Raw genomic sequence first — 59,565 nt, forward strand, 5'->3', positions numbered from 1 at the left:
AATGTAAAGGGAACAACAATTTATACTTCATGGGTCGAGAGCGCTGATTGGTTGGCAAATGGACTGCGATTGGCAGAGGCATTAATGGAGTTAACTGACGGTTGATCTTGGCAGTTAACTGAGGCAGAGGCAGTTTGGGAAATGTTGCTCTGTTTACTTGCTATAAATATAGTGTTCAATATGGTCGCCTTCCTTAATCCTAATTATGTGTATACTTTCAGAGTCGCCAGGTATCTCTCGATACCGCCACAAGGTTCAACCCGAATACCGATCAAAGAGCCAATACACCAGTTAGTTAGTTCAAAGTCAATACTATTTATTTACACACAGTAAGATCTACTCATGCACGATAATACTACAAACGAAACTATCCCTATCGCTAACACCTATACTTAACTTCGGGTGCCCACTTAGTCAGAGGAACAATGGCCGTTGTTCGGATCTGAGGCTGTTGGGTTCGAAGAGGTAACAGGAGAACAGCTAAGGTCGTCCGTCTGGTAGCGCGCTTTTAGGCGGGCCTTAAACTTGGTCCCAATTAATTGGGCAGCTTCTTGATCATTGTCATCGATCTAAACCAATAAAGGGGTGGGTGCCCTGATGGCTGGGCGTGTCCGAGGTGGCCATTGGCCTTGCTTTGTTTGTGTCTTTTGGTTGGGGTACTGGCGCCGGGATGTCTGAGACAGTATCGGCTACCTGAGTGTTAGTCCTTTGTTCCTCGGAGATGGGCCATCAATATGCTAATCGACCCAGAGTTTCGATTCCGTCTGCTGACTGCTTCCCAAATATACATTCGGGCTCTGTGCCTGCTTGTTGCTTAGTATTGTCCACATTTCCCTAGAGTCTCTGTGAGCGCCCATTTTGTGTTCTGAAAGTGGCCATCCCAGATGGCTACAGAAAGTTAATCCCAGAGCTCAGAGTTTAGGCCACTGAAGGTATGGCCAATAGTGGGGTGGTCCACAAAGGTGAGGCGACAAAGAAATCATGAGCTCCTCATTATCGCTGAGCGGCGATGAAAGGCATTTAAGGAGATGGTGGGGACAGGGAAAAGAGGACGATATAGTTTTCGCGATTCAGGTGGTGAGGAGGATGGGTTGCTCTGTCAAAGGACACCAAGGCCTGATAGAGCTCAGTGTAGTCCAGCCAGATCTGGCGAGGGACAGTAGATATAGCCAACCAGCAGCTGTTGTCCGCAGTGACGTCTTGTCAAATTTATTGAGAGGCACCAGGATATATTAAATAATGAAGCGTTTTGTAAATGTCAACTTGCAGTTTATGGCCTTCTTATCAATAATGCATCCATGCTGCCTGACAGCTAATAGCTCATGTTAATTAAAAAAAGGTGAGCTTTAATTCACAGTAACGGCATTTCAAATCAGCCTCAAATCTGTGCCAGGTCATTCTCCCTGAAAGATTTCTGTGTAGATGTTATTTCATGTTTGGTATCTATGGTGAGATGTCTTAGCTGGCTGCCATAGCCTCTCAGCAGAGTTGACCTAAGATAGCAGTCGGGGTCCCATCCACCTCGTAAAAAACAAATTTACACTGTGGTGGCACAGTGGTTAGCACTGTTGCCTCTCAGCGCCAGGGTGCTAGGTTCGATTCTGACCTCGGGTGACCGTCTGTGCGGACGTTCTCCCCGTGTCTGCGTGGGTTTCCTCTGGGTGCTCCGGTTTCCTCCCACAGTCCAAACATCTGCAAATTAGGTGGATCGGCCCTTAGTGTCCAGGGATATGCAGGTTAGGTGGGGTCACAGGGATAGGGCGGGGGATTGGGCCTAGGTATGCTGCTCTTTCAGAGGGTCGGTGCAAACTCGATGGGCCGAATGGCCTCCTTCTGCACTGTGGGGATTCTATAATTCTATGAAAAAAGGCTGTCTGGGTTGTCAGTCGAGCATAATCCAATTGGCTAATGACTCATTCTGCTTCCCGATTGGCGTAGGAAGGCCGTACGTCACAAGGACGGATGTGTTGGCCGACTAATGGGTGGGGCGTGGGCGGACCTCCAGGAGAGCACTCAATCACAGTTGGCAACCCTAAGTAGAATCTAAAACATCCTCTGCTCCTTGACACCTGAGGTGTTTGAGGCGAGGGGGAGGGGCTGGGGGGGGGGGGGTGTTGGTATAAGAGAAACAGCTTGCCAAAGCTGATGAAAGGTGATGTTCACCCTGTGTGCATGGCGGATGATTTTTCAATGCTGACTCTCTTCCTGGCCACTGCAGCTCGTAGCTCTGGTGACTTGCGGAGCAGCTGAGAAATAATGAATTCTGTCAGCTGGCTGGTTCGCAAATAATTCACCCAGGGCACTTGTGAAGGTGGACTGCCCCGAGCAAGGCGAACTAAAATGATCCACGCCGTCTCTTCAAAGTTGGCCAGGTTCAAAGGAACCTGGCTCTATGAGGAGTTGTGCATACATGTTGTAGTCCTGTTTGGCCACATCATGAACAAATCGTCCTTGCCCGTCAAGTCCTGGAATGGGGCTTGAACCTGGCCCTTCTGGGTTCAGACGCAGGGACACTACCCGGTGCCCTACAGGGCCTCCGTTGTGCTTGTTATGTACTGTAGCCAATGCCGTCGGTGTAGTATGTCACATGATTATGTGGTGACATCATCAGAGGCACTTTGGAAATTTTCCCTCATTTCCATCTTAGACTGTGAGCAAGTGAACACCTCTGCCAACTGGTTAAGTAACCTTGCTGTTATAACCTGCCTACTTACCATTGGCTGGGGACTAATGACAATCCCACAATCCTGTGGGAGTATGAGCTTCCCCAATGAGGGGGGCAGAGAAACCATTAGTAAACTCCTAGTATAAATAAAGCTGGCCAGTTTAGGAACCAGCAGGAAGGAGTGTGCAGCAAGGGAAGTTGCTGCTGCTGTTATATATATATGTTATTGTAAATAAATGTTATTACTTTGTATCCTTAAAACTCGTGCTGGATTCTTCGTGGCCCTCACAAAACTTGCAATGTGGCAACCTGGTTATCCTTTGATAGTACTGTGAGTTAAAGGGGATCAGGGGTTATGGGGAGAAGGCAGGAGAATGGGATGAGATAAATATCAGCCATGATTGAATGGCGGAGCAGACTTGATGGGCTGAGTGGCCTAATTCTGCTCCTATGTCTTATGGTCTTAAAGTAAAATCCCCAAAAACATAACAGTATAAAACAAAATCAAGGAGGATGTTTTTCCAGCGAAATAGTCCAAAAAAAAAGACCGGGGGCAGGATTCACCATTCCCCGACGCTGATATCGTAATCAGCGATCGGGCAGAGAATCCCGCCTGACGGGATTCTCGGGGTGAAGATCAATTTTCAGGAGACCACTCCCCATCTATAAACGTGCGGTAAAACTGGCCAGCAGGAATGTGGGTTTGGCTTTGCTGGGAGTGCATAGTGATTTTGGAAGTTATAGAAAACACTCAGGACTGCTCCTAAAAGATTTTCTACGCAACCACGACCCCAGGAGCGCTCGGAGTAAGAGACGGGAAGAGAGAAACTTTTTTTTCAGCCAGAGTGTCGGCTGTTGAAAAGAAACCTTCTGGAAAACGAGAGGAAAAAGCCAGGGAATAAGGGGATTAGCTGTAAAAAGCTATGAGTACTTTCCAAGCTGGGGAGTTTTTCATTTGTGCGCTTTCTCAACTGGCAGGCTGCACAGTCGGCCCACAAATGAAAAATACACCGACAGTAACCAACATTAAGCTGGATTAATGCTAAAATCTGCTTTTTAGAAACAGATTAGTGTCTGGAAAAGAGAACGTTTTGTTTCCTTAAAGCCACAGTCCAACCACAAAGAGAGAATTTTTAAAGGACCAACAAAAGAATACAAATTAAATTGGAAAAGAACAAAATTAAAAGGGAGGAAAAGTTAAAGAAAGTTTTTCAACTTAAAAACTGGTAATTGAGCAGCTGGGAAAAGGTGACGCTGTGGACCGTTCGATGAGATTGCGGAATCATTCAGTTCCTATGAAGGGAGATTCCAATAATACCTTGCTGTGATCGGGATATCAGATGAAATTCAAGTATCAACTTTCTTGAGTGTAATAGAAAACCTTCACTCTTTTACAAAGTTTTGTACTTCCTGGTATAATAATTTACAGGGAATTACCGAATATCCTTGAATATCCCAAACCATTAATTACAGCAGAGAGATTCAGATTTCATTGGCGTTGTCAAGAAGAGGGTGAAAACATTCTACAATTTGTAGCAGTACCCTGGAAACTAGCAAAGAATTGTGAATTTGGATCGACCCTTGAGGACACGCTGCGAGACAGACTCGCGAGCGGATTGAGAAATGAGACAATGCAGAGACGATTGCTCACAGAAAGCTCCCTAACACTCACATGTTTGAAATAGCCGTGTCTGTGGAATTCCCGGCAAAAGAAGTTTCCCAAAATAAGCAAGATGCATACTGAGAAAAGAAGATCGCACAACATGCAAGCATGCCACACGTGTGCCCAGGGGGTGTCGAGAAAATAAATGTCGTAATTGTGACAAGAAAGGTCACATAATAAAGGGGTGCTGGGCCAGACTCAATCCTCAAACCTCAAAGATGGGTAAACGGAAGAACGCACCCAAAACCACAAAAAGAGTCTATTGAATGTCCGAAGACAATTGTGAGAATTCCCAGGAAGACACAATATCCATGGAGATCAAAGAACTAAAACTTTGTGTATTATCGATGCAAGGCAATGCACAGAGATTTTGGATCTATCCAGAATTGAATGGAAACAAAATCAAAATGGAAGTAGATACGGGAGCTGTTGAATCTCTTATCTCTAAAAAATAATATCAAGAATGTACTATTAAAGCCATCTGATATAATCTTGAAAACTTACACGGAAGAGGTGGTTCCAGTGAAGGGTTATATCTTGGTGCAAGTTGAAGAGAATGGTCGATCTGAAAAATTGGCACTACATGTGGTAAAAGGAAATTTTCCTGCACTTTTTGCGGTTGAACAAGATCAAAATATTTGGTAAGCTGTGATCCAATTGGTTAATGGAAAGAACACATTACAGAAACTCTTAGAAAAATACAAGAAAATATTTGTAAACACTTTAGGGGAAACGACCGGAGTTGAGGGGTGGCTCAAGATAGCACTCTTAAATGCTCAAAGGCAAGAACTATGCCATATGCTATCAAACCAAACGCTGAAGTGGAACTTGGCAAATTGATCAGAGACAGCGTGATGGAGAGTGTTACATCGAGCGATTGGGCGACCACAATTGTCCCAGTTATCAAACCAGATGGCTCATTAAGAATCCGTGGTAACTTTAAAATGACGATAAACACTGTGTTGTGTGCTGACCAGTAGTCCTAATAAAGGACCTATTTACTGGATTTCCGGGTGGACAAAACCACACAGTAAGATCATGGCCCAAATCCTTAGTGGCCTCAACGGTGTTCATTGTTATTTGGACGACATTTTAATTACCGGCAGGACTGAACAGGAGAACCTAAAGAATTTAGAAGACACAATGGAGCGTCTCGAATGACACAATCTTCATGCCAAGAGTGAAATGCAAATTTTTCTAATCATCAATAAGCTATCTTGGCTGTGTAATTGATAAGGACGGGTTTCGCAAGGAACCTAAGAAAATGACAATGACTTTAGATGCTGCAAGATCGCAGAATATATCATCACTGAGATCTTTTTTAGGACTCACCAATTACTATGGAAAATTCATTCCAAATCTCGTCACCATTGGGGCGACACAGTAGCACACTGGTTGGCATTGTTGCTTCACAGATCCAGGGTCCCAGGTTCGATTCCTGCTTGGGTCACTGTCTGTGCGGAGTCTGCACATTCTCCCCATGTCTGCGTGGGTTTCCTCCGGGCGCACCGGTTGCGTCCCACAGGTCCCGAAAGATGTGCTTGTTAGGTGAATTGGACACTCTGAAGTTTCCCTCTGTGTGATTTGTTATGTTCTCGGTGTAACATAAGCGGCTTCCTTGTGGTGCACTTGACAAAGGAAGGTTCAGGCGTGGAGATAACTTCAACACGTTTATTAAACTATTTACATTTCTATTACTCGGGTTTGACACAACTGCTAATCCTACTATAGCTACCCAGACTGACTAACCAGTTGCTGCAATCCACGTGGTGGGTGCAATATTGAATCAACCCTGTGTCTGTACTCACTGACTGTCTCCACTGGAAAGAGGCAGATCATGTGTGTGGTGTCCTTTATATATGGATTGGTGTAATGCCCCCCTGTGGTCGTGTCACCTCCTTGTGTATCGTGAATGTCTATTGGTCGTGTCCTATCTACTTGATCTATTGGTTGAGTGTGTGTGTGATGTTTCTGGTGCTCCATCTAGTCTAGCTAGCCTCCATGCATTTACATTGATGCACATCACCATATCCCCCTTTTTTTATATGTTACATATTTTCTGCACACTTTGAGAAAATTGAACAAAGAACAGGTAGATAAGGTGAGGTATATACAAGTCATGGGAACAGTGCTTGAACAATAAATCCAAATCATTTGTGTGAGTCCATAAACCATCAATCATCATGGTCAAATGTCTCTCTTGGTTACAAACGCCATCAACGTCCCTGTACCACACGAACCAAGAAGTGGTCAAATCACTTCGCTGTCTGAATTGGAGTCCCTTTCTTTTTTCGATGTTTGTGATGATGCTGTTGGATCGCATCTTGTCGCTGATAAGATGTTGATGTTGAAGAGGTACCATCAACAGTATCTCATTCAAGGTCATGGATGTGCCATATGTTGAAGTTGGATAAGACTGTACATACTGGTTCTGGCCACGTGCTGTGCTGGAACGGTGATCCTGCTGAGAACCATTGAAGCTTGTCGAATTGGAAACAGAATTGCTGCTGGCATAAATACCCGGTGATGGTGTGAAACTAGGACCTTGCATCTGATAGGAATATGCCGACTGGCCAGGCTGGGGTGCAGCAAATCCTGGGCTGTAACTAAGGCATCCAGTCTGTAGTGCAGATTGCGCTGGTAGTCCTCCTTTGGGCTTGATTCTATTAGTGGGCAATCCGTAGTGCTGGCCTGTTTGAGAATATGCTGCATAGACTGCTGGCTGCTGCATGCCTGAATACTGGGTTTGTCCAGCATGAGCTGTCATTGGCTGCACTGCTAGTGTGGAGAATTGTGTGGATATAGTTGTGGTGAATATTGGTGAATTCCTCTTGGACTGTAGATGCTGCTTGTTATTACTGACCCAGTGTAATTGTTAAGTGATCCATCTCCTGTCTTTGTGGCATCTGCTGTCACCCTGAGCGTGCCATCACTGAGGTTGCGGCACTCCCTGTCTGGAGTAAAGTCCGGCTTACGTGAATCAGAGTCGGCGTTTGGTTGCCCCCCATCTGGAGTCTGGTCTGGCTTAACTGAGTCAGTGTCGGTTTGTTGATGCTCCGCGTCCGGAGTCTTAGCAGGTTCACTGGAGTCAGCTGAGATTTCTTGAAGCTGCACGTCTGGAGTTGGAACATGCAGGAATGCATTGACTTGTAGAGAGGTTCGAACGAATGAGGGTGGAAGTATCATGGTGTCACCGGAGTCACCAGTGGTTTCACAGTGATCGTCGAGTGCCTCTGTACACACTAGCTGAGGTCTGTCACTTTGCACATCTTGCATGGGAAGTGGGATGCTGTCGTCACTCGTTTCACATACCGTGGGTAGAGCCTCAGTAGCTGCTTGTTGTTCACTTGGGTTGGGTAAATTGTCAGTCTTCATCTGATGGTGCAAACAATGTGGGTGGACTGTCATTGTCTTGCTGTTGTCCTTCATTTGGGCTTGGACTGTCATCGTCGCTTTGTTCTTCACTGTAGCATGATAGACTGTCATGGTCGTCCTGCTGTGCACTGGAGCGTGGTAGACTGTCATAGTCTTCTTGCTGTTTACTTGAGCATGGCAGACTTGCATCATCTGCCGCGAGTTAGTCAGAGGAGGTTGCTAGACCCTCATGGTCTTGTTCCTGCAAGGACTGCGGTGTGGAGTCTTGCATGTCTTCTTTCGTAGAGTCGGGAACCCTGAGCGGTGCGTGGACCACACTCTGTGTAGCAGCAGGCCGCTCTCCGTGGGCGTGTACCACTCTCTGTCTCTTAATTTCAGGCTACAGCACCATCCTGCACTCACGAGTTGGGATGTTATATCTGCTGGGCTGAAGATCCTCAAATCCGAAGAACGAATCCGCGTCTGCGTCGGATTCAGTACGGGGGTCGCCAATGTGCAACACGTCTAGTTGCGGTTCGGATTTGGTACTGGGGTAGCCTCCCAAGGTGAAGGGTTTGTCTGAGTCGTAGTCTTCTAGGACCATATCATCACTGTTCGCGTCGAAGCTGACATTGGGCTCGCGAGATCCAGAGAAAATGTCAAGGTCGGTATCAAAGTATTCAAGGTCGGAATCATCGGTTTGGGCGTAGGTAACTGCTTGTTGCAGGGTTCTTCGGAGGTTAATTTCATTCCCTGGTTCAATTTGAGGCATTGTGCTGTCATTCCAGGAGAAGGAAGGTTGTTTTACCGCTTGAAAAGATTTTATCTTTGATTTGGGACGTTTCCCCGTGAAATGGGCGTGGTCCGGGGCCTCGGATGTCATGACGCATGTGACGTAGCGCGTAGGAAGCGATTGCGCATGCGCAGATCGCTGTTCCTTTACCGATGGCCGTTTTCGTGATTGCGCATGCACGGCGTCTTGCGCAGGCGCTAACGGACCTTCCCGTTCTGCGCGCTTCTCATGCAACTGTGCAAGTGCAGTCCCTTTAGAAAGATGGCCGCCGACCAAAATCGTTCTCTGCTCCGGGTTCTCGGCCTCGTGGTGAGTACTGGCACTTCTCTTACATTTTCTTGCTGGTTGGAGTGTGTTTTCCTCACAGTATTTGCCGAATTTGACCAGGACTGCCTGGAAGTCGCTCCTGTTTTGCCCCTTGGAGAACTTGAATTTTTAAAAGATTTCTTCTGCTCTGGCACCGGCGATGGTGAGGAGAAGCTCTGTCCTTTCAGCATCGGCCAGGTCCTCTAGTTCGGCTGCCACCAGGGAGATTTCAAACTTTTACCGGAATGCCCGCCAGTTTTCGCGGAGATCGCCGTGGCACTGGGGCTGCTGCGGAACCCGGATCTCGAACATCTTGCCTGGGTATCGTTGCTGGTTGTCACTGTACGCTGAGGTATGGTTATGTGGATTGAAACAGTTCAGTCCTGGTACCATGATTTGTTAGGTTGTAGGCGTAACATAAGCGGCTTCCTTGTGGTGCACTTGACAAAGTAAGGTTCAGACGTGGAGATAACCTCAACACGTTTATTAAACTATTTGCACTTCTATTACTCAGATTCGACACTACTGCTAATCCTACTATAGCTACCCAGACTGACTAACCAGTTGTTGCAATTCACGTGGTGGGTGTAATATTGAATCAACCCTGTGTCTGTACTCACTGACTGTCTCCACTGGAAAGAGGCAGATCATGTGTGTGGTGTCCTTTATATATGGGTTGGTGTAATGCCCCCCTGTGGTCGTATCACCTCCTTGTGTATCGTGAATGTCTATTGGCCGTGTCCTATCTACTTGATCTATCTATTTGATCTATTGGTTGAGTGTGTGTGTGTGATGTTTCTGGTGCTCCATCTAGTGTCTAGCTAGCCTACATGCATTTACATTGATGCACATCACCACACTGTGTACCCGAACAGGCGCTGGAATGTGGCGATTAGGAGCTTTTCACAGTAACTTCATTGCAGTGTTAATATAAGCCTGCTTGTGACAATAAAGATGATTATTTTAAAAAGCACTCCCGGCCCTGGGCCACTGTCCGTGTGGAGTTTGCAGTCTCCCCGAGTGTGCATGGGTATCACCCCCACATCCCAAAAGATGTGCAGATTCAGTGGATTGGTCATGCTAAATTGGCCCCTAATTGGGAAAAGAAAATTGGATACTCTAAATTTATTTTATCCATACATTCATATGTGCGATTCAACAACTTGGGCAAAAGGCTGTCAAAAATGTGCTGAAGAGATCAGAATCTTAGTTCATTTCGACCTTATGTTGAAAATACCACTCATATGTGACCTACCACCCTATGGGGTAGGTGCAGTTGTCTTTCATACAATGGCACATGGGGATGAAAGAGCTTTTGCTTTGAGAGCGTTAACAAGTGAACAGAATTATGCTCAATTTTAAAAAGCAACCTTAAGTATATTTGGAGTCAAACGATTTCATCATTGTATGGAAGACATTTTATTGGAGGGCTTCTATGGATTCAAAACCTGTGAGGTAAATAGATGGGCCTAGCTAATATTTGCGAGGGGTAGAATCATAGAATTTACAGTGCAGAAGAAGGCCATTCAGCCCATCGAGTCTGCACCGGCCCTTGGAAAGAGCACCCTACTTAAGCACACACCTCCACACACCCCGTAACCCAGTAACCCCACTTAACCTTTTTGGACACGAAGGGCAATTTAGCACGGCTAAGCTGGGAATCGAACTTGGGACCCTGGAGCTGAGAAGCAATTGTGCTAACCACTGTGCTACCGTGGTTAGAAGTATGACAGATGAATTACATGGAATGTACAGCAGAAACTGGCCATTCAGCCCTACCTGTCTGTGCCAGCATTTTATGTTTGACATGAGCCTCCTCCCACTCCTCTTCACCAAACCCTAATCAACATGAACTGCTGTTCCCTTCCCCCTCATGTGCTTATCTTTTTTCCCCTTAAACACTTAGAATCCATACAGTGGAGAAGGAGGCCATTCAGCCAATCGAATCTGCAGACCCACAACTAGGCCCATTCTCCCACCCTATCCCCGAAACCCCGCCTAACCTACACACCTTTGGACACGAGGGGGCAATTTATCACGGTCAATCCACCTAACCTGCACTGATCAATATCTAATCAATAAATATTCGCCATCTGCATCAATCCTGCTTTTTAAAAATAAATTTAGAGCACCCAAATTTTTTTTCACCTAAACTTTGGACTGTGGGAGGAAACCGGAGCACCCGGAGGAAACCCACGCAGACACAGGGAGAATGTTCAAACTCCACACAGTCACCCAAGGCCGGAAACGAACCCGGGTCCTTGGTGCTGTGAGGCAGCAGTGTGCTGCCCCTAAAACTGAAAGACTGGATGTCTGATCCAATCACCTCTTCTTGAATCACATTTGAAAACAAACTGGATATCTACCCTGTAAAGTGCGACAGATTTTCTTCCCTAGCGGACATTAGTGAACCAGATGGGCTTTCACCAACAATCGACCATGGTTTCGCAGTCATCATTGTCGTGTTAATCACCCTGGGGTAACACGGACTGCAACTGGATGCAGTTGTACTGGAAAGTAGACTCCAAACGTTGACGTTCGCTCAATACGTTTTATTGAACCTGTTGAGTAGTGCACACAGTTCGCTGTGGGTTTGACACTCTACTAACCTAAGCGTGCTTATATTAATTAACTAGACCAGACTAGCTCTGAGCCACGTGTAGAAGGTGCTAACTGATATATACACCCTGACTGTCACTACAGTTGTCACCAGTGGAATGATGTGCTGATGCCTCGTGTGTTTTATAGTGGGAAACCACCTTCTAGTGTTCTGCCTGGTGATTGTTCTGTCCTGTGTGTTGATTGGCTGTACTGGGTGTCTGTCACTGCCTGTCTGTATCCCATTATGTGCATGAGTGCATATCATGACAATCATTAGATTTTTAATTGCAGATTTAAAAAAATTGAATTCAAATGTCACCATCTGCCATGGTGGGATTGGAACCCAGGTCCCCAGAACATTACCCTGGGTCACTGCATTACTGGTCCAGTAGGCCCCTTCCTGTCCGGCACCAATGGTACATGCCAGGCATTCCTTATTGTAAGACAAAATGAGGAATATTTGAACTGGGTATGGTAGAGGCTGAAGGCGACCTGGGAGTGAGACGAGTCTCCAGACTGACCGCGGGCGGTCTTTGCGCGATAGTAATCAGCTGAGGCAGCAGGTTGGTGGAGTGCCAGGTTTGTCAGAGGCTGTCCAAAGAGGCCCGGGAAGAGTAGACAGAGAGAGAGAGAGACACAGTTCCCATTGGTTGAAGGATCTCGAACCGGTGGACACAGATTTAAAGTGATTGACGGAAAATACCAAAGGTAACATGAGCAAAAACAGCGCGTGGAATTCACTACCTCAGGTGTGGTGGAGGCAGATTCAACCGGGGCGTTCAAAAGGGAATTGGATCATTGTCTGAATTCCAATTCTCTTCCGGCACCTCATGGTGCACTGTGGCAGACTTTCATCTGCTTCCAGAGCTAGTTATTCCCAGAATACTGGTCTGTCACCAGCGGCCTAGAACTTGAGAGACATCACTCCACATCAAACATGGCCGACCCGGAGTCTCTCCCACTCTTACCGTCGGCCATTGCTGAGTCTGGAAGGATTCTGCAGGTTGACACACTCGACCTGTTTGGCCGCGTTACGAACGCACCTTCCTTGGCTGTCAAGTCCTGGGGTGGGAATCAAACCCGGAGCATCTGGCTCAGAGGCAGGAACGCTAACCCACTGCCCCAGAAATTAAATGAAAATGTCCGTCTGAAAAGAAAAAGACATTTTCAGGGCTCAAGGGGGAAAGGCAGATGAGTGGGATCAGGTGAGCTGCTAGCTCTTGCACAATGACACAATGGAGCGAATGGCCTCCTTCTGTACTGAAAGCAAAATAGTGCCGACGCTGAGAATCTGAGGTTAAAGCAGGACTGATGGCATGGTTAGCACTGCTGCCTCACGGCGCCTGTTGTGTTCTGCTGCTTCGTGTAGCAGGAGCTGCTTCCTTGGTGTTTGCCCTGACAAAGGAAGCTCCCGACTATGAAATGAGTTCAACGTGTTTATTGAACTATTAACACAGTTCTTAAATGAGTTGGACTCTCTGCTAATCTAACTGTAGTAACTCAGTCTATCTTTACCAGCCTGCTCTAAGCCACGTGCTGGATGTGATGCTGTTGATCAACCCTGATGTACTCTCGAGATGTCTGTGGCAAGAGGCAGAGCATGTGTGCCCTGTCCTTTTATATGGGTTGTGAAGTGCCCCCTTGTGGTAATGCCACCTCTGGGTGTCCTGATTACCCATTGGTTGTGTCCTGTTGTAATGACCTATTGGCTGTATGTCAGCATGTCATAACATCTCTGGTGCTCCCTCTAGTGGTTACTTAGTTGTAGTGTATTTACATTAACCCCTTGTGTATATACAGTGATGCATATCACCACAGCGCCGAGGTCCCAGGTTCAATCCCGGCTCTGGGTCACTGTCCGTGTGGAGTTTGCACAATCTCCCCGTGTCTGTGTGGGTCTCGCCCCCACAACCCAAAGATGTGCAGGGTAGGTGAATTGGCCGCGCTAAATTGCCCCTTAATTGGGAAAAAAATAATTGCGTACTCTAAAAAGCAGGAATGATGCAGATGGAGACTATTTATTGATTAGAGATTGATCAGTTCCCTATTTGACTGCTCACTTTGTGAACGAGTCATACTGTCCCAGATGAGTCCTGCATCAAAATTGGCGTCATGTTTTTGAAGCTACTGTCCAGGTAGATGAAATATGCTGCTCCCACGTTGATGCAGCGAGCAAAATGCCGTGAAGAGTTTGTGGCTGGTGAAGGGGTTGGCTATGTTGGTCGTCAGCCAGGAAGTGTGTCTGAGTAGATGGGAGATGCGCTCTCCTGAGAGAGCGAGAAGAGAAAAGAACAGGTCACTCAGATCACAAGCTAGTCCTTCAGGTTGGAACTCTGCAGATGGCCATTGAGTGACCTCAGTATCCACATCTTGGAAACTTGAGATCTGCTCCTTTAATGAAATCTCCAGGGAAAATGTGCCATCTAAGATGTAGCTGTTTGCATCCTGTGTCTGTGGATCAGCCACTAAACAGACCCAAAGAGTCCTTGCTCTCTCTCATCAATAATTCAGTGGATGTGATGCTCTATTAATGGGTGCCTTTTATGCATGGTTGACTAAACTATCCCTTGCTAAAAGCACAAAATAACCACATTCCAGTTGATTGCCACGTGTATAAAGATGTGTAGTGGTCACGCACACTATTACGCATAGACATAGAACATACAGTGCAGAAGGAGGCCATTCGGCCCGTCGAGTCTGCACCGACCCACTTAAGCCACTTCTACCCAACCCACTAACTACTCCTCACCTGTTTTTTTGGACACTAAGGGGCAATTTAGCGTGGCCAATCCACCTAACCTGCACGACCTTGTACTGTGGGAGGAAACCGGAGCACCTGGAGGAAACCCACGCAGACATGGGGAGAACGTGCAGACTCCGCACAGACAGTGACTTGAACCTGGGACCCTGGCGCTGTGAAGCCACAATGCTAACCACTGTGCTCCTGTGCTGCCCGTGCATATTGTACAATATCACCTAGAATGCTCATACCTGCTTCCAATTCTCTAATTCCACTAATCTTACTGAACATCTACGATTTTAATCGCTCCACTATTGGTGGCCGTGCCCTCAGCTGCAATAAACGTTGAAATTCCCTCTCCACCTCACTTTCCTCCTTCAAGATACTCCTTAAAACCTACCGCTTGACTAAGCTTTAGATCATCTGTCCTCAGGTATCTCGAAGTCGAAAATTATTTCATAATTATTTTTATTAGTGTCACAAGTAGGCTGACATTAACACTGCAATGAAGTTACTGTGAAAATCCCCTAGTCGCCACATTCCGACACCTGTTCGGGTACACAGAGGGAGAATTCAGAATGTCCAATTCACCTAACAAGCACGTCTTCCGGGACTTGTGGGCGGAAACCGGAGCACCCGGAGGAAACCCACGCAGACACGGGGAGAACGTGCAGACTCCGCACCGACAGTGACCCAAGCCGGGAATCGAACCTGGGTCCCTGGCGCTGTGAAGCAACAGTGCATACCACTGCGCAACCGTGCCGACCCAGGTCATTTTCTAACGTTAAAGGCACTATATAAGTTGCTGCTGTTCAGGAATCAGGGAGCTGAATGACTGTACAATCGTAAGGGAATGGGAAGTAGTGGGAAACGGCCTATAGTCTGCGAATGGACCCATGATGTTCAATGACCTCCATGTGCTTGGTAATAGCTACCCGCTGACTCCAACACTCTCCGTCAGATCAATCCAGCCGGTTTGCAACCTTGGTGTTACATTTGAACCTGAGATGAGCTTCCGACCTCGCCTTCGTCCCATCGCTGAAATCTCTTATTTCTACCTCTGTAACGTCGGCCGACTTAGCCCCATCTCAACTCATTTGCTCCGGGAGCCCTCATCCAAACCTTTGTCATCTCTAGACTTGACCACTCCAAAGCACTCTTGACTGCTGTGCCATATTCTATCCTCCGGAAACTTGAGTTCATCCAAACTCTATTGCTCAGGTCTTCACCAGTTGAAAGGCCCATTCTTCCCCTGTGCTCGTTGGCCTACATTGGCTCCCGATTAAGCAACGTCTTGATTTTAAAATTCTCATCCTTGTTTTCTCATCCCTCCAAGGCCTCGCCTCTATCTCTGTAACCTCCTCCACCCACTAACCCTCTGATTTATCTGAACACCTCTAATTCTGGCCTCCTATGCATCCCCAATTATAATTACTCAACCATTGGTGGCTGAACCTTTGGTTGGCCGGGCCGCAAACTCTGGAGGTGCCTCCCTAAACCTCTCCAACTCTCTAACTTGCTTTCTACCTTCAAAAAACTCCTTAAAATACCTCTTTGACCCAAGCTCTTCTCACCTCACCCATATATCTTTTTGTGTGGCTCAGTGAAATACTTTGCTTTATAAGGCACGTGATTTGGGATGCTTCATGATGTTCACGGTGCTGGATAAATACAAGTTGTTGTTGTTGCTAGTGCAAGCATTATTTTCTTCTATTCTTTTATGGAATGTGGTCATTACTGGCTGGGCCAGCGTCTGTTGCCCATCCCTAAGTGCCCTTGAACGGAGTGTCTCGCTCGGCTGTTTCAGAGGACAGTTAAGAGTCAACCATATTGGGGCTGGTTTAGCTCACTGGGCTAAATCGCTGGCTTTTAAAGCAGACCAAGGCAGGCCAGCAGCACGGTTCAATTCCCGCACGGCCTCCCCGAACAGGCGCTGGAATGTGGCGACTAGGGGCTTTTCACAGTAACTTCATTTGAAGCCTACTTGTGACAATAAGCGACTTTCATTTTTCATTATTGCTTCCCTGAAGGGACATTAGTGAACCAGATGGGTTTTTACAATTGCTGATAGTTTTGTGGTCACCGTTACTGGGATGAGCTTTCAATTACAGGTTTATTGATTGAACTTAAATTCCGACAGCTCCCCTTGTGGGATTTGAACCCATGTACCTGGTCTAGTGGGACGTCCACTGCCATTGCTGCCACCATGTATTGGGGGCGATTCTCCAAAATGGAGACGAAGTGTTCCCGCCGTTGTGAACGCCGTCACGTTTCACGGATGGCGCGAAACAGGCACGGGGACGACCGATTCTGTCCCCCACAGGGGGCCAGCATGGCGCTGGAGTGGTTCAGGCCGTTCCAGCCTCCCTTCCTGATGGCAAATGGGCACCGCGCCAACCCGCGCATGCGCAGTTGGGCCGCGCCAACCTGCGCATGCGCGGGGTCTTCTTCAGCGTGCTGGCCCCGACTCAACATGGCTTCGGGGTTCAGGGGCCGGCCGCGCAACAAAGTAGGCCGGGGGGGGGGGGAGGGGGGAGAGGTCGACCCGCCGATCGGTGAGCCCCGATTGCGGGCCAGACCCCATCGGAGGCCCCCCCCCCCCCCCCCGGTGAATGAGCGCTTTTCCCTGCCCCACAGGCCGCCCCCCGACCCTTTGCGCAAAGTTCCCGCCGTCAGCAACCAGGGGCGAACGGCGCCGGCGGGACTCTGTCGTATCCGCGGGGCCGCTCGGCTCATCCGGGCCAGAGAATCGGCAGCCCCGCCGATTCCATCGGCCCGGCGCGGGGCTCGGAGTATCGCGCCCATTATATCCCCAAACTGTATGCATCGTTTCAGTGATCTTGGTCGGCTGTCTTCAGTGTATGATGTGGCAAATGAAATGAAAAAAAAATGAAAATCGCTTATTGTCACAAGTAGGCTTCAAATGAAGTTACTGTGAAAAGCCCCTAGTCGCCACATTCCGGCGCCTGTTCGGGGAGGCTGGTACGGGAATTGAACCGTGCTGCTGGCCTGCCTTGGTCTGCTTTAAAAGCCAGCTCCTTAGCCCTGTGTTAAACCAGCCCCTGTGTCACAGCAAATATATAATGATCATTTAGCATCAATAGTTCCATTAATATGGGATTAGGAATTGTCTTTCATGCTCAAGGTGGGGAGTCCGTAAATATTTATTGACATCATATTCTAAATGGTTGTATTTATTTACTGAAAATATGGTAAGCAAGCAACTAATGCCTTTCATAAATTCTTTAAGAATGTCTTTGTCAACACAACAGTGTAATCAAGACCATGAGACATAGTGATATGTCCATGTTTAAAATGTGATATGTGATAAAATGTGACCACGTGATATGTTTTAAAAAAGCTAGTGATATCGAAACAAACCTGTTGGTCTTTAACCTGGTGTTGTAAGACTTCTTACTGTGCTTACCCCAGTCCAACGCCGGCATCTCCACATAAGACATAGGAGCAGAATTAGGCCTCTTGGCCCATCGAGTCTGCTCCTCCAGTCAATCATGGCTGATATGTTTCTCATCCCCATTCTCCTGCCTTCTCCCCATAACCTCTGATCCCCTTATTAATCGGGAACCTATCTATCTCTGTCATAAAGACACTCAGTGATTTGACCTCTACAGCCTTCTGCGGCAAAGAGTTCCACAGATTCACCACCCTCTGGCTGAAGAAATTCCTCCTCATCTCAGTTTTAAAAGTACGAAGTCTTACAACACCAGGTTAAAGTCCAACAGGTTTGTTTCGATGTCACTAGCTTTCGGAGCGCTGCTCCTTCCTCAGGTGAATGAAGAGGTCTGTTCCAGAAACACATATATAGACAAATTCAAAGATGCCAAACAATGCTTGGAATGCGAGCATTAGCAGGTGATTAAATCTTTACAGATCCAGAGATGGGGTAACCCCAGGTTAAAGAGGTGTGAATTGTACCAAGCCAGGACAGTTGGTCGGATTTCGCAGGCCAGATGGTGGGGGATGAATGTAATGCGACATGAATCCCAGGTCCCGGTTGAGGCCGCACTCATGTGTGCGGAACTTGGCTATAAGTTTCTGCTCGGCGATTCTGCGTTGTCGCGGGTCCTGAAGGCCGCCTTGGAGAACGCTTACCCGGAGATCAGAGGCTGAATGCCCTTGACTGCTGAAGTGTTCCCCGACTGGAAGGGAACATTCCTGCCTGGTGATTGTTGCGCGATGTCCGTTCATTCGTTGTCGCAGCGTCTGCATGGTCTCGCCAATGTACCACGCTTCGGGACATCCTTTCCTGCAGCGTATGAGGTAGACAACGTTGGCCGAGTCGCACGAGTATGTACCGCGTACCTGGTGGGTGGTGTTCTCACGTGTAATAGTGGTATCCATGTCGATGATCTGGCACGTCTTGCAGAGATTGCCATGGCAGGGTTGTGTGGTGTCGTGGTCACTGTTCTGAAGACTGGGTAGTTTGCTGCAAACAATGGTTCGTTTGAGGTTGCACGGTTGTTTGAAGGCAAGTAGTGGGGGTGTGGGGATGACCTTGGCAAGATGTTCATCGTCATCAATGACGTGTTGAAGGCTGTGAAGAAGATGACGTAGTTTCTCCGCTCCGGGGAAGTACTGGACGACGAAGGGTTTTAAAAGATCATCCCTTCAGTCTGAGCACCGTTGAATTGGCAAACTGCTGCCGGGATACACCCTGCTGGAGTGACTGCTGCTTCCGGATGTGGAAGGGGAGGGAAGAATTGTGGTTGTGGGAGCAGGGAGGTGAGCGGGTGGTGAAGATCAAGGAGAAATGGGAAGCGGAGTTGGGAGGGGAGATCAATTGGGGAGTATGGAGTGAGGCACTGCGAAGGGTAAACGGGACCTCCTCGTGTGCAAAGATGAGCCTGATACAGTTTAAGGTGGTGCACAGGGTGCATATGACTCGGGCAAGAATGAGTGGGTTCTTTCAGGAGGTAGCAGATGAGTGTGAGAGGTGTGGGCGGGGGCCAGCGAAGCACGCGCAATTTCTTTGGGATTGCTAAAAATTGGGACGATTCTGGGCTGGCGTGTTTGTGGCCTTAGCCAGGATGGTGGGGGAGGAGGTGGACCCGGACCCTTTGGTGGCGATATTTGGGGTTTCGGAGAAGCCGGAGCTCATGGAGAGGAGGAAGGCCGATATCTTGGCCTTCGCCTCTCTGATTGCACGGCGGCGAATTTTGCTGGAGTGGCGGTCGGCATCAGCACCGGGGTTGGCGGCTTGGTTGGGTGATCTGTACGACGTCCTGCAGTTAGAGAAGATAAAGTATGAGTGAATGGGGTTCTTCAGGGGGGTTTGAGGAAAGGTGGGGGATGTTTTTGACCGTGTTTGAGGGGCTGTTCGTCGAGGGGGAGGGGAGGTGAAAAAGGGGAATAATCTGTACGGACTGTATAGTTGATTGTTGCGAAGTATGTTTCCCGGGGTGTTTATTCACTGTAACCTGTTTTGATACATGTTTGTAATAAAATACATTTTAAAAAAATGAATTGGCAAACTGCAACTTAAAAACGGTTGATAACTCCCAAATGTCGATCCAACCTTTTTTCCCAAGGTAGAGAAGTACATGAATTGCTATGTTTTGTCCTAGTCCCCGTCATGATACACTGGAGTCCGAAAACTCGCTGAGACACTGTTATAACCCGCACAAGACCTATGGGGTTGGAGCAATCAGTCTCCCTGCGAGTGTCGTCGAGTAAGAGCTCCCCCGCTAAGGAAACGGGGAGCCCGAGGACATTCATGATTGAGTTCTATACAAAGTCGGCCAGGTATGGAACCGACAGAGCAGACCCGGCTGGCATCAGATGTATATTGTAAATATAATTGCTTTGCAATAAACATTGTTTCCTTTTACCTGCTCGTTTCGGACTTGTCTGCGGCCTACTAAAGACACCAAAAAAGTCAAGCCCACCATCTCAATGCCAACATTAATACTTGTGAGCGAAACAGAACAACACGCAAGTAGGATTGACCATTGACGGTTTTTGGCCTTCGAGCAGAAATTAATAAATGTTTTCAGCCTGTTGTTGGCTGAACCAGGAATCAATGGCATTATTTCAGCGGAGGCATGTTTATACATTGGCTGGATCTCCAGAGAGCGATCAAACTGATCAAACTCCAATATCTGCCACGTTGTTCGCGCACAAAATCAATACCCGTTGTGGTAGTACCAGGTATTGCGGTACCTAAGAGGCTGACGACCATTGGTTAGACCCAGGAGTCTACCACTGGCTGTTGTTACGTAGCTCCGCCCTGATAGGCGGAGTATAAGAGATGGTGCTGTCCCAGCAGCCTTCACTTTCTGTAGATTAAAGTAGATTAAAGCCTTCAGTTATTAAATCACTTCGTCTTGAGTGTAATTGATCGCGCATCAATTTAGTCTACTAGATTTAAGCTGGAAGGATGGATCTCCGAATCAAACCGGAGTGCCTTCAACTCAGCCCCCACGCGGAGAACTCGGCTGCAATATTTAAACACTGGCTGGCGTGCTTTAAAGGCTACCTGGAGACGGCCAGAGGCACCCCCTCAGAAGGACAGAAAATGCATCTCCTGCGCTCAAGGGTCAGCCCTGGGATCTACGCCCTTATCGAGGAGGCAGAGAACTATGATGCCGCGATCGAACTGTTGGAAGGACATTATATCCGCCCTGTAAATCAGGTCTACGCACATCACCTGCTTGCTACGAGACGGCAAAGCCCCGGGGAATCGTTGGAAGATTTCTACCGGGCGTTACTGGTGCTGGGCCGAAACTGTGGCTGCCCGCAAGTGTCGGGGAGCGAGCACACGGAACTTTTAATCAGGGATGCTTTCGTAGCAGGTATGAGCTCCTCAGATATCCGCCGAAGACTCCTAGAAAGGGATACCCTGGGACTTAGAGAGGCACGGGCCCTGGCAGGGTCCATGGACGTTACCTACAAAAACGCGCAGTCCTATGCGCCCGACTGCGCGGCGGCCCCCTGGGCTGCGTGGCACCCCGCAGTGGCAGCCCCACAGACCTTCCCCCTGACCCCGCAAGCCTGCGCTACGAGACGGCCCGCTAACACTGCCGGGCCCTGCTGTTTCTTCTGCGGGCAGGCAAATCATCCCCGCCCGCTCTGCCCGGGCCGCACCGCCACCTGCAAAGGGTGCGGCAAGAAGGGCCACTTTGTGGGGGTCTGCCAGGCCCGCGCCGTGGCCGCGGTCTCCAGCAACTCCGGACCGCCGCGGCAACCCCCTCTTCAGGCCCCGACCGGCCAGCGCTCACCGCCACCTCCCTATCCTAGGGCCACGTGCGACCCACGGGCACGGCCATCTTGCCTCCCGGACACCACGCTGGATGGGTGGGCGCCGCCATTTTGTCCATCCCCGCCGCCATCTTGTTCATCCCCGGACACCATGTGCGACCCATGGGTGACGCCATCTTGGATGGGGCCCCAGGCCGTCTACACGCTGCCCGATCGGAACTCGCAACTGCTTCATCTGGCCTCGGTGACACTGGACCAAAGTCGACCCTGGACACTCGCAACGGCTACAACGACGGTCTTCATCAACGGCCACGAGACGTCTTGCCTGATTGACTCTGGGAGCACGGAAAGGTTTGTTCACCCCGACACGGTAAGGCGCTGTTCACTTGTAACCCACCCTGTAAACCAAAGGATCTCCCTGGCCTCCGGGTCACACTCGGTGGAGATAAAGGGGTTCTGCCTAGCGAACCTCACTGTCCAAGGCAGGAAATTCGACAATTTCCGCCTGTATGTCCTGCCGCACCTCTGCGCGGCTACCCTCCTGGGGCTGGACTTCCAATGCCATTTGCAAAGCCTGACCTTTGAATTCGGCGGCCCTATACCTCCCCTTACTGTCGGTGGCCTCGCGACCCTTAAGGTCGACCCGCCTTCCCTGTTTGCGAACCTCCCCCCCGATTGCAAACCCGTCGCCACCAGGAGCAGGCGGTACAGTGCCCAGGACAGGACCTTCATCAGGTCAGAGGTCCAAAGGCTGCTGGGGGAAGGGGTCATCGAAGCGAGCAACAGTCCCTCGAGAGCTCAAGTAGTGGTGGTAAAGACCGGGGAGAAGCATAGGATGGTCATTGACTACAGCCAGACCATCAACATGTTTACGCAGCTGGACGCGTACCCTCTCCCCTGTGTAGCCGACCTGGTAAACAGGATCGCGCAATACAAGGTTTTCTCCACGGTGGATCTCAAGTCCGCCTACCACCAGCTACCCCTCCGTAATAGTGACCGCAAGTACACTGCCTCCGAAGCAGATGGGCGGCTCTACCAATTTTTAAGGGTTCCCTTTGGTGTCACTAATGGGGTCTCGGTCTTCCAGCGAGAGATGGACCGAATGGCTTACGCGCAACGTTCCCGTATCTGGATAACGTCACCATCTGCGGCCATGATCAGCAGGACCACGATACCAACCTCCGCAAATTCCTCCAGACCACGAAAATCCTTAACCTGACATACAATAAGGATAAATACGTGTTCAGCACCGACCGTCTAGCCATTCTAGGCTACGTAGTGCGAAATAGAGTTATAGGCCCCGACCCCGAATGCATGCGCCCCCTTATGGAGTTCCCCCTCCCTCACTGCCCCAAGGCCCTGAAGCGCTGCCTAGGCTTTTTCAGCTATTACGCGCAGTGGGTCCCCAACTACGCAGACAAAGCCCGACCCCTAATCCAGTCCACAACCTTCCCCCTGTCGACGGAGGCCCGCCAGGCCTTCAGCCGCATCAAAGCAGACATTGCAAAGGCCACGATGCGCGCCATCGACGAGTCTCTCTCCTTCCAGGTCGAGAGCGATGCGTCCGACGTAGCTCTGGCGGCCACCCTCAACCAAGCGGGCAGGCCCATGGCTTTCTTCTCCCGTACCCTCCATGCTTCCGAAATTTGCCATTCCTCGGTCGAAAAAGAGGCACAAGCCATAGTAGAAGCTGTGAGACATTGGAGGCATTACCTGGCCGGCAGGAGATTCACTCTCCTCACGGACCAACGGTCGGTTGCCTTCATGTTTGATAATACACAGCAGGGCAAGATTAAAAACGACAAGATTTTGCGGTGGAGGATAGAACTCTCCACCTTCAACTACGAGATCTTGTACCGTCCGGGGAAGCTGAACGAGCCCCCTGATGCCCTGCCCCGCGGCACTTGTGCCACTGCACAAGTGGACCATCTCCGAGCCCTCCACGAGGACCTCAGCCACCTGGGGGTCACTCGTTTCTTCCACTTCATCAAGACCCGCAACCTGCCCTACTCCATTGAGGAGGTCAGGACAGTCATCAGGGACTGCCAAATCTGTGCGGAGTGCAAACCGCACTTCTACCGGCCAGAGAGGGTTCACCTGATAAAGGCTTCCCGTCCCTTTGAACGCCTCAGCATGGATTTCAAAGGCCCCCTCCCCTCCACCGACCGCAACATGTATTTCCGGAACGTGATTGACGAGTACTCCCGGTTCCCATTCGCCATCCCCTGCCCAGACATGACCACAACCACCGTCATCAAGGCCCTCCAGGGTATCTTTACACTGTTCGGTTTCCCCGCGTACATATACAGTGATAGGGGATCCTCCTTTATGAGCGCCGAACTGCGTCAATTCCTGCTCAGCAAGGGCATCGCCTCAAGCAGGCCGACCAGTTACAACCCCCGGGGAAACGGACAGGTGGAGAGGGAGAACGGAACGGTCTGGAAGACTGTTCTACTGGCCCTACGGTCCAGGAATCTCCGTCTCCCGCTGGCAAGAGGTCCTGCCGATGGCCCTCCACGCCCTCCGGTCGCTGCTCTGTACAACCACAAATCTGACACCTCATGAACGTCTCCTTGTTTTCCCCAGGAAGTCCTCCTCCGGGACCTTGCTCCCAACCTGGCTAGCGACACCCGGACCCATCCTGCTTCGGAAGCACGTGCGGGCGCACAAGTCGGACCCGTTGGTCGAGAGGGTCCACCTGCTGCACGCTAACCCCCAGTACGCCTACGTGGCGCTCCCTGACGGCCGGCAAGATACAGTCTCCTTTCGGGACCTGGCGCCCGCCGGAACCCCACGTGCACCCAAACCATTCCCCCCCCCCCCACAGCAGTGGGAGGGGTCAGTACTCCCGCCACTCCTGCCTTGGCCCGCCCACCCACCGACGTCCCCTACAGGCGCTCCCCCCTCGTGTCAACCGTTTGCCCCAACAGCGCCGCCTAGGGGTGACGAAGCTGCCAAGGAGGCCGAAACCACGCTCCCAGAGTCGCAACCATCGGGACCCCCACCAGAATCACCACCGAAGCCCAGATGCTCCAGAAGGACGACCAGGCCACCGGACCGACTGATTGCTTCGCTGTGACTTTAACTGTTGTAAATATCCTCGACTGCACGGTACCTCCATACCTGATCATACCATGTTAAAGGCGACTGTTACCACTGGCTGCCACCCCCGCTGGACTCTTTTTTAACAGGGGGTGAATGTGGTAGTACCAGGTATTGCGGTACCTAAGAGGCTGATGACCATTGGTTAGACCCAGGAGTCTACCATTGGCTGTTGTTACGTAGCTCCGCCCTGACAGGTGGAGTATAAGAGATGGTGCTGTCCCAGCAGCCTTCACTTTCTGTACTGAAGCTGCTGGGGAACAAGTTCTAGTAGATTAAAGCCTTCAGTTATGAAATCACTTTGTCTTGAGTGTAATTGATCGCGCATCACCCGTTACATTGCAATCCTATTTGTATCCAAGCAGCCCATTTCTGCATTACATGGGCATTAGTCTAGTGTTGTGACTTAAAATGAAACGAGATGTAAAAACATGCACACAATCATTATAACCATGTCACAGCAAGGTGCATGATTCCCTTTGCATTGCTCTGACACACTCGGGGATTAATCATTTTATTTAATAACCCGTCATGGGACTTTGAAAGCAAAGGAGAGGCTTTCACTGGCAACATTAGGTCCTTCAACCACCAGCCTCCGCATCAACTGATCTCCTTCTTTGCCCCACATACAGGCACTAAATTCCATCGGGCGTTGCCGATCCTTAAATCATCATAGAATTTACAGTGCAGAAGGAGGCCATTCGGCCCATCGAGTCTGCACCGGCTCTTGGAAAGAGCACCCTATCCAAGGTCAACACCTCCACCCTATCCCCATAACCCAGTAACCCCACCCACCACTAAGGGCAATTTTGGACACTAAGGGCAATTTATCATGGCCAATCCACCTAACCTGCACATCTTTGGACTGTGGGAGGACACCGGAGCACCCGGAGGAAACCCACGCACACACGGGGAGGATGTGCAGACTCCGCACAGACAGTGACCCAAGCCGGAATCGAACCTGGGACCCTGGAACTGTGCAGCAATTGTGCTATCCACAAGGCTACCCTGCATTTGTTCACAGAAAGATTATTGTCTCCTAGTGAACAGTGATACTCCCCGGGGGACAGAGGATACAAGGCGATGGGAAGTCGAAGTGTCATCATGTTAAAACAATCAGAGGAGGGTAGGAGGCTCTGAGGAGGGTGAATGCATCCTCTTCATGTGCTAGGTTTAGCCTCATCCAATTTAAAGTATTATGACGGTGGCTAGAATGAGCAGGGTATTTGAGGGGGTGGAGCATAGGTGTGGGCGGTGTGCGAACCATGTCAACATATTTTGGGCCTGTCCGAAGCTGGAGTGATTTTGGCAGGGGGTTTCGCTGACGTGATGTCTGAGGTGCTGAGGGTGAAGGTGGCCCTGAGTCCCAAAGTGACAATTTTTGGAGTGTCGGAAGACCTGGGAGTCCAGAGGGTGAGAGAGAGAGGGGGGGGGGGGGGGGGTGTGAGCAACCTCATGGACTTCCTTAGGCTGCAAAAAAAAAAAATCAAGTTCGTTTTGACAGGGTCTGTGGAGGGGTTTGCCCGGAGATGGAAACCGTTTATCGATTTCCTCCAGAAAAGTAAGCACAGTTGCTTCACAGCTCCAGGGTCCCAGGTTCGATTCCTTGCTGGGTCACTGTCCGTGGGTTTCCTCCGGGTGCTCCGGTTTCCTCCCACAGTCCAAAGATGTGCGGGTTAGGTGGATTGGCCGTGCAAAATTGCCCTTAGTGTCCATAAAGGTTAAGTAGGGGTTATGGGAATCGGGTAGATAGGTGGGCTTGAGTAGGGTGCTCTTTGTAAGGGCCAGTGCAGACTCTATGGGCCGAATGGCCTCCTTCTGCACTGTAAATTCTATGATCTATGACATCATGTTGCATAAGTAAAAAGATTGGCACCAGTGCCCAGACACAAGCTTGTTAATGGACATCTGTCTCCCTCTGTTGGGCAATTCAGAGAGTTTGTACATGAACAGGGAAATAGAGTCACGGGGACGGAATTTAATCAGAGGAGCGCTGTTACTGATGGGACCAGAAGTGGATGTCATTTCCGCTCATGTGTCGGGAGCCAAGAACGGCACGCACGCAACAATTACGATGCCAACTTAAGGGTTTGAGCACAGGGAAATCAAAGCTTACAGTAATATTGGAATGGGAAGGAGGGGGAGTGCTGATGGGAGGGAGGGGGGGAGCTGCTGGGAGGGGTGGGGTGGGGTGGGGGGGGGTGGTGTTGCACAGTCCGAACTGCGGTCTGTCGGATGAGTTCTACCGAGGTCCCATCTGCCTGTGAGGATGGCTGCGAAAGATGCCACTGTCTCGGAGAAGAGGGCAGCAGTTCAACCCGGTGACCTGGCCAAAATTTGTCCCTCAATCAACATCACAATGAACAGATTATCTGGTCGTCGCCACATTGCTTGTACAACTAGGAAGGCCAATGAAAGGCATGCTGGCCTTCATAGCAATGTGGCGACGACCAGATAATCTGTTTATTGTGATGTTGATACATCAGTAACAGCGCTCCTCTGATTAAATTCCGTCCCCGTGACTCTATTTCCCCGTTCATGTACAAACTCCCTGAATTGCCCAACAGAGGGAGACAGATGCCCATTAACAAGCTTGTCTCTGGGCACTGGTGCCAATCTTTTGCCAACCCCCATCAGAATCTTAAACATTTCACTAAGATCAAGATCACCTCTTGTTCTTCTCCGGAGAATATAGATACCATGTACTCAGCCTCTCAATCCAGGGACCAACGTGGTGAATCTCCGCTCTATCGCCTCCAATGCAAGTGCATCCTACCCTAAATATGGAGACCAAAACAACGCAGTCTTGCAGGAATCCCCAACTGGAATACCGTGCGTTGTTTTGGTCTCCATGTTTACAGTAGGATGTACTTGCATTGGAGGTGACAGGGCGGTGCTTCACCACGTTGGTCCCTGTGGACCAGCAGCATGGTGGGAGGGAATGGTGGAAGCTCAGGAAATGGTTGATGGAGTGGGGAGAGAGAGAGCTGGAGTAATGGAAGATTATGGGTGGGATGAAGTGGGAGTCGGACGTAGCGGATGGGTGGGAGAGGGAAGCGGGGAAGGAGTGGGAGAGGGGGTGGAAGGACTGGGGAGAGGGATGGAAGAGGTTGGGGAGAGGTGGGATGGGGGGCGGGGGAGAGGTGGGATGGGGGCGGGGGAGAGGCGGGTAAGGGCTGGGGGAGAGAGGAGGGAGGGAAAGGATGGGATGAATGCAGATGGGTGGGGAAGAGGTAATAGGGGGGTGGAATGGTGGGGGTGGGGTATTGGGGTGAGTGTGAGGTATGGTGTGGGGGGGGGTTGGGTATGTGGTGGGGTTTGGGGAGGGGTTAAGGGGAATAGGGTGGGGGAGGGCAGGGGTTTGGGGAGGGGCAGGGAGTGGGGTTTGGGCTGGGGAGGTAAAAGGTGGGGTTTGGGGTGGTGCCGGGGTAGGATGGTGTTTTGGGGCAGGGGGTGGGGGAGGGGCAGGGGGCGGGGTGGGGCAGGGGTTTGGGATGGGGAGGGGGCAGGATATGGGGAGGGGTGGGGTTTAGGCTGGGGAGGGGCAGCAGGTGAGTTTTGGGGGAGGGACGGGGTTTGGGGTGAGGAGGGGAAAGGGGCGGAGTTTTGGAGAGCAGAGGGGGCGGGGTCTGGGGTGAGGGAGGGGCAGTGGTTAAGGGGCGGGGTTTGGTTTGGGGAGGGGTCAGGGTTTGGTTTGGGAGAGGGGCTGGGGACAGGGATTTAGAGGGGAGGGGGCGGGGTTTTGGAGAGTGGAGGGGGCGGGGTTTTGGAGAGGGGAGGGGGCGGGGTTTGATGTGGGGGCGGGGTGGGGAGTGGCAGGGGGCGGGGGAGGGGTAGTTGGACACAATCCGCCCTCTCTGAATCCTATTGGCTGAAGGCCCAGGGCGTTCCTCGCCAATGAGTGAGCGCGTTACTGGATTGACGGCGAATCGGAGAGACAGCGGGAGCAGGCTTGAGAGAGGGAGAGCGGGGGGACGAAGCGGCGGCGGAGGAGGAGAGGGCGTCGCGGGGAGGCGGCGGCGGAGGAGGAGACGGCGTCGCGGGGAGACGGCGGAGGAGCAGGAGCGGGCATACAGACGGACAGATAGCGGCGGCGTCTCCCGGGGCAACTAGCGGCAGCTAAGACCCGCCCTTCTCCTCTGATTGGTGGGTTCGTCAAAGGATCGCCCAGAGGCGCGTTCTGATTTGTCAATTCGCCTGTCAGTCAGGCCAGGAATTGGGGATCCAGAGTTTCGCTGAAATAGATCATAGAACAAAGAACAAAGAAATGTACAGCACAGGAACAGGCCCTTCGGCCCTCCAAGCCCGTGCCGACCATACTGCCCGACTAAACTACAATCTTCTACACTTCCTGGGTCCGTATCCTTCTATTCCCATCCTATTCATGTATTTGTCAAGATGCCCCTTAAATGTCACTATCGTCCCTGCTTCCACCACCTCCTCCGGTAGCGAGTTCCAGGCACCCACTACCCTCTGCGTAAAAAACTTGCCTCGTACATCTACTCTAAACCTTGCCCCTCTCACCTTAAACCTATGCCCCCTAGTAATTGACCCCTCTACCCTGGGGAAAAGCCTCTGACTATCCACTCTGTCTATGCCCCTCATAATTTTGTATACCTCTATCAGGTCGCCCCTCAACCTCCTTCGTTCCAGTGAGAACAAACCGAGTTTATTCAATCGCTCCTCATAGCTTATGCCCTCCATACCAGGCAACATTCTGGTAAATCTCTTCTGCACCCTCTCTAAAGCCTCCACATCCTTCTGGTAGTGTGGCGACCAGAATTGAACACTATACTCCAAGTGTGGCCTAACTAAGGTTCTATACAGCTGCAACATGACTTGCCAATTCTTATACTCAATGCCCCGGCCAATGAAGGCAAGCATGCCGTATGCCTTCTTGACTACCTTCTCCACCTGTGTTGCCCCTTTCAATGACCTGTGGACCTGTACTCCTAGATCTCTTTGACTTTCAATACTCTTGAGGGTTCTACCATTCACTGTATATTCCCTACCTGCATTAGCCCTTCCAAAATGCAAAGTGCAGAAGGAGGCCATTCGGCCCATCGAATATGCACCGACCCACTTAAGCCCTCACTTCCACCCTATCCCCGTAACCCAATAACACCACCAACCTTTTTTTGGGGGTTACTGAGGACAATTCATCATGGCCAATCCACCTAACTTGCACGTCTTTGAAATAATGAGGGGAATTTACAGGGTTCATAGAATTTACAGTGCAGAAGGAGGCCATTCAGCCCATCGAGTCAGCACCGGCCCCTGGAAAGAGCACCCTACTTAAGCCCTCGCCTCCACCCTGTCCCAGTAACCCCACCCAACCTTTTTGGACACGAAGGGCAATTTAGCATGCCCAATCCGCCTAACCCGCACATCTTTGGACTGTGGGAAGAAACCGGAGCACCCGGAGGAAACCCTCGCAGACACTGAGAACGTGCAGACTCCACACAGACAGTGACCCAAGCCGGGAACCGAACATGGGACCCTGGAGCTGTGAAGAAACAGTGCTAACCACTGTGCTACCGTGCTGCCGTCTACACTGTCCCCATCAAACACTCCCAGGACAGGTACAACACGGGGTTAGATACAGAGTAAAGCTCCTTCTACACTGTCCCCATCAACCACTCCCAGGACAGGTACAACACGGGGTTAGATACAGAGTAAAGCTCCCTCTACACTGCCCCCATCAAACACTCCCAGGACAGGTACAGCACGGGGTTAGATACAGAGTAAAGCTCCCTCTACACTGTCTCCATCAAACACTCCCAAGACAGGGACAGCACGGGGTTAGATACAGAGTAAAGCTCCTTCTACACTGTCCCCATCAACCACTCCCAGGACAGGTACAACACGGGGTTAGATACAGAGTAAAGCTCCCTCTACACTGTCCCCATCAACCACTCCCAGGACAGGTACAGCACGGGGTTAGATACAGAGTACAGCTCTCTCTACATTGTCCCCATCAAACCCTCCCAGGACAGGTACAACACTGGGTTAGATACAGAGTAAAGCTCCCTCTACATAAACACCCTTACTGCACTTCCGAAGTTTTGTTATATTCTTTTACTGGATGTCGGTGTCGCTGGTTAGGCCAGCATTTATTGCCCATCCCTAATTGCCCCTTGAGAACATGGTGGTGAGCTGCAGTGCTGTTAGGGAGGGAGTTCCAGGATTTTGACCCAGTGATAGTGAAGGAACGGCCAAGTCAGGATGGTGAGTGACTTGGAGGGCAACTTGCATGTGGTGGTATTCCCATGTACCTGCTGCCCTCGTCTTTCCAGGTGGTAGAGGTCACAGGTTTGGAATGTGCCGTTGAAGGAGTCTTGGTGTGTCCCTGCAGTGCATCTTGTAGATGGTACACACTGCTGCCATTGTGTGTCGGTGGTGGAGGGAGTGATTGTTTAAGGTGCTGGTTGTGTGCCCATTAAGTGAGTTGCTTTGTCCTGGATGGTGTCGAGTGAAGAGTGTTGTTGGAGCTGCACTCATCCAGGCAAGTGGAGAGTATTCCGTCACATTCCTGACTTGTGCCTTGTTGATGGTTGACATGGCTTTGGGAGTCAGAAGGTGAGTTAGTTGCTGCAGAATTCCCAGCCTCTGACCTCTTGTAGCTACAGTTGCGATTCTGGTCAATGGTCACCACCAGGGTGTTGATAGTGCAAGGAGATTTGCAGTGTTGAATTGCCTCCCACTGTGGAAAGGCAAAAGAACCATATTTTTCACATAGCCAGTGTTTATGTAGTCGAAGCCGCAAGAATGGAAAAGTTGCAGGAGTGGACGGGATTCCAACGGAGATTTTCAAATTCCCCCGCCATCTCCATCAGCTGCTCCTGAAAATCTGGGACAGAGAGGAAATATTTGCCGACCTCAGGGATGCTGTCATCACCACCACCTTCAAGAAAAGGAGACAAAGCAGATTGAGGGAACTACTGAGGAATCTCCCTACTCTCCGTCACTCTGAAAATTATCGCCCAAATCCTCACTCGCAGCCTTCTCCCAGCCTCTGAAGCAACCCTTTTGGAAAGTCAGTGTGGCTTCCAATCAAACACTGGAACAGCGGACACAATTTTCAATTTCAAGAGATATGAAATCTCTTCAAGAGATATGCCAGGAGCAACATCAACTCTGCACGGCCTTCATCGATCTGATCAAGGCTATCGACTCAGTCAGGAAGTATTATGGATGACCCTATCAAAGGCCGGCTGTCCAGAGAAATTCATCAACATCCTCCGGCTCCTCCACTAAATGTCGCCGACATTCCTCACCCGACGGAAATACAACTTAAACCTTCATGGTCAAGACAGGGATGTGTCGTCGGCCCCACCCTTTACTCCATTTTAGTTACCACCATCTTTCCCCTAGTCAAGAACCAGCTTCCCAGTGGAGTTGACATCCTCTAGAAGATGGACGGAAAACGTTTCAACCTCAACTGGTTGAAATCTAAGAAGAAAGCGACGCTGGCATCGCTCATGGATTTTCAGTATGCGGATGAGAAAGGGATCTCCGCTCTTTCGGAGGCAATCTCCAAGCTGTGCTTGACGCCTTCGTGGAAGCATACCGAAGAATCATTCTCCGCCTCAACCTCTTCTACGCCTGTATCAACCCACCCCTGGGCAAGATCCGGTCCCTCCCTCCCATCAAGATCAACAGAAAAACCCTCCCACACGTGAAACATTTCCCCTACTTGGGGAGCCACCATTCATCTAAGGCTGGCATCGATGTGGAGATCCAACATCGTAACCAATCTGCGAGAACTGTCTTTGGATGCCTAAGGATGAGAGTCTTGATGACTATAACATCCGTGCTGATACTAAGACCCTCGTGTACAAGGCAGTCGCCCTCCCAACTCCTCTATACAGCTCAAAATCATGGAATAGGTGCAGACACCACCTCAAGGCTCTTTAGAGGTACCATCAACACTGTTTGAGAAAGATTCTCTGCATCAGCTGGGAGGACAGGTGTACTAACATCAGTGTCCATGAAGGAGCCAAGAGCTCCATCATCGAGGCCATGATTATCTGAAACCAACTCGGTTTGACCGATCACGTGCTTAGAATGCCAGAGTCCTTATTGTCAAAACAAGTCTTCTTTGCCAAGCCCAAGGAAGGCACCCGAACTAAAGGAGGATAAGGAAGCGCTTCAAAGACGCCCTGAAGACTTACCTCAAGAAGTGCAACATGGATGTCAATGCCTGGGAGACCCTTGCTCAGAAGAAACCTACCTGGAGGAACCTCCTGAACGAAGGGACACAATTCTTCGCGAATACCCGAAGGCAAGAGGAAGCCTGGAAATTGCGCCTGAGAAAGGACTGCCAATGCTCGAGTACCGGGACCAATCCCACCTCCCAGTAACCTCTGCCAAATGGGCGATTGAAGATGCATCTCTAGGAACGGGCTCATCAGTCAAGCCAGGACCCACGACCAGTGAAACGGAGTTTGTTAGGTGGACAATCATACTCATTAGCGAGCGATCGCCAAAGAAACGGTTTAGGGATACACTGCCTGAGAGTGTGGTGGACGCAGACTCAATTGGGCCATTCCAAAAGGAATTGGATCATCACCTGAAGAGAGAATGTTTGCAGGGTTGCAAGGGAGTGGGATTGGCGGAGTTGATTTTGCAGGGAGGAAGCAGACATGATGGGCTGAATGGCCTCCTGTATTAATACCATTCAATGATTGAAGAAGTGAGTTGACAAGTGTGACTAACGCAACCTGCGCACAACAACCTATTAAAGTTTGAAAGTTTACAAAGGTTGATTTATGCCTGTTGTCTGTAGATAGTGCCTTTTGCCAGAACAATGGCATTGATTGGTGATGCGGGAATGTGACTGCTCTGCACAATGCGGTATCTGGCTGAGGGTGCAGTGTGCTAAAAGTCTAATGTTTTTTTCTGTGCAGGAGGATGGCTGAGGTGCACATTATTGGACAGATTGTTGGAGCAAGTGGCTTCCCGCAGAACAGCCTATTTTGTAAATGGGGACTGCAGGCAGGTAAGACTCTCTCGCCTGGGGTTGCACGAGCATAGTGCGGACACTTTAGCTGCACCTGTTCAACCTTTCAACAAGTGGAATTTGAAGAAAATCCATCTTCTTCCAATTCGCACCCTTTTCTAAGGAAGAATAAGACTTGTATTTACACGGCTGCAGTACCATAAATCTCGCACCGAGGCAGTGTCGGATTTTGGTTGTAGTCGTATTTCGAGTCGGGCAGCCAAGCCAGGTGGGGGTGGGTTCACTGGTTGCTTGGAGTACTGGTTAGAGCAGCAAAGCTGATTACTATGTTGAAGGCTGAGTTAAGTTAGATTTGTAATCAGTGAGGGTTCTGGGAATAAGGCGGGAAAGTGGAGTTGCGGTTTACCGTATCAGATCAGTCATGATCTCATTGAATAGGGCAGCACGGTGGCGCAGTGGGTTAGCCCTGTTGCCTCACGGCGCCAAGGTCCCAGGTTCGATCCCGGCACTGGGTCACAGTCCGTGTGGAGTTTTCACATTCTCTCCGTGTTTGTGTGGGTCTCGCCCTCACAACCCAAAGATGTGCAGGCTAGGTGGATTGGCCACGCTAAATTGCCCCTTAATTGGAAAAAATGAATTGGGTACTCTAAATTAAAAAACAAAATGATCTCATTGAATGGCAGAGCAGACTTGATGGGCCGAATGGCCTGCCTCTGCTTCCACGTCTTACACGTGTTACGGCCTCACTAACCTGGAGCCACGCTCCATCAATGCAGTGCCTAACCAAATTGTCCAGGTTAGTTTTTTTTTTAAAATTACTCCATTCAAATGGTTTTTTGGACAACTGGTCTTGAGGCACTGCACCTGTACAATGTATTTTTGAGCCTTTCACAATCTCTGGATGTCCCGCACCAGCAGGCACTTTGTGCAGTCACTGTTATAATGTCTGAAACCCAGCACAGCCTCAGAGTTGAAAGTAAAAATCTTTGTGTTCAAATACTTCTCTCCTCCCTATCTTTCTGACCTCCTGTAGTCTTACAACCCTCAAGAACTCTGAAGAAGAGTCGTACGGACTCAAAACTTTAACTCTTTTTAAAAATTCCCCCCCTCTCTCCACACAGATACTGCGGAATCCTTGAGTCTACCAGCATTTTCTGTTTTCACCTGAAAGAACCCTGCGTTGTTCAATTCTAGCCTTTTGTGCATCCCCGATTTCCCGAGTCTCGGAGAGGGGGGGCGGTTTCGAGCGCAGTTGGCAAACATGTACACGGTCCAAAGCCAGTGAGAGTGGCAGGCTGCAAAGCTGAGCAACAATGATGATTTGTGTTCCTACAGCACCTTTAATGTAACAAAAACATCCCGAGATGCTTCACAGGAGAGCTATCAAACACATTTTGACTCCAAGCATAAAATTAATATTAGGGCAGATGACCAAAAGCTCGGTCAAAGAGGAACGTTTTTTTGAGGATGGAATGGAAGCAGCGAGATTTTAAGGGGTGAATTCCAGTCCTGGTAACTTAAAGGTAAATGTGCTGGTATGGCAAGTTTCACACTGGAAACGCAAAGGTTGACAGCTGATGTGGTTGCTGTTTCTCGGCTTCTAATGTCGATCGTGACCAACCTGGTTTACATTGCGGAGAGGTTGTTTTCCCTTGCGGGATAATCCAGGACCAGAGGGCAGAATCTCAGAGTGAGGGGGTCACCAATTTCAGACGGAGATGAGGAGGAATTTCTTCTCTCAGAGGGGAGTGAATCTGTGGAATTCTTTACCGCAGAGAGCTGTAGGGGCTGGGTCGCTAAGTATGTTCAAGGCTGAGACAGATTTTTAATCAGTGAGGGAATCAAGGGTTCTGGGGATAAGGCGGGAAAGTAGAGTTGAAGATTATCATACGGGTGGCACAGTGGTTAGCACTGCTGCCCCACAGCTCCAGGGACCCGGGTTCGATTCCGCCGTCGGGTCACTGTCTATGTGGAGGATGTGCTTTCTCCCTGTGTCTGCATGGGGTTCTTCCGGGTGCTCCGGTGTCCTCCCATGGTCTAAAGATGTGCAGGTTCGGTGGACTGCCCATGATCAATTGCCCCTTAGTGTCCAAAAGGTTAGGTGGGGTTATTGGGTTACAGGGATGGGGTGGAGGCGTGGGCTGAAGTTGGGTGCTCTTTCCAAGGGATGGCATAGACTCGATGGGCCAAATGGCCTACTTCTGCTCCTACATCCTATGATCTACACATCATTAGAACCAGGCGCACTTGAAGGGGAGGTAAATTTAAATTAAATCTGCTGAAACAGTGTTTCAACAAATGACTGGTCATCTATGAAATAGGCTGCTCAGGGATACCATAGAAGCAGCGGTAATGATTCACTCTGATACAAATTCAGAAAATAAGGTTTTGGGATAGTAATTTGAGAAGTGGTAAGTGTAGCATGTTTGGGAGCAACAGCTGTCTACCTCTGGCAGTTTGTGCTGGTGTTATGCCTGGGTGTGTTGTAAATAGAAATTGATTAGTATGATTAGTCAACCATTCCATCATCATCCTATCATTTTATTAATAGGGGCAGAGAGTACAAGAGGAGGTTATTCTGAATTTATACAAGAAGTCCTCAGCTGGAATATTGTGCACAGTTCTGGGCACCACACTAGAGGAAGGATGTGAACACATTGGAGAGAGAGCAGAAGAGGTTTACAAGGACGGTTCCAGCGATGAGAAACTTCAGTGATGAGGATAGATTGGAGAGGTTGGGACTGTTCTCCTTGGAGAGAAGAAGGCGGAGAGGAGATTTGGTAGAGCTGTTCAAAATCACGAGGGGGCGGGACAGAGTAGATGGGGAGAAACTGTTCCTGCTCTGAAAAGGATCGAGAATGAGAGGGGCATAGATTTAAAATGATTTTCAAAAGGAAATGTGATGTGAGAAAGAACGTTTTCACACAGCGAGTGGTTGGGGTAGAAATGTGCGGCCTGGAAGTGTGGTGGAGGCTGGTTCAATCGAGGCTTTTAAGAGGATTTTAGATGGTCTATTCGAGTAATGTGCAGGGGTGCGGGGAAAAGGCAGGAGAATTACACTAAGTCACATGTTTGTTTGGAGAGCCGGCACAGATACCGATGCTGAATGGCCTCCTCCTATGACATTAGCAATTCTGTGATTCCGATTCTATGACTTCCAGGATGGTAGACTTTGGTCTTCTACCGTTGGGTAATTTCTATGCTCGCAGTGACCAACTCCTTTTTTCTTGTAATTGCTGGATTTATAAGCCCCTTTCTTCTCCCTGTTCCATGTCTGCAGGGTGTGCTTGGAAATTGCTGTCCGGCTTAAAGGACGGGCAAACGCAAGTGGACAATCCGGTAATCAAGGACATGGCCTACTGGTCGCATCCTATTGATATACACTATGCAACCAAAGGCCTCCAAGGTAACCACGGTGGTCTTGTCTTCTCGAGCTGTATATTTTCTCCTGCTGTTAGTGTAAGTTCTCCCTTGGGTTAGCTGGCGTACAATGAAATCATAGAGGACAGATGGATGCCGTTCGGCCCATCACGCGTGTGGCAGCTCAGTGCAAGAATTATTCAATTAGTCGCACACCCTTTCTCCTGTTGCCCGACAATGCGTTCTGCATTATCAAGTTCCCTCCCAAATTCATTTCGGACAGCACGTTCCCGATTATCATTGCTGCATCGACGAAAGAAGTCTCCTCATCTCCCCTTATCTCTTTTGCTTATTCGCTTAAATCGGGGTCCTCGGGTTACCGACCCTTTGGACAACAGAGGCGGTTTCTCCCTATGACACTGAGCCACATAAGGAGATATTGGAGCAGACGACCAAAGGTTTGGTGAGTGACAGGTTTTAAGGAGGAAAACCAGTAGAAACACACAAACATAGAAAATAGGAGCCAGGAGGAGGCCATTCGGCCCTTCGAGCCTACTCCGCCATTCAGTATGATCATGGCTGATTCTTTATCTCAACGCCACATTCCTGCGCTCTCCCCAGTCCCCTTCACGCCTTTAGAGTTTAGAAATCTATCTATTTTCTTCTTAAATATATTCAGTGACTTGGCCTCCACAACCTTCTGTGGTCGGGTATTCTGCAGGTTCACCACCCTCTGAGTGAAGAAGTTTCTCCTCATCTCAGTCCGAAATGGCCCACCCTGTATCCTGAACTGTGTTCCCTGATTCTAGATTCTCTCTCTCTCTCTCTCTCTCTCTCTCTCTCTCTCTCTCTCTCTCTCTCTCTCTCTCTCTCTCTCTCTCTTCCCCCCCCCCCCCCCCCCCCCAAGCCAGAGGAAAACACATCCCTGCCTCCAGTCTCTCCAGCCCTGTCAGAATTCTACACGTTTCAATCAGATCCCATCTCATTCTTCTAAACTCCAGTGAATACAGGTCCTGTCGACCCAATCCCTCCCCCCTACAACAATCCCACCATCCTAGGAATCAGTCTGGTGAACCTTCGATGCACTCCCTCTACGGCAACTATGTCCTTAGATAAGGAGACCAAAACAGCCCACAATACTCCTAGTGTGGTCTCACCGAGAGCCCCGTAGAGCTGCAGTAAGACATCCCAACTCCTGTACTCGGGTCCTCTCGCGTTGAGGTCCAACATACCATTTGCCGTCCTAGGTAGTGAGGTGTTGGGAGATAATTCCAGGGCTTGAGGTGTTGGGAGATAATTCCAGGGCTTGGGGCCTAGGGAACTGAAGGCACAATTCCCAATGGGGAGTGATTAAAATTGGGTCTGCTCAAGGGGCTAGAATGAAAAGAGTGCAGCTACCTTGGAGGGGGAAGAGATTACAGAGATAGGGAGGAATTTGAAAACCAGGAATATAATTTTAAAATAAAGATGTTGCTTGATCAGGAGCCAAAGTAGGTCAGTGAGCATGGGGTTTTTGATTTGATTTGATTTATTATTGTCACATGTATTGTATACAGTGAAAAGTATTGTTTCTTGCATGCTGTACAAACAATGCACACTGTACATAGGGAAGGAAGGAGAGACAGCAGAATGTAACATTAGTTATAGCAAGGTGTAGAGAAAAGATCAACTTAATACGAGGTAGGTCCATTCAAAAGTCTGATGGCAGTAGGGAAGAAGCTGTTCTTGAGTCAGTTGGTACGTGACCTCAAACTTTGGTACCTTTTTCCTCACGGAAGAAGGTGGAAGAGAGTATGTCCGGGGTGTGTGGGGTCCTTAATTATGCTGGCTGCCTTTCTGAGGCAGCGGGAATTATAGATAGAGTCAATGGATGGGAGGCTGGTTTGCATGATGGACTGGGCTACATTCACGACCTTTTGTAGTTTTGTAGTTTCCTGCGGTCTTGGGCAGAGCAGGCTCCATACCAAGCTGTGATACAACCAGAAAGAATGCTTTCTATGGTGCATCTGTAGAAGATGGTGAGGGTCGTAGCTGACATGCCAAATTTCCTCAGTCTTCTGAGAAAGTAGAGTCGTTGGTGGGCTTTCTTAACTATAGTGTCGGCATGGGGGGACCAAGACAAGCTTTTGGTGATCTGTACACCTAAAAACTTGAAGCTCTCGACCCTTTCTACTTCGTTCCCATTGATGTAGACAGGGGCACGTTCTCCACTACGCTTCCTGAAGTCGATGATAATCTCCTTGACTTGATGAGAGTTTTGAATGAACACAAGTTTGCAGAATGTGGAAGGGAGGTCAGCCACGAATGCATTGGAATGTCGTTCTTCGATGTAACAGAAGGCCCACGAACGAGGGATTCGGCAGCAGTTGAACTGAGACTGGGTCAAGTCGGGTGATGCTGCAGAGCCGGGAATGGGCGATCTCTACGAGGGCCCAGGTATGAATTCGGAAGCTCGTCTCCAGGGCAGATGTAGCATCAAAGGCCAAACAGTCTGGTTTAGTCTCTGTCCAGGGAGAGGGATGGAATCAGTAGCTGAGACCCACAATTTGGAAAGGGAAGGAAGACAAGTACTTCAACCTTTCCCAATATGTAATTGGAGGAAAATTCTGCTCATCCAGCACTGGATGTCGGATGTGAAAACTAACGCGGTGCTTTCAGATGATGTTGCCGACGGGCAGTATGCAGATAAGAAATAAGAGCGGGGGGGGGGCCTGGCAAGCCACTTGCCTAGAAACATATAAAATAGGAGCAGGAGGAGGCCATTCAGCCCTTCGAGCCTGCTCAACCGTTCATTAGGCAGCACGGTAGCACAAGTGGATAGCACTGTGGCTTCACAGTGCCAGGGTCCCAGGTTCGATTCCCCGCTGGGTCACTGTCTGTGCGGAGTCTGCACGTTCTCCCTGTCTGTGTGGGTTTCCTCCGGGTACTCTGGTTTGCTCCCGCAGTCCAACGACGTGCAGGTTAGGTGGATTGGCTGTGATAAATTGCCCTTAGTGACCAAAAAGGTTAGGAGGGGTTATTGGGTTACGGGGGATAGGGTGGAAGTGAGGGCTTAAGTGGGTTGGTGCAGGCTCGATGGGCCGAATGGCCTCCTTCTGCACTGTATGTTCTATGTTATTATGATCATGGCTGATCATCCAACTCAATAGCCTAATCCTGCTATCCCCCCCCAACATCCTTTGATCCACTTCGTCCCCAGTGCTATATCTAACTGCTTCTTGAAAACATACAATGTTTTGGCCTCAACTACTTCTTGTGGTAGTGAATTCCACAGACCGACCACTCTCTGGGTGAAGAAATGTCTCCTCATCTTTGTCCTACCCCGTATCCTCAGACTGTGACCCCTGGTTCTGGGCACACCCACCATCGGGAACATCCTTAGTTCAAGGGTATGTAAGAATGGGCAATTAATGCTCACCTTGCCGGCAACACCCACATCCCAAACATGCATTATTAAAAAAATACAGCTGGTTCACTAATGACGCATTGGAAACCTGCCGCTCTTGCCTGGTATTCCCCACCTTCATTTCTAATAACCCTGAATACCATTTGCTGACCTTGTTCCGTACCTATAGCCTGTTCTGCTGGCATTCTAGACTCTTGTAGACCGGGTTGTGCTTGGGTTCCTAGTCTGCAACTTGAACCGACGACCTTACTGCTGAGCCCAGGGGGTACTGCTCAGTGTTTTCTGCCGGCGAAGCGGGACTTGGCATGTGAAATCAGTGGCTGGAGGGCAACAGTGGTTGTGGAGGGTGAGAGCCGTGCAAACTCCACACGGACAGTGACCCGGGGCCGGGATCGAACCCGGGCCCTCGGCGCCGTGAAGCAGTAGTGGTAACCACTGAAATGAAATGAAAATGAAAATCGCTTATTGTCACAAGTAGGCTTCAATGAAGTTACTGTGAAAAGCCCCTAGTCGCCACATTCCGGCGCCTGTTCGGGGAGGCTGGTACGGGAATCGAACCATGCTTCTGGCCTGCCTTGGTCTGCTTTAAAAACCAGCTATTTAGCCCAGTGTGCTAAACCAGCCCCTGCATCAATGTGCCGCCCCGCAGTTTCTATCTTTTGAGAATTGAAGCAGCTCAGTGTAAATAGGAGCAGGAGTATGTGATCTAGCCCCCTGAAGTCGTTAAGTTCCATGGCTGATCTTCCGCAACAGTTCCCCGTTCTCGCTTTCGTCCTCAAACTCTTTGATTCCTTTACTGTTGAAAAATGCATCGACATCCGTCTCGGGAATATTCATCAACTGAGCATCCAGTGTTAAATAAACCAATCAAACTAATTCACAAATGTTAAGTACAGAGTGGCATTGTTTTCATCATGTTGCCTTGCGAGTTATCGCCTTCCCATCCTTTTGTGGGTTCAGTGTTTCTGGAGGCTCAATTAAGCTTGTCACCTTATATAGTCGAAAGGAGGTTAATAGGCTTTTGTATTTTGTTCAGAATTGCCTGGGAGAAAGTTTGCAATTATCAGCGCTCTTTTGTTTTGAATTCCAAAAGCACGAAAAGAAAATTAATTAAAATTTTTTTTTTTAAATCAAGAGACGCTCTTTATTGAGTCTTGAGCTTTGAAGTTCAGATCTTTGTCTGGTCTTGTAACTGTATCGACTCAATTCAGTTTCCCGGCTAGAGAGAGTGTCTGTGGTTTGGAAAGGAAAATAACACCGAAATGAATCCAAACGGATAATACTGCAGCTCTCTCATAGAATCTTATCATACAGGAGTAGGCCATTCAGCCCATCTTTCCTGTTCTGGCTCTTTTGAAAGAGCTCGCTCCCAGTTAGTCCCACCTCCCCTGCTTTACCGATGCATCATCCTATCTGGCTGCATCGCAGCCTGGTAATGCAACTGCTCGGCCCAAGACCGTAAGAAACTACAGAAAGTCGCGAACACAGCCCAGTCCATCAGGCAAACCCGCCTCCCATCCTTTCACTCGGTCTACACCTCCTGCTGCCTTGGGAAAGCGGGCAGCAGAATCAAAGACTCCTCCCACCCGGGTTATTCTCTCTTCCAACCTCTTCCATCGGGCAGGAGATACAAAAGTCTGAGAACACGCACTAACCGGTTCAAAAACAACTCCTTCCCCACTGTTACCAGACTCCTGAACGACCGTCGTATGGACTGAACTGATCTCTCCACACATCTTCTCTACTATGTCGCACTACACTCCGTATTCTTCACCCGATGTCTATGTATTTACACTGTGTATTTATCGTAGGTCCTATGTTTTTTTCATGCATGGAACCGTCTGCCTGGACTGTACGCAGAACAATACTTTTCACTGTACCTCGGTACACGTGACAAAACTAAAATCTAAATCTTCCCCTATAGCCCTGCAAAACTGTCCTTTCTAAAGCAGGGATTCAATTATCTTTTGGAATGTATTAATTAATCTGTTTCCACCGCTCTATTGGGCGGATTATAAACCACACACTCTGTACGTTTCAAAAAATAAAGACGTTCTCCCACAGTTGTGCCAATTAATTAAAATCTGCGTTCTCTGATTACTGACCCACATTTGTTGGTATCCAATCAAACTGGGGTCCTGACGGAGTGCAAAGTCACATGATGCTATTCTGATGAAGAGTAGTACCATCTGAAGTGGTAACGTTTCGTAGGCCTGGTGCTGCCTGATCTGCTGTGAGCTTCCAGCACTTGGGTGTTTCCTGTTGTAGTCTCTACTTTGTACGCTCTGTCATTCCCATCCCACCTCCTGTGTCTCACTCTTGATTTTCCATTATTATCTCTTTCCTGTCCAAAGCTAGAGGATTACTGGAAGGAGGTTTTTAGGGTAATTTCTAAAGTGTTGCACGTGAAACTGGACCCGGACCCCCGGGAGGCCATATTCGGGGTGTCGGACCAGCCAGGGTTGGAAACGGCTGCGGAGGCAGATGTTGTAGCCTTCGCCTCGTTGATCGCCCGGAGGCGGATCCTGATGGGTTGGAGAGCAACCTCTCCACCCTGTGCCCTGGCGTGGCGGGGGGACCTGTTGGAATTCTTGACTCTTGAGAAGGTGAAGTTTGATCTGAGGGGAAGGATGGAGGGGTTCTACAATTCATGGGCATTATTCATTATGCACTTTCGAGAACTGGATAACATCGAACATTAGTTGGGGGGCTGGGTGGGAGGGTTGGGGGGAGGGGGAACAGTGTGTGTTAATGGCGACTATGGGTGATCCCAAATTCCTTTTTGTCATTTGATTGTGTGAACATGCGGGCTAATATTTGGGGTTTGGTGGGAGGATGGGATCGTTGTTATTGATATGGGGATTGACATATTTGTTACTGATTATTGTTTAGTGTTGTTGGGTGTAAACTTGGGAGAAAATGTGAAAAAGGAGAATAAATAATATTTCAAAAAATGATCGCTTTCCCGTTTAGTTCCAAGGATCTGGCTCTGATCGTAGCCGTGTGGGTTTATGTGTGAGCCATGGGGGCCGAGAAGATTCCCTCCCTATCTCTGTTGAGGTTCTGTTGATTGGGGCTTGCTGCAATTGACCCCGCGTTCCCTAGTTTCGGAAACCAGCTCCATTCCTGATCACTCCGCCTGACATAGGCTCGTTCAACTCCGCATTTGAGCAGAGGATATGTTCTCTGGAGTTTAGCAGAATGAGAGATGATCGCATTGAAACATCTATAATTCTTGTGCTTGACAACCAGTAGTGTTTGGAATTCTCTTCCCTCGAGGAGTGGAGGCAGGATCATTCATTCAATTCAAGGGGGATTTGGACCGATTTTTTGATTGGTAAGGCAGTCGAGGGCAGGCAGGAAAGTGGAGTTTTTAAAACAATTTTTTTTTTCCCCCCAATGAAGGGGCAATTTAGCGTGGTCAATCCACCTAGCCTGCACATCTTTGGGTTGTGGGGGTGAAACCCACGCAAACACGGGGAGAATGTGCAAACTCCACACGGACAGTGACCCAGGGCCGGAATTCGAACCCGGGTCCTCAGCACCGCAGTCTCAGTGCTAACCACTGCGCCACATGCCGCCAACAGGAAAGTGGAGTTGGGCCACAATCGGACCAACCATGATCTTATTTAATGGTAGTGCAGGCTCAAAAGGATCACATGGCCTACTGCTCCTATTATATGTGGGGATGTAAGGTGAGGACATGACCGCAGACTGCCTGATTCTCCCTATCTTGATTGAATAGCTAACTGATGCCTGTGAAATTGTATTGTTGTGTTTGGGGGGCGGGTTTGCAGGTAAGGGGAATTAATGCGACAACGTCAATCAGAATTCTCGCCTTGCCTGAGCACAAACACAACTCATTCTGTCCCTGTCTTCCCGCTGCAGGCTGGCCCAAGCTCTACATACAGGTCTGGCACCAGGACTCTTTCGGCAGGAACGAGCTGTACGGCTACGGTTTCTGCCACATCCCCAGCAGCCCGGGGACCCACGAGATTCAGTGCGTCACCTGGCGGCCCCTGGGTACTTGGCAGGAGCAGCTCTCCCAGATGTTTGTGGGTGGCGGGCCTCAGCTGAAACACAGTGACCTCATTTACACCGGAGCTGACCGTTATCGTCTGCAAACTGTGGCCATGGGCAAGGTGCACCTGCAGCTCAGCATCATTCTCCGCAACTTTGATCAATATGGAGTGGAGTATTGATCGAGGGGTGTGGGGGTGGGCTTCATTACAGCTTTTAAAACATTTATTTTATTACCAACATGTATCAAAACAGGTTACAACACATAAACACCCCGGGAAACATACTTCCCAGCAATCAACTATACAGTCTACAATTTTTTCACAAACATCCCCCACCTTTCCTCAAACCCCCCCTGAAGAGCCCCTTTAACTCAGACTTTATCTTCTAACCGCAGGCAGTCGTACAGGTCACCCGACCAAGCCGCCAACCCCGGTGGCGATGCCGGCCGCCACTCCAGCAAAATCCGCCGCCGTGCAATCCGAGAGGCGAAGGCCACGACATCGGCCTTCCTCCTCTCCATCAGCTCCGGCTTCTCTGAAACCCCACCATCAAAGGGTCCGGGTCCACCTCCTCCTCCACTATCCTGGCTAAGACCGCGAACACTCCCGCCAGCATCTTCCCAATTTTTGCAACCCCAAAACATGTGCGCGTGATTTGCTGGCCCCCGCCCACACCTCTCACACTCGCCTGCTACCCCCTGAAAGAACCCACTCATTCTCGCCCGATTCATATGCACCCTGTGCACCACCTTAACCTGTATCAGGCTCATCCTCGCACACGAGGAGGTCTTGTGTACCCTACACAGTGCCTCACTCCATACCCCCCAATTGATCTCCTCTCCCAACTCCGCTTCCCATTTCTCCTTGATCTTGACTTCATTACAGTTGATGGATGTTGACCGGGTGCCCTGCAACGCCCTGCACTTTCTGCATATTTAGTCCTTATGCCTTCTAGAAGCTTCCATCACCTCAGATTACACACAAAGTGGTCCTTTTATCTGATTCCTGTTCCATGCCATTACTATTTCACACAGATTACAGTTCAGTTTCTGCTACCAGGGCTGTTCTTTTAAAGAAGTATTTATATTCAGATGTTGACATTTTTATATTTAACATTACAAAACAAAATAAATCCAACACCAACCCCTGAACCAGCTAGCTCCCTTCCCTCCCCCCTAACAGTTGACGGTCACCAGCTCCCTGACATGTAGTATAAACAAACCCTGTCTTTTATGGAACCCCTCACTCGCCCGCCTTGAAGCCTTTTTTCCAAGTACAAGAACTCCATTAAATCCCCCAGCCACACCGAGGCACAGGGTGGAGAAGCTGACCTCCACCCCAACAGGACCCACCTGTGAGCAATCAACAAGGCGAAGGCTAAAACATCTGCCCACCCGCTCCCATCTGCAACTCCGGCAAGTCCGACACCGCGAGTATGGCCCCCAGGGGACTGGGCTCCACGTGCAACATCGCCGACATGGTGCTAAAGAACGACCAGAACATGTGTATGTGATTGGCTTGGCCCCTTTCCACACCCCTCACAAATATCCTCCACCCCCTCAAACAACTGGCTCATCCTTGACTTTGTCAGCTGCGCTCTGGAAACTACCTTTAGCTGTATCAACCCCAGCCTCGCAAAGAAGGTCGAGGCATTCACCCTCCGCAGCACCTCACAACACAGCCCCTTTTCCAGCGGTACCCCAGCTGCTCCTTCTACTTAGCCTTCACCCCTCCAGTGACGCCTTATCCTCCAAAATCCTCCCATAGATCGCCGAGATGACCCCTCCCCCTCATCGACAACATCCCATCCAGCAACGAGGGTGGTGCCACCGGAAAGGTTGGAAAAACTTTTTTCGCGAAATCCCGCACACGCATTTGCCTGAATCCCTCCCACGTGGGACCTCAAACGTCTCCCCCAGTTCCTCCAAACTTGAGAGCCACCCTTCTAAAAACAAGTCCTTCATCTCCATCACCTGTCGCTCCTCCCATCCCCGAAACCTTTCATCCATCCTCGCTGGTTCAAACCCGTGGTTCCCTCGGATCAGCATCAACTTTGACCCTGCCCCCACCCTAAAGTGCTGCCGAAATTGCCTCTATAGTTTCAGCATAGCCACCACCATAGGACTCCCCGAGAACTTCCCTGGGGAAAGTGGGAGCGACGCTGTTGCCACACCTGCAACCCCGACCCCCTTGCAAAGAGCCTGCCTCCATTCTCACCCAAAAAGCCTCCATCTCTCTGTTTCAACGCCGCATCTTCTCTGCGTTCACCGCCCAATAATAGTATTACAGTTCGGAAGGGTCAAGCCCCCGCCCCGACTGTTGCCCTCTCTGAAGTACCGACCTCCTAAGCTACCAGGACTGTTTATAATGGATATTTTGACAGACTGCAACGATGCTTTGTAATCTTCTGTGTACCTTCCCAGAGTGGGATGTGACGTTGGTTCTTACTCTGTCCTGGTGATTTGTAGAGTAGCCTTGTACTGGCGATTCGCTTTCCCCACATTTAGCATTGTAGTTTATTCTTAGGAGAGAAATCACTTAAAAAAGCCTTGACGAGAAGCCTGAATCCTGTGCGAGGTCGCACGGGGCAGGGGATTGTGATGGGTGCGGCGGACTTCACTCAGTTCGATAGCTCACAGAGTTGTCCAGCAAACAAAAAGGAATGTTTGTTCAAAGGCCTACAAGGCTCAGCAGAAGAGAAAGGAAATAAATACTCGCTCTTCTTTGAGTCTAACTTTACTCACCAGGTATCCCTATTTAAACCTGGATGGTTTACCCATTTCCCAGGTAAGTTTTAACATTGTATGTAACAGCGACTGTCCTTCAGGAGGGCAAGGCAGCAAGGTCAAAACACGTACAAAGAAGGTCAGATTACCAGAGCGGGTTGCCATACAGGCCAAAGTTCAATCCAAATCGGGGTCAGCCGCAAACACACCGTCTGCACACAGCGGATTCTTCACTCTCTGAGGCACCTTCCTCGCCAAGTTGGCATTCCCCTCAAAGGATTTGCTGCTTTGCTTATATTGTCAGGTAAGGCTACACAAGGGCAGCACGGTGGCGCAGTGGGTTAGCCCTGCTGCCTCACAGCGCCGAGGTCCCAGGTTCGATCCCGGCTCTGGGTCACTGTCCGTGTGGAGTTTGCACATTCTCCCCGTGTTTGCGTGGGTTTCGCCCCCACAACCCAAAGATGTGCAGGGTAGGTGGATTGGCCACGCTAAATTGCCCCTTAATTGGAAAAAATTAATTGGGTACTCTAAATTTTAAAAAGGTAAGGCTACACAGCTGACCATCATCGCACGGATTCCTGAGAGGGGTTTTCTTCCCTCAGTCTGCCGTGTGACTTCCTGTGGCCAGCTTGGTGGGGGGTGGGGGTGGGGGGGGGGGGGGGGGGAATTCTGTCAAGAAACTGGAGCACATTATGGAGCCCTTCCAGCACACAGCCCCTGGTCAGACAACACCCGTCAGTCTGTCTGACTGCAGGGCATGGGTACTGAACTACACTGATAGTAAGCCATAGGCTCTGTGACACACCTTGTTTGATTGCCGATGTCAGGTGGCATTATGACCTGGGTGGTGTGGCTGGCTGGTCCTTCGGTTAGGGGGGTGGATGGGAGTGTGGGAAGGCGGTACCTGGCTAATGTTTCCTCCCCTGGTCACGAGCATTTGGCTCTGTGGCTTCTAACCAAATACAGTTCATCAGTTATGGGTTTGAGTTCTATTAAGATTGACTTGATCAGGGTCTGAATCTTCTGATGCTGCACCACAAATTGTGGTGCGTTCTGGAGTGAGCTTTGTAATTTGATAACGAGTACTTCCCCAGGGCAGAGTAACCGTTGCTCACTATCAACAGTCGGACAGAATGAGAATTCCCATTTGGGTGAGGTACTGGAGGGGCGCAAGTGCCTGTGGAACTGTACCCCAATGTGAGAGTGACTGCACCCACATTAATTTATCCCAGTGAGAGTCCGGGCCTTCAGAAAATGGATGCCAGTAAGAGACAGCACCGTGAGCAACTGGGTCCTAGTGAGAGTCAGCACCTTCAGGAACTGTGTCCTCATAAGAGTCAGCACCTTCAGGAACTGTCTCCCAGTAAAAGTCAGCACCTTCAGGAACTGTGTCCTAGTGAGACTCAGCACCATAAGCAACTGTGTCCTAGTGAGACTCAGCACCTTAAGCAACTGTGTCCTAGTGAGACTCAGCACCTTAAGCAACTGTGTCCTAGTGAGACTCAGCACCTTAAGCAACTGTGTCCTAGTGAGACTCAGCACCATAAGCAACTGTGTCCTAGTGAGAGCCAGCACCTTAAGCAACTGTTTCCGAGTGAGAGTCAGCACCTTAAGCAACTGTGTCCTCGTGAGAATCAGCACCTTAAGCAACTGCGTCCTAGTGAGAGTCAGCATCTTAAGCAACTGTGTCCTAGTGAGAGTCAGCACCTTAAGCAACTGTGTCCTCGTGAGAATCAGCACCTTAAGCAACTGTGTCCTCGTGAGAATCAGCACCATAAGCAACTGTGTCCTAGTGAGAGTCAGCACCTTAAGCAACTGTGTCCTAGTGAGAATCAGCACCTTAAGCAACTGTGTCCTCGTGAGAATCAGCACCATAAGCAACTGTGTCCTCGTGAGAATCAGCACCTTAGGCAACTGTGTCCGAGTGAGAATCAGCACCTTAAGGAAGTGTGCACCAGTGACAGTCAGCACCATCAGAAACTCTACCCAAGTGAGAGACAATGCTTTCAGAAAATGGTTGCCAGTGAGAGTCGGCACCTTCAGGAACTGTACCCCAGTGAGACTCAGCGTCTTGTGGAACTGCACTCCAGTGAGAGGAAGCGTCTTCAAGTATTGTGCCCCAGTGAGAGTCAGCACCTTCAGGAACTGTACCCCAGTGAGAGTCAGCACCTTCAGGAACTATACACTGGTAAGAGACAGCACCTTCAGGAACTGTACCCCAACGAGAGACGGTTGGGTCTGTACCCCGTTGAGAGACAGCTCTTTCAGGGACTTCACTCCAGTAGGAGTCAGCACCTTCAGGAACTGTACCCCTGTGAGAAACAGTGCCTTGAGCGGTACCCGAGTGAGAGTCAGCACCTTCAGGAATTGTACCCCTGTGAGAGTCAGAGCAGTGAGGAACTGTACCCAAGTGAGACTCTGGACTTTCAGGATTTGTACCCTGGTAAGAGACATCACCTTCAGGGACTGTACCGAAATGAGAGACAGCATGTACAGGGATTGTACCCCAGTGAGAGGCAGCACCATCAGGAAATGCACCCCAGTGAGAGGCACAACCTTCAGGAACAGTACTTCTGTGAAAGGCAGCATCTTCAAGGACTGCACCCCAGTGGAAGTAAGCACCTTCAGGAGAAGCACCGCTGTGAGAGGCAGCACCTTCAGGATAAGCACCGCTGTGAGAGGCAGCACCTTCAGGAACGGTACCCCAGTGAGAGCCAGCGGGGTCTGTACCCCAGTGAGAGGCACCACCTTCAGGGACTGCACCCGAGTGGGAGTCAGCACCTTCAGGAGAGGCACCGCTGTGAGAGTAAGCATCTTCAGGAACGCTATCCCTGTGGGAGTCAGCACCTTCAGGAAAGCTATCTCTGTGGGAGTCAGCACTTTCAGGAATGCTATCCCTGTGGGAGTCAGCACCTTCAGGAACGCTATCCCTGTGGGAGTCAGCACATTAAGGAACCCTATCCCTGTGGGAGTCAGTACCTTCAGGAACACTACCCCTGTGAGAAGCAGCACCTTCAGGGAAGTGGGCCCAAGTGAGTCAGCTCCTTCAGGAACTGTACCCCAGTGAGAATCAGCACCTTCAAAAACTGTACCCCAGTGAGAGTCAACGCCTCCAGGAACTGTACCTGAGTGAGAATCAGCACCTTCAGGAACTGTACCCAGTAAGAGTCTACCTTCAGGAACTGTACCCCAGTGAGTGTCAACACCCTCAGGAACTGGCCCTTAGTGAGAGTCAGCACCTTCAGGAACTGTACACGAGTGAGAGTCAGCACCTTCAGGAACTGTACCCCAGTGAGAGTCAGCACCTTCAGGAACTGTACCCCAGTGAGTGTCAGCACCCTCAGGAACTATACCTCAGTGAGAATCAGCAACTTCAGGAACTGTACCCCAGTGAGAGTCAGCACCGTTAGGAACTGTACCGCAGTGAGAGTCAGCACCTTCAGGAACTGTGCCCCAGTGAGAGTCAGTACCTTCAGGAACTGTACCTGAGTGAGAGTCAGCACCTTCAGGAACTGTACCCAGTAAGAGTCTACCTTCAGGAACTGTACCCCAGTGAGTGTCAACACCCTCAGGAACTGGCCCTTAGTGAGAGTCAGCACCTTCAGGAACTGTACACGAGTGAGAGTCAGCACCTTCAGGAACTGTACCCCAGTGAGAGTCAGCACCTTCAGGAACTGTACCCCAGTGAGTGTCAGCACCCTCAGGAACTATACCTCAGTGAGAATCAGCAACTTCAGGAACTGTACCCCAGTGAGAGTCAGCACCTTTAGGAACTGTACCGCAGTGAGAGTCAGCACCTTCAGGAACTGTGCCCCAGTGAGAGTCAGTACCTTCAGGAACTGTACCTGAGTGAGAGTCAGCACCTTCAGGAACTGTACCCAGTAAGAGTCAATACCTTCAGGAACTGTACCCCAGTGAGTGTCAGCATCTTCAGGAACTGTACCGCGGTGAGAGTTATCACCCTCAGGAACTGTCCCCCAGTGAGAGTCAGCACCTTCAGGAACTGTACCCCAGTGAGAGTCAGCACCTTCAGGAACTGTACCCAAGTAACAGTCAGTCAGCAACTTCAGGAACTGTACCCCAGTGAGAGTCAGCACCTTCTGGAACTGTGCCCCAGTGGGAGTCAGCACCTTCAGGAACTGTGCCCCAGTAAGAGTCAGCACCTTCAGGCTCTGTACCCCATTGAGAGTCAGCACCTTCAGGAACTGTAACTCAGCAAGAGTCAGCACCTTCATGAACTGTACCCCAGTGAGAGTCAGCACTTTCAGGAACTATACCCCAGTGAGAGTCAGCACCTTCAGGAACCGTATCCCATTGAGGGTCAGCTCCTTCAGGAACCGTACTCCAGTGAGTATCAGCACCTTCAGGAACTGTACCCCAGTGAGAGTCAGCACCTTCAGGATCTGTACCCCAGTGAGAATCAGCACCTTCAGGAACTGTACCCCAGTGAGAATCAGCAACTTCAGGAACTGTACCCCAGTAAGAGTCAGCACCCTCAGGAACTGTACCACAGTGAGAATCAGCACCTTCAGGAACTGTACCCCAGTGAGCGTCAGCATCGTCAGAAACTACCGCAGTGAGAATCAACACCCTCAGGAACTGTCCCCTAGTGAGAGCCGGCACCTTCAGGAACTGCACCCCAGTGAGAGTCGGCACCTTCAGGAACTGTACCCAAGTGAAAGTCAGCACCTTCAGGAACTGTACCCCAGTGAGAGTCAGCACCTTCAGGAACTGTACCGCAGTGAGAGTCATCATCCTCAGGAACTGTCCCCCAGTGAGAGTCAGCACCTTCAGGAACTGTTCCCCAGTAAGAGTCAGCACCTTCAGGAACTGTGCCCCAGTGAGAGTCAGCACCTTCAGGAACTGTAACCCAGTGAAAGTCAGCACCTCCAGGAACTGTACCCAGTAAGAGTCAATACCTTGAGGAACTGTAACCCAGTGAGAGTCAGCACCTTCAGGAACTGTACCCAAGTGAGAGTCAGCACCTTCAGGAACTGTGCTCCAGTGAGAGTCAGCACCTTCAGGAACTGTACCTGAGTGAGAGTCAGTACCTTCAGGAACTGTACCTGAGTGAGAGTCAGCACCTTCAGGAACTGTACCCAGTAAGAGTCAGCACCTTCAGGAACTGTACCCAGTAAGAGTCAATACCTTCAGGAACTGCACCCCAGTAAGAGTCAGCACCTTCAGGAACTGTACCCCAGTAAGAGTCAGCACCTTCAGGATCTGTACTCCAGTAAGAGTCGGCACCTTCAGGATCTGTACCCTAGTGAGACTCAGCACCTTCAGGAACTGTATCCCTGTGAGAGTCAGCACCTTCAGGACCTGTACCCCAGTGAGAGTCAGCACCTTCAGGAACTGTACCCCAGTGAGGGTCAGCACCTTCAGGAACTGAATCCCAGTGAGGGTCAGCACCTTCAGGAACCATACCCCAGTGAAAATCAGCACCTTCAGGAACTGTACCCCAGTGAGAATTAGCACCTTCAGGAACTGTACCCCAGTGAGGGTCAGCACCTTCTGGAACTGTACCCTAGTGAGAATCAGCACCTTAAGAACTGTACCCCAGTAAGAGTCAGCACCTTCAGGATCTGTACCCCAGTGTTAGTCAGCACCTTCAGGAACTGTATCCCTGTGAGAGTCAGCACCTTCAGGAACTGTACCCCAGTGAGAGTCAGCACCTTCAGGAACTGTACCCCAGTGAGAGTCAGCACCTTCAGGAACTGTACCCCAGTGAGAGTCAGCACCTTCAGGAACTGTACCCCAGTGAGAGTCAGCACCTTCAGGAACTGTACCCCAGTGAGGGTCAGCACCTTCAGGAACCAAATTCCAGAGAGGGTCAGCACCTTCAGGAACCGTACCCCTGTGAGAATCAGCACCTTCAGGAACTGTACCCCAGTGAGGGTCAGCGCCTTCTGGAACTGTACCCTCGTGTGAATCAGCACCTTCAGGAACTGTACCCCAGTGAGAATCAGGACCTTCAGGAACGGTACCCCAGTGAGGGTCAGTGCCTTCAGGGAGTGGACCCCAGTGAGGGTCAGTGATTACACGTTACAGTGACCAGTGGGAATGGAATTAAAAACTGACGTAATTGATACTGCCAACTTGCTGTTTCCTTTTCATACTCTTGTCCAATTAATATCCAGGAATAATGTAAAAAACCAAATTGTGCAATGTAACCCAATATAATTCAATCAAATCACTGGGTGCAGTCACTCCATATCGATCGTTCCTTTACCTTGGTTGTGAGCGGTTTATGTACTCAATAAATTAGCGGAGTTAATTGTATAATATTTTGCTGTAAATTTAATTTTTAGAAATGTGACGCTGCTCTTGAAAAGATAGGTTGAGAGTTCTCACCCTCATAGTGCTATAAATAAACACTCCAGGTCTGCAGTCCAACATTACCTCCAACGCCGCGCCAATTAGCACCGCCACATCCAGAAATGGAAAATCAGCAGTGATGGAGAGGGCTGTGCCAACAGCTGAACAGTGTGTCGATTGAGTTTTACCCTTGTGCTGGGCTTGCTACTGGAGAACTTGTCCTTGTGTGCTCGCGACTCGACGGCCTGCTTTGCAACTCCCCCCCCCCCCCCCCCCCCCCCAGTTTTTCATTTGATTCGTGATCACCCGTGATATGCATCCGCACAACATCAGGATCCCCCACCCTGGGACTCGAGCACAACTGACACTGCAGTGCAGCGCTGAGGGAGTGCTGCATTTTCCAAGGGGCCGCATTTTGAATGAGACGTGAGAGTCCTGTCTGCCTCTGTTAGGTGATCGCTAAAGATCCCATGGCACTATTTCAATGTATTACCAGGGCTTCTCCCTGGCGTCACAGCACAGTGGTTAGCACTGTTGCTTCACAGCACCAGGGACCCAGGTTTGATCCCCGGCTTGGCTCACTGTGCGGAGTCTGCACGTTCTCCGCGTGTCTGCGTGGGTTTCCTCTGGGCGCTCCGTTTTCCTCCCACATGTTCCGAAAGACGTGCTGTTAGGTGATTTGGACATTCTGAATTCTCCCTCAGTACCCGAACAGGCGCCAGAATGTGGCGACTAGGGGCTTTTCACAGTAATTTCATTGCAGTGTTAATGTAAGCCTACTTGTGACAATAGTAAAGATTATTATTATTTGTATCCTTCACTCAACTTTACAAAAACATCTGGGGCTGGATTCTCTGCCCCGCCACATTTCTGCTTCACCCCTCCGGTGGCTGCTCCGTTACGCCGGCCGGTCGATGGGCTTTCCCATTGTGGGGCAGCCCCACGCCTTCGGGAAACCCCCGGGCTGCCGGCAAAATGGAGCATCCTGCCTGCGGAGAATCCCGCCCCTGGTCATTATAACATTGTCGCTGGGAGCTTGCTGTGCCCAAATTGGCTACCGTATTTCCTATAATCGCAACAGTGACTACACCTCTATAGAACTTCATTGGCTGCAGAGCGCATTGAGGTGTCTGGTGGTTCTTAAAAGTGCTGTATAAAAGCAAGTCCTTTGTTTTGTTTTACCCCCTATGATATTAATGCAGTCAGTCCTATCCCACACAAGGGGGCAGTCAAGCACCATGAAGCAGTGCACACCAGTATGTTTCTTGAATGGATTTTACCCCCTCTTCGCACCCTATAACAAACTTTTTCCAAATGCACCACGCAGAACGTGAGGTGCACTTTCCAGGGAAGATGTATAAAATATTTGGGCCAAGTAACGGGTGGCGATGACAGTGAGACCTGATTGTTTAACTTCATGTTTGTTGCCCCCTTCTGTGTTTGCACCCTTTCTGAGGCAGGACTGGAGCTGCAGACGGATTTTGGATCGCGCAAACCTTCGGAGTGACCATCCCGATTCCTGAGCTTCATCAAAACGGCAGTGAAGGATGTCAAAACTGTGGGGAAGTCTTGTAAACTCCCCGGCCTTGTGAAAATTGCCATGTCCCTCTCATACTGTCCACAGGAAAACAAAAGACTTGTGTTTATATAGTGCTCTTGACGATCATCAGATATCTCAACGATTCACAGCATATTAAGTACTTTTGTAAGTGTAGTCACTATTATAATTGTTACAGCACCCTGGACTAGTGTGCGGTGATTTCCAGCCCCAACAGTTCCAGTCCCGGTGTCCCAACACAAGTGAATTAACCAATAATTCTTCGAAAGATACCCAAAGTCTTTGCTCTTGGCTGTCAAATAATTAAAGGCTTGTAAGTTTAAACACAATTACTGTTTATTTATAACAAGAACTATAATGGAATATGCAGCAAAACAACTGGTTAATTATTAACCAATTCCCCATTTTAACTTGCCCCCCGCCTTACACACACACACAAGACAGACAAATACTGAGGGGGAAAAAGGGGGTAAAAAAAAAAGGAAAAAGTGTCTTTGTTTCAGATGGTGCTTTTTTTAGCACCGTACTTTTCAAATCTTGTTTTGAGTTTGAGGCTTTTGTTGTAGATTCATTTAGGCCTCTGCAGTTTCAGGAATGCAGCACTCAACAGCTCTCTGGAGAGAAGGAGAACCTGGTCTTTGGGTGCAGCCAGTCATGGTTTTCCTGTCGATTCATTCGTTCAGGTTCTCTGCAGTTCCAGGAATACAGCACTCACATCCTCTCTGGAGAGGGAGAGAAAAGCAGCTCCTTGTCTTTCTGTGTCTAGGGCTGAACTGTGTCCAGGACTCAACTGGTCCCTCGGGTCTCTGAGAAGCCTCCCACTGAGGTAGGATCCAATCACCACCTGCTACCGGGCAGAGTACGGCCTTTTGGACCAATTCATTAGCCACCAGCCAATCGATCGGACTGAGACCCGCCCCATCTCGCTCTCACTGGTTCCAAAAACTCCGAAACTCCTGTTGAAACTAGCAGAGATTAGGAGAGTGTTCTCTCCTGTAACTTCTGAATTCCTCATTCCCTCGGCTGCAAGACTTAAAGACACATGTCCATTAATCACCCATGGATGAAAAATGATAACGGCAAAATAGAAGAAAAGGAATAAAGCAGAAAGGGACCTTACTGGCATTACGTCCACAGCCAGGTTTCCTTGGAGAGGGAGCACGTGATGTTCACCGGGATGGTCGAGGTTTTCCATGTCTGGTGGGCACCCCGGGGGCTGGGTGCTTTCTTGACCCCCTTAACCACATTGCAATTTGAATTTTGTAAATTTCCTTTGAGATTTTTTCCCCGTTAGAGTAGCCCTTTAAAGGGCTGTCCCTTTAATTTGTCCTTGATTTATTAATTAGTTTTAATTGTTTTGCTCAAAAGAGTATAATTCTGGAATACCATCTACTTAATGTATTATACTAAACTATTGCAGCGCACTATTACAAATCTTGCCCCTTATTCTTTAGTTTTTGTGCTCTGGCCAGCTCGATAAAGAGTCCCTTCCATTCTGATTGGAGTCATGTGGAAGGGTCTCCATTTGTATCATTAAGTTGCCATTGCTCACACTTTGGTCAGTCTGTTGTGGCTTTCCAGCATTCTCAGTTTCTGTTTTAAGATTGTGTACAAGATTATAAGGGGCATGGACAGGGAGCAGCTGTTCCCCTTAGTTAAAAGTTGAAGGTGAAGGGTAGAAGGTTTAGGGGGGATTTGAGGACAACCGTGGTGACGGTCTGGAAAGCACTGCCTGGGAGGGTGGTAGAGGCGGGTTGCCTCACATTGTTTAAAAAGCACCTGGATGAGCACTTGGCAAGTCAGAACATTCAAGGCTATGGGCCAAGTGCTGGAAAATGGGATTAGAATCAGAGAATCCCTACAGTGCAGAAAGAGGCCACTCGGCCTATCAAGTCTGCACCGACCCTCTGAAAAAGCACTCCACCCAAATCCACTAACCTGCCCAGCCCAATAACTATTTAACCTAACCTACACATCCCTGGACACGAAGGGGCAATTTAGCATAGCCAATCCACCTAACCTGCACATCTTTGGATTGTGGAAGGAATTGGAGCACCTGGAGGAAACCCACGCAGACACGGGGGAGAATGACCCAAGGCCAGAATTGAACCCGGGTCCCTGGTGCATTGAGGCAGCAGTGCTAACCACTGTGCCACCCTGGAGGGCAAGTCCAAATTTAGAGTACCCAATTCATTTTTTCCAATTAAGGGGCAATTTAGCGTGGCCAATCCACCTACCCTGCACATCTTTAGGTTGTGGGGGCGAAACCCACGCAAACACGGGGAGAATGTGCAAACCCCACACGGACAGTGACCCAGAGTCGGGATCGAACCTAGGACCTCGGCACCGTGAGGCAGCAAGGCTAACCCACTGCGCCACCTTGCTGCCTGGTCAGGTGTTTTTCATGTGTCGGTGCAGACTCGATGGGCCGAAGGGCCTCTTCTGCACTGTGTGATTCTGTGATTGTGATGGGGGTTTATGGAAGGCATTGAGAGATTGCTTCTGTTGGTCGGGCAGACGAGCTGTGTGTCCAGAAGTTCCTCTCATTAATAATAATAATAATCGCTTATTGTCACAAGTAGGCTTCAATGAAGTTACTGTGAAAAGCCCCTAGTCGCCACATTCCGGTGCCTGTTCGGAGAGGCCGGTACGGGAATTGAACCCGCACTGCTGGCTTTGTTCTGCATTACAAGCCAGCTGTCTAGCCCACTGTGCTAAACCAGCCCCTGGTTTCCGACATCAGCAGCGATCCCTGGAGGAAAACTTCTAAATGGATGGCCGTTCAGTGCGCGCGGAACTCCATTTTGGTCCGGGACGTTTACAGTTTTAGCCGCTGGTGCTCTGATTATTTACGGAGAATGTTGACACTTCAGCTGGACATCGCCTCCCTTGATTCCCGCATCCTACACACACTTTAACCCACAGGCCGATGCTCCTCCTTGCATTTGAGGTTCGTTGCACTGTCCCCTCCTGAAACTTATTCGCCTCCAGCTTAAAGCTGTGGACCTCTTTCCCCCTTGAAATCTCCAGGCTTTTAAAATCCAAGTTTGGTGCCATCTAACTGCCAGCACCAACTTAAACCTCTCCGCTTCACAATCCGTCCTTAAAATGCTCCCTAAAAGCCACCTCTTTGACACAGCTCACAGTTGCTCCTCCTTTAGCTTGTCCGATTATGCTCCTGGGACATTTTTCGATGTGAATGCAAGTTTTTAGCCACTTTGTGCTGTAGTTGCTTTACACGATTGACCTTGACCTGAGTCTCTCCAGCTATTTATAAGAAATTAAATAAACTTTTGTCCAGGGCACATGTCCTGTATCGTGTCACATTTGCATGTCACGGACTAACGTCTGTGTGGAGTTTGCATGTTCTCCCCGTGTCTGCTTGGGTTTCCTCCAGGTGCTCCGGTTTCCTCCCATAAGTCCCGAAAGATGTCCTTGTTCGGTGAATTGGACTGATTGATTGATTAATATTTATTGTCACATGTACGGAGGTACAGGGAAAAGTATTTTTCTGCGGCCAAGGGAACGTACACAGTACGTACATAGTAGACAAAAGAATAATCAACAGAGAACATTGACAAATGGTACATCGACAAACTGATTGGTTACAGTGCGGAACAAGGACCAAACAAGAGCAGCATAGGGCGTCGTGAATAGTGTTCTTACAGGGAACAAATCAGTCCAAGGGGGAGTCGTTGAGGAGTCTGGCAGCTGTGGGGAAGAAGCTGTTCCTATTCTGACATTCTGAATTCTCCCTCTGTAGCTGAGTGTGGCGACTTGGGGCTTTTCACAGTAACTTCAGTGCAGTGTTAATGTAAGCCTACCTGTGACACAATTAAAGATTATTAATTACCTCCTGTGACACTCCCTGTTTTGCTTCATAACACCTTCCACTAGTTGTGTAGGTAGCAACCTATCCTGTGACGCACTCTGAGCAATGTTCTGTTAGTAATATTAAAAACACATAGGAAGTTTTACAAGAGTCTACCAAGAGCTGGGAGTGTTTTAGTAATTTTGTGGGTAATGTCCGTTGCTTTTGGATCCTGATTTACCCAGCTGGCGATGACAGACGTTGAACATCATTTCCAAACCACAGTTTACAGAGGCTTGAAATGCTGCTGACGACTACGGTCTTAAATTGTGTGATTAGAAAGAAAAAAATGAGTGCTTGTTTCTAGGGGAAATGCAGCGATATTTGTCAATGTGGTTTGGGAAACAAACTGAGAAGAGAGGTTTGTGGGCAGTATTGGCATCTCCGGATCGTGTTTCGAAGACACACTTTTTCAATCGGTGGATACATTCCAGCCCAGTGCACACTGATAAATGGTAGCCTGTTACTGCGAACGAGTCCCAAGCCTCAGGTGACTCGAGTGCATTAGCCACTCACCCCACAGTTAATGTTGGCCCACAGCAAAATAACATTTTCCCTCTTTCCATCCGTGTGCCTCTAAAATGGCACTTGAACGTGAAGAGTCAGCAAGTGAAAGAGATGGATAACTGCATCACGTGTTCCTAACCCTATGCTATATGTGCCCAGAGAGCGTTTGATGGGGACAATGTAGGGGGAGCTCTACTCTGTATCTAACCCCGTGCTGTACCTGTCCTGGGAGTGTTTTAAAAAAAAAAATTTTTATTAAGGTTTTCACAGAATATCAATAACAAAATGAAAAAGGAACCCAACAGGGTTAAATACAAAACAACCCTCCATACCCCCCTCCCCCCTGTACATAAATTTATAAATTAACACCCCAACTTAACACAAAGCCAACAT

The 59,565-nt window shown here is 49.6% G+C and overlaps 1 protein-coding gene across 1 annotated transcript; it reads left to right on the plus strand.

The window, feature by feature from the left end:
- The first annotated feature begins 28,410 nt into the window (after nt 1-28,410).
- LOC140402423 (B9 domain-containing protein 2-like) lies at nt 28,411-46,915 on the plus strand. The gene is made up of 4 exons (XM_072490194.1): nt 28,411-28,588; nt 33,352-33,443; nt 36,685-36,810; nt 44,059-46,915. The coding sequence occupies exons 2-4, from the start codon at nt 33,356-33,358 to the stop codon at nt 44,370-44,372; spliced, it is 528 nt and encodes a 175-aa protein (XP_072346295.1). The 5' UTR covers nt 28,411-28,588; nt 33,352-33,355; the 3' UTR covers nt 44,373-46,915.
- The last annotated feature ends 12,650 nt before the right edge of the window (nt 46,916-59,565 follow it).

The sequence above is a fragment of the Scyliorhinus torazame genome, chromosome 25 (assembly GCF_047496885.1).
Source record: "Scyliorhinus torazame isolate Kashiwa2021f chromosome 25, sScyTor2.1, whole genome shotgun sequence".
NCBI lineage: Eukaryota > Metazoa > Chordata > Chondrichthyes > Carcharhiniformes > Scyliorhinidae > Scyliorhinus > Scyliorhinus torazame.

Bases quoted from the DNA above. Each gene is read 5' to 3' on its own strand.
- LOC140402423 (XM_072490194.1), top strand. From the start codon at position 33,356: ATGGCTGAGGTGCACATTATTGGACAGATTGTTGGAGCAAGTGGCTTC. The intron at 33,444-36,684 runs GTAAGACTCTCT...CCATGTCTGCAG, and splicing joins TAAATGGGGACTGCAGGCAG to GGTGTGCTTGGAAATTGCTG. The intron at 36,811-44,058 runs GTAACCACGGTG...TTCCCGCTGCAG, and splicing joins TGCAACCAAAGGCCTCCAAG to GCTGGCCCAAGCTCTACATA.